The sequence below is a fragment of the Urocampus carinirostris genome, chromosome 16 (assembly GCF_059441175.1).
Source record: "Urocampus carinirostris isolate Australia breed hairy pipefish chromosome 16, RoL_Ucar_1.0, whole genome shotgun sequence".
Lineage (NCBI taxonomy): Eukaryota > Metazoa > Chordata > Actinopteri > Syngnathiformes > Syngnathidae > Urocampus > Urocampus carinirostris.
In genome coordinates, this window is record NC_142364.1 from 14888236 (window position 1) to 14949183 (window position 60948).

Consider the following 60948-nt stretch of genomic DNA (forward strand, 5'->3'; position numbering starts at 1 on the left):
GCGTCTTTCATCCCAAAACTGAGGAAGAAAAATTATCTGGATTTAGTGATCTGGAGTTGAAAAAACTCTCACTAAATTATCAGTTTATCTAAATAATTACTTGAGTAAAAGTAAGTGCATGCTGTGTAAATCATCCACGAAGGAAAAAAAACTAGTCAAAGAGAAGCCCGACCGGCCCGACTTAATGATTGACATTTTAAGCCCGGATTTCGGGCCGGGCCCAAGATCTTACCTCTACCTAAAACCAATGAGAGCCAATTGCAGATAATAGTACTGATTAATACAACGAATAACAGCAAAATCTACTGATATACCACAAAGAAATAGTAGGTAGGTTGAGTGAGTTGGAGACAAAAACGACAATTTTGACCTTTCTTTTTTTTAAATCAGACTAAAATATAATGGATGTCTGTCATGTACTAATATCGCTTATCTTTGCTCAGGTAATTCATCCAACATCTCTTCTTTTCAACCAATCAGAATGCGAGGCAGATGACAGCATGTGGCTCCCGATTTAGGTCGGCCATCTTTGTATCACAAACAATGCACATGTCATCCACACGCTTTTAAAGTATTTTGTATCGGGAAGGTTCGACGATGTATCCGGGGAACGATTGGTAGGGATGAGGTTCATCTCTTGTTCTCAGCCAAAAATTGATTTGGAGAAATGTTTGAGATGGATAAAGGCATGCAGGCGCCCTCACGATCAACTCATCGTGCAAAGGATTGATGGGAACCGGAACAAAGTTGTTCTACCGTAAGTGTTTTTTTTTTACGCTGCTGTCGGGTCGGTTAGTTGTCAATGAGAGAATATGGTATCATCATTGGTATCATCTTTGGTGTGCCGCCAACCTCTTTGGAATCGGGCAGAGTTTGGCCTTAAAATGTCAATCATTAAGACGGACCGGTCGGGCTCTCTCACCATTTTTTTCCCTCCCCTTCGTGGAGGATCTGCACAGCATGCACTTACTGTTACTCGAGTAATTATTTAGATAAAGAACCTGATTCGGAATGCAATATTTGTGTATTATATGTTGTTGCAACATCTTTTGCAGCCTGGTCATCCTGGAAGGGGGACTACCTCAAGTGCGGTCCCTTCTCAAGGTTTCTTCCTTGTTAAGTCATGTTTGTTTGTATAGCCCTTAATCACAAGGAGTCTCAAAGGGCTGCACAGACCACAGATTATTGCAAACTACGGACTATTATTACACTATTCCCTGATCTAAAACTTACATCAGGGCAAGGAAAAACCCAGAAACCTCAACATAAGAAAAATGAAGAAACCTTGAGAAGGGACTGCACATGAGGTAATCCCCTTTCCAGGATGACCTGTGCTCTAATTTTGATTTCCAGTGTCTATTCATTAGAAAACATGAAGAGTATGTCCTGTCCATGTCTCCCTTTGCCTTTTTTGGCCCGGCTGCCAGTGCTTTTGTGGGTCCACAGCGTTATGCTGACATGATAGCTTTTAAAGAAACTTGAAGTTGGAAAATATTTGCATATACAAAAGGTAGGTTCGTTAAGCTGCTTTACATATGTGGACAATTCAGACTGAAATGTCGACGCACAGGCGGAAACAAGCAAAAAAGGGGGCGGCGACTGTTCTACCAATCAGAATGCAGAACACAATGCATGATGAAAATGTGCGATTAGTAAAATGCACTCCGACATGGGATTACTTTATTGTTGTAGGCCTGAGTGATAAAACGATAATTATCGTGATATATTTTTGACACTATAAATGAAAACGTTTGATAAAAGGCGATCAATTAAATGTTGAGGTTTTTGAGTTTTTTCTTGCCCTCATGTAGGTTTTAGATCAGAGGATGATGTAATAATAGTTTGTGGTTTGTAAAAATCTGTGGTCTGTGCAGCCCTTTGAAACTCCTCGTGATTAAGGACGTCACAAATAAACATGACTTGATTTGACTCAACATACAACTCTTTTTAAAGTAATGGAAATAGAAACTTTCCATGGTAGGTACTTTTACTATAGAGCAGGGGTCAGGAACCTTTTTGACCCAAAGAGCCATAAAAGCAAAAAATGTTTTAAAAAGAAAATGAGAGAGCCACATCATATACTGTATTTTCAGACAAAATTGAAAAAACTGCCAAACACGCTCTCTAGACAAAAGCTAATTCTTCAGCACATTTCATTTCACTGTGTGTCATTTGATGATTTAATCAAATGTATGAAATGATAATAATGCCAAATCCTGTGTCCCAAATCAATGTAAATATGCCATTTACAATTGGTCTTCCACCTTATGTTAAGAGTGTTGAGGCCATTTTTTTCCATGAAATTTGTCCTTAATAACGGTTTCAAAACAATGTGCATGCAAAGTTCTTTTGTAAAAATGTCACAAATGACTGCAAACGATAAGCATATCGTCATATTCACTTTCGGTGTTGACTGCACTGAGCGAGAGAGAGAGAAGGAAGTGCCTTGCGCTGTGTGCAGGGATCCGCCCACCCGTACTGCTCACCCAATCAAAGTCGTTTGCCAGCGTTTTTATTTATCAGTTTAAAGTCAAGTCAAGTCATTTTTATTTGTATAGCCCTTAATCATAAAGAGTCTCAAAGGGCTGCACAGGTTATTACACAGACTATTTTTCAGACTATTATTACATCATCCCTTGATCTGGAACCAACATGAGGGCAAGGAAAAACTCAAAAAACCTCAACATGAGGAAAATGAAGAAACTGAGACAGTATAGGACGAATTTTAGGAATGTTGCGAAAATGGGAGAAAGCGATTCTAGTAATTTTCTTCACGCGTGTTTGAAAGGACAGATCGGGGTCAAATAGGACACCGAAATTTTAAATGACTCACTCTGGGTGATCTTACATTTGTCATTGTTCACAGCGGTTTTAGAGAATAAGTCACGGGACTTAGATGGACCAATAACTAACATTTCGGTCTTTTCCGAATTAAGACGCAAGAAATTGAGTGACATCCACTCTTTTATCTCAATGAGGCAGGCTTCCAAATTTCCACAGTTTAGTGTGGCAGATTCCTCCAACGGAAGATATAGTTGAGTGTCATCTGCGTAGCAGTGGAAACTGATATTATACTTGCCAATAATATCACCTAATGGAAGCATGTAAATGCTGAAAAGAAGGGGGCCAAGCACTGAACCCTGCGGAACACCACAGGTAACACTAAAGGGCTCAGATGTCATTTCACCATATCTAACACAGTGCGTCCTATCTGAGAGGTAGGATCTGAACCATAATAGGACGTTTCCTGAGAGACCAATCCATTTTTCCAACCGTTCTAGTAAGATATTATGGTCCTCTGTGTCAAAAGCAGCACTAAGGTCCAGCAGCAGCAAAAGTGATGAAGCGCCAGAGTCCATTGCCAGTAGGAGATCATTGGTTACCTTATTAATCAGAGCTGTCTCCGTAGAGTGGTTAGCCCTGAATCCTGATTGCATTGATTCAAAAAGATTGTGAACTTCTGCATTAAGTTGCTTCGGCTTTATATGGACCAAAATCGGGATGAAATCACTTGACTTTGGAACGCCACAGAGAGATGTGCAATAGTTACATTTTGTTTCGGACCCACATGTACTCATGAAAAGAGCCATATATGGCTCCCGAGCCATAGGTTCCCTACTCCTGCTATAGAGTATCTCAGTTACTGACTCTGTTGCTTTTTGGAAGAAGAAGTCGAGTAACTATAACTCATTCCTTTTTTTGAGCAACGTGTCCAACACAGTTGATCACCATTTCTATGATGTCTTTCCACTTTTGGCCACCAGAGAACGCCACAACCGCCCTAATCACCATCCATGTTCTGACCGTGTCTCCACGTAATCACAGCCAAAGCCAACAGCAGTATATTGTTCTGTGGCTGGCGGGGACATTTGCCCCCACAGACCAAAAGTTTCCAAATAAAACTGACGATTGGCAATGACCCACGTTTCATTTCAAAGGTAGTGAATCCTGCAGGATTGGGTGGAGGAGGGAATTAAATGGCATCGTCGTGCCAGAGCCTCCCCTTATATTTTATAGGAGTCTATCCGCTTTAGAAGGTTCGAGATGATGCAAGTCGGAAAGTGAGATTTCCTGGCGATTTCGTCATGCAATGGAAGTGTAGATGACTTCCTGCATTTGCAAATTTGCACACCAAAGGAGGATCAAAGTTACGCCTCCAGCTTGAAAGAGATCTTACATTTCTGGTTCAAAAGCTGGAAAAAAGGTAACGATGTAAGCGATTTTCTCCCCCTCGTTCATCACTTGGGGTTGAAAGGAAGCCGTGACGGGCAAAAATCTGTGAAGCAGGAACAATTATTATACAACGAAACCAAATAATGAATATTTTACAGGCTCAGCATTTGTTTAACATGTGGGTGTCAAACATACTGATTCAAACCCTTGGCGGGTGTGATCCAGCCCGCGGGCAACACTGAGAGAAGCACAAGAGGAAAAAAAGAGCCGATAAGAGCTACAGGCCTCGGGAGCAGGACTACTAGCTGTGGTTGACGGAAAAATGAATTCTGGTGATATCAGAAGATCCTGAGGGAGACCGCCGGGTCATTAGCTTGTGCTCTCCAACTCAAGCGCTCTTGGATCGCTCTTGGACGTTGCTATCGATTTTTTTGTCTGTGGCGGAACAAGACTCTGTGGCGCTCCGTTTATCTGAGCGCTGGGACGAAAGTCCACGTGTTCAGGTCCTAGGTGTTATCGGCCTTGCTTTAGTCTTGTGAAGCCTGGACGCTCACCAGGGGCCTGAGGCGTAAACCGGACAAGGTCCCTTCGGCGAATCTACAGGTACCGATGGAATGACTATGTGTCAAACCAACAGGCGCTAAACAGGGCGCAGATGGGACGTGTTACACGCCAGATTCGGGAGCACCAGCTGCGTTTCTATGGACATTTGCCCTGATTCCTGCCAGAGAAACCAGCTCATCGAATCCTTTCGGGATCCTAGAGGCTGGACCATCCGAGTGGGTCACCCGTGTGTTTCGTGGCTCTCGCAGCAGGGAGGATACAATGAGGGCTGGGGCATGGGCCGGAGAAGACCGGCGGGTTGGAGTGGTAGGGTGAGCGCGCGCTCCCATACCTGACCTGACCTGACCTGACCTTGGATCATGCAGCTAAACAACACTCTGAAATACACCAGCCAGTCTACCTCTGAATGGCTCCAAAAAAAATAAAGATGAAGGTTTTGCAATGGCCAAGTCAAAGTCCGGATTTAAATACAATTGAGATTCTGTGGTGTGAACTTAAACCGGCAGTTGATGCTAGAAAACCCTCCAATATGGCAGATTTGAAACACTTTTGCAAAGAAGAGTGGGCCAAAATTCCTCCACAGCATTGTGAAAGACTCATTACCTATTATTGTAAAGGTATGATTTCTGTTATCGCAGACAAAAGTGGCCCAACTTGCTGTTATGTTCATGTTAATTACTTTTTAACATAGTGTTGGGAATTAATTATCAAAAAGTACCGTTTACCAAATTGTTCGAATTACCGGTAGTTATCTGACTCCATTAACCAAACAAAAACCTACACCCAACAATTTATGCGCGCTCGTTTCTTGAGAGAAAAATGATCAGGAAAGCTGACATTTTTACACGGGGGGCGGATTCATTCACAAATTCAGAACTAAGTGTAAAACAGGAGACAGCTGAAGAAGTAGTGACGTTGGCGTCTGAGGGAAGCCTTCTTCTGAAGTCGTTTAGCTTTTTTCCTATTGACCCACGTCTTCCCGCAAGATGGCGTGCCGGCTCCTCCCATGGGCGTGCCAAGGAAGCCCAACGTGGGGCTTCACAATCTCATACACGAGCGCCTTGATTTCTGACTTCCCAAAACAACGTCGCCTCCACGAGTCCTGTTATCAAAATTCCCTAGACAAAATATTATGCATTTTCAATATCCTGCCCTGACCTTGTACATTGAACTAAAGCCCAAACTCTTCATTGCATTATGAGTCAATCGTATAAAATCCTTTATAGTCAAATGTATAAAATCCCTTTAATAGGGACAGATAGGTTTGGAATTATTTTGTGCCTTAATAAATGGAATCAACAATATACTGGACTTTCTCAGAAAATTAGAATATTGTGATAAAGTTCTTTATTTTCTGTAATGCAATTAAAAAAACAAAAATGTCATACATTCTGGATTCATTACACATCAACTGAACTATTTCAAGCCTTTTATTATTTGAATATTGCTGATTTTGGCTTACAGCTTAAGAAAACTCAAAAATCCTATCTCAAAATATTAGAATATCATGAAAAAGTATACAAGTAGGCTATTCAACTAATCACCTGAATCATCTAATTAACTCGAAACACCTTGCGAGGGTTTCCTGAGCCTTAAAAACACTCAGCTTGGTTCAGTAAACTAAATCACTGCTGATCTGACTGCTGTCCAGAGGACCATCATTGATACCCTCCCTCAGGAGGGTAAGACACAAAAAGAAATTTCTCAAAGAGCAGGCTGTTCACAGAGTGCAGTTTCAAAGCATATCCACAAAAAGTCTGTTGGAAGGGAAAAATGTGGCCGGAAACGCTGCACAACCAAGAGAGATGACCGCAGCCTTAACAAAATTGTGAAGAAGAGCCGCTTCCAGAATTTAAGGGAGCTTCAAAGACAGTGGGCTGAAGCTGGAGCCCAGGTATCAAAAGCCACAGTTCACAGACGTGTCCAGGAAATGGGCTACAATAGCCGTATTCCCATGGTCAAGCCACTTCTGAACTCAAGACAACGGAAGAAGCGTCTGACTTGGGCTATGGAGAAGAAGCACTGGACAGTTGCAGAGTGGTCCAAAGTCCTCTTTTCAGACGAAAGCAAGTTTTGCATTTCATTTGGAAGTCAAGGCGCCAGAGTCTGGAGAAAGGCTGGAGAAGAGCAAAATCCAAGTTGCTTGAAATCCAGTGTGAAGTTCCCACAGTCAGCAATGGTTTGGGGAGCCATGTCAGCTGCTGGTGTTGGTCCACTGTGTTTCATCAAGTCCAGAGTAAATGCAACTGTGTACCAAGAGATTTTAGAGCACTACATGCTTCCATCTGCTGAAAAGCTCTATGGAGATGAGGATTTCATTTTCCAGCATGATCTGGCACCTGCCCACAGTGCCAAAACCACCAGTAACTGGTGCACTGACCATGGCATCACTGTCCTTGATTGGCCTGCTAATTCCCCTGACCTGAACCCCATCGAGAATTTGTGGGGTATAGTTAAGAAGAAGATGAAAGACACCAGACCTACAAATGCAAATGAGCTGAAGGCCGCTATCTAAGCATCCTGGGCATCAATAACACCTCAGCAATGCCACAGGCTGATTGCCTCCATGCCACGCCGGATTGATGCAGTAATCCGTGCAAAAGGATTCCCAACCAAGTACTGAGTGCATCAATGGACATTTTCAAATGTTTAATTTAGTTTTGCTGTTATAAAATTCTTTTTTTTACTTGGTCTGAGGAAGTATTCTAATATTTTGAGATAGGATTTTTGAGTTTTTTTCAGCTGTAAGCCAAAATCAGCAATATTCAAATAATAAAAGGCTTGAAATAGTTCAGTTGATGTGTAATGAATCCAGAATGTATGACATTTTTGTTTTTTTAATTGCATTACAGAAAATAAAGAACTTTATCACAATATTCTAATTTTCTGAGACAGTCCAGTATATTATATAATATAAACTAATATTATATTAAAGGGCAGCACGGCGGCGCGATGGTTAGCGCGTGTGCGGCACAGTTCTGAGGTCATGGGTTCAAATCCAGCTACCCACTTTCCTGTATGGAGTTTGCATGTTCTCCCCGTGCTTGCGTGGGTTTCTTCCGGGCACTCCGGTTTCCTCCCACATTCCAAAAACTTGCATGTCAGGTTGATTGGCCGGTCCAAATTGTCCATAGGTGTGAATGAGCAAGCGAGTTGTCTGTCCCTGTGTGCCCTGCGACTGGCTGGCAACCAGTTCAGGGTGTCCCCTGCCCACTGCTCGAAGATGGCTGGGATGGGCTCCAGCACCCCCGCGACTCTACTGAGGGTAAGCGGTACGGATAATGGATGGATGGATGGATATTATATTAAAATTGGTTTAATGATCTGAACCCTTTGTGAGTGATAAATATGCAAAAAAAAAACAAAAAAATTCACGCCACTGAACAAAATTATTATTCCAGGCAAATAATTAGCAGATCTTATATCCGTCAAACCTTTTAGTTATCGTGCGAGTCTCCCTTAGCAAGTTTAACGTCGTCTCGTTCTGACCCCTTTGCAATAAAAGCAGGTCAGTCCCCGAGGTGGTGTCGATACATAATTAAAAACAGGATACGGGCGCCCTCCGCACGCCGTGCTCCACATAACATATGCCCGAACCATTAAGTGGGACTTTTTCCTCCAAAGCTAGCTAGCGTTAGCGTGCATTCGAACGGCAATCCCTCATTCCGTTTGAAGCCTCTAGGCGAAATAGCGCTGCTTCTGATTGTGTGTCACAAAACCGTCTGATGTCAGCGGTTCAGATGGATTTAGCGTGACCGGCCTGTCAATTCAACCGATTCCTCTCCCACCTGGACTGGGAGTTTTAACGCAAGCTAGGGCAACCTAGCGGCTAAGGCCTCTGTGGATTTGAAAGGATGTAGGGAAAACCATGTTTTATGTGTTAAATAGGGCTTTGTGCACTCGTTTTGATGGGGTCAACGCACCCAAAGCAATGCTGATTCTAGAAGCTAGCATGTTTTTGTGACGGGAATCAGACAGTTGTTTTCTATGCAGAAAACATGGACAGCCCCCAGAGAAACCCTGAATTACCCGCGGACTGGTTCTGATAATAGTGATTGGTCATTACAATTTTCTCGGAAATTTGATTCCAAACTGTAATACGAAATCGACATGATCAGTGTCTTTAAATACCGTAAAATACGGACTATAGAGCGCACCTGATTATAAGCCGCACACACCACATTTTGCGGAAATTATTGGGTTTGTCCTTACACAAGCCGCACCTGTATATAAGCCACATGCGTCAACATTTAAACATGTAACACAGTTACAAGTTTATCCCAAACCTGACTTTAGGTGCAGCGATTGTAACTGCGAATATAGTACACAATCCATCCACCACAATCGGCAACATGAACTGAAAATGATACCGGTGGTTAGAATTTAAGGCAAACCTTTAAAGTCCAGGTCCCGTTGAAAGTAATCCAACGAAAAAAATGTATATTTCCAAAGTTAAAGGTGGGAAAAATATATATCCACTATTGTCCGCTGCAACAACAAAGAGATTTAACTCAGCTTTACCCCACTTCCCGTCAGCCCGCGTTTGCTCCGCCCCTTCTTTTTGATTCGCTTGTAGAAAACATATCACAATAAGTCTCTAAAATAAATATATTACAAAAATATACAGTTGCAAATACATATTATACATGATTACACATATTTACAAAGAAAGACGGTACACCGAGAGCGTTTTCAAAGTTTTAAAAATAATAATATAACTTTCATCCCAAACCGTGCCTGTGAAAGGTACCACCACGCTACTCCTAACACGCTCGCAACGCGCAAAGCGTAGCTGTTAAAAAAAGCCGTACCGCAATTGTGAAATTCACGGTAAACCGTCCTCGTCTTTCTCCTCATAACTGTCGCCATCAAGGGCGTCTTCCTCATAATCGGAACGAACCTCTGTCCTCTGTCATACGGACAATTCGAACATAAACTAAGAGGATGCAGTCTACCTCGGCGCACAATTCCACCGGTCTAAATTTTACCTTTTGTACCCAAGTGCCGCCGGTGGCCGTTAGAAAAATTACATAAATTGGCCGCTTCACTGAATAAGCCGCAGGGCTGAACATTTGGGGAAAAAGTAGTGGCTTATAGTCCGGAATTTACGGTACTCACGAGATACATTAGAAAAAGGAAGGTCACAACATAACACAATGGGTTTTGTTGGGACCTTTTAATGAAAAAAGATAAAATTGTTGCCTGGTAGGTTACGTTGTTTGTATAAAGATATAAACCTATGGTTCTCAACCGGTATGATTTCAGGACCCATCCTAATGGCAACCTGCGACCAAAATCAAGAACAAAATTCCACTTCTCCAATTTATCGACTGAAAACATTGAGTACCGTACCTTTTAGTTTTCAAAAAACTACAAAAATGACCAGCAAAACCAAAACAACATCACGTACATGTATGTAAGCAGACATCCCACATAAGCAACTCCCAAAACTGCCTTAAAACAGCCACATACTGAATTTTTTTTTCAAATATTAAGAAAACGTGTACCCAAACGACACTAATTATTAAATTATGTAGACGATCAAGATATGTTGGCCTGGAGAGGGATGGGCGCCACCAGGCTGTAATTGCCCAAGACACACCACAGGAAGTGGTGCCTCTACGACCCTAGTGGTTAAGGGATCCAACCAACCAAGCATACTGGTAAAAGGCTAAAAATACAAAATTTTAAACCATTCACCATAGCTTCCAGCAACACTCAATGGCACTAGTACACCATTTTTGTATTTTGCAATAATTTCCTTCTTTGACTCAATCGTTGTGTGGCACAGCAGCGTGGTTAGCGTGTCCGCAGCACAGTTCTGAGGTCATAGATATAGATCCAGCAACCAGCCTTTCGGTGTGGAGTTTGCATGTTCTCCCCGTGCCTGCGTGAGTTTCCTCCGGGCACTCGGGTTTCATCCCACATTCCAAAAACATGCATGTCAGGTTCATTGGCCGGTCCAAATTGTCCCTAGGTGTGAACGAGCAAGTGATTGGTCCCTGTGTGCCCTGTGACTGGCTTGCAACCAGTTTGGGGAGTCCCCTGCGCGCTGCCTGAAGATAGCTGGGATGGGCTCCAGCACCCCCACAAACCTAGAGAGGATAATTGGTGAATATAAAGGATGGATGGATTGTGTCAACTTTATTCTACTTTTCCTTTCACTAACTTTCTTGGGACCCATCATAAGAGCAGAAAAGGTAAATAAAACCAACAAAATCACAATAAAACGAGATGTGCTCCCTCTCTAACACTACCAAGATGGTGCCGATTTAACAGGAAGAAAATATTGAGATTATCGCCATGAGGAGTGTAAATAACCCTCTGTTTTGTCTTGTCTTAGCAATATCTTGCCAAGGCAAAGGCCTGCGATCCACTGAAAATAGTTCGGCAACCCTCTTTTGGATTCCAACCCAGGGGTTGAGAAACACTGATATAAACAGGGTACATCATTTTAGTGAGTATATATATTTTCTCTTTGGCCAGACAGGAAACACAGCACAGATCTGCTACACTGATCGTATGACAACCAATATAAATGTCATGATTACTGATGCGGGGCACCTGAGTCTGCTCCGTTGGCGCCAAGAGCCGCAGACCCTGATTGGCTGTTGTACTCTTTTTAAACCCCCGGCTTCCCATCAACATTTGTCAGATCATCTGCAAACCTTAGCTACACGCAAGGCAAGCTCTTTTGACTCCTGACTCTATCCTGCCCTGTTTTCCGTCTGATTCCCATTGCCGACCTCTTTTCTGAACCTGTTTACGTTTTTGCTCCACCGTCGCGGCCATCGACCTGTACTTTCTCGCTCTCGACATTGCCTTCGATTGACACGGAAGTGCCACTTCCACGTTCCCTAGCGATCAGCTACCCGTGACCAACGATCACCGGATCGTGGGTGCAAGCCCTTTCCTCCTTCTAAATAAAGCTGAGTAAAACGAGCGCAATTGGGTCCCGCCTCCGTTCCTGGTCCGTGACAATAAAAAATGTAAATTTACAACTCTCGCGTTCAAGAGCCCAACTATCAGCAGGGATAAACTCCGCTACCGTTCCGACGTCATCCAGCATGTTTGCAATCCGTCCTATTACTGTTATTGTTTCTCGGGATGTAGAGCCGAGCGGCGATGTCAGAAAAGGACATTTCCAAACGTAAATCACGGGTTTCCTCAGTAACAAAACATTTAAAGCGACAGCGAGTCTTTTCCCGGTGACTCAGGCCATTGACGCCTGACTGGAAGTGGTTTTTGTTGTTTGTTTTAAAGCAGTAATGACCGGTGCGGTATTTTACAACGGACGTTAATAATCTGGGAACATAGCATTGGGAGATTTGGAATGCCCTTAAATGTCGAGTATAGTTTTTTTTAAAGCACAAGGGGTAAATGTGTGTTTGAAGCCACGTTTATTAACTAAACCTGCATTAGTAATACATATTTGACTGCATAGACACAGCCTAGAGGCCCCAGTGTAAACATCCATCCATTCATCCATTTTCTGCACCGCTTATCCTCAGTAGGGTTGCGGGGGTGCCGGAGCCCATCCCAGCTATCTTCGGACAGTGGGCAGGGGACACCCTGAACTGGATGCCAGCAAGTCGTAGGGCACACGGGGACAGACAATTTGCTCTCTCATTCACACCTAGGGACAATTTAGACCAGGGGTGTCAAACTCATTTTAACTCGGGGGCCACACGATAGAACAAACATTCTGTTGGGGGCCAGACTAGGAGATTAAAGAGAAAGAAAAAGAGATCAATAAAAAAGAAAGAGGGAGGGAAAAGGAGAGCGGGCGGGACAAAGAAAGAAAAAGAGAGAGGGAGAGAGCGTGAGAAACAAAAGATAAAAAGTCGTGAGAGAGGGGGAAAAGAAAGGGAGAGGAGGAAAGAAAACCAAAGAGAAATAGAAAGACAGAAGGAGAGAAAAGAGAAGAGAAAGCACGAAGCGTATGAAGAGAGAAAGAGAAAAGAGAGAAAAGGAAAAAAGGAAGTTAGAGCAAAAGAGGTTAAAAGACACAGAGAGAGAAAGAGACAAAGAGCAACAAAGGAAGAGAAAAAGAGAGACACAGAGAGTGAAAGAGACGGAGACAGAGTGGGAGAAAAGGGGTGGAAAAGAAAGAGAGAGAAAGAGAGAAAAAATACAAGTACAGTGTCTTTGTGAGAGGCACCTGGCTTTGGCAACATCAAGTTGACATATTTCAACCTGCAGCTTGTTTTTCTCTTGCGCTTCTCTGAGTGTTGTCTCGCGGGCCGGATTCAATCCCTTAGCGGGCCTGATCTGGCCCGCGGGCCGCCTGTTTGACACCTGTGATTTAGACCGTCCAATCAACCTGACATGCTTGTTTTTGGAATGTGGGAGGAAACCGGAGTGCCCGGAGGAAACCCACGCAAGCACGTGGAGAACATGCAAACTCCACACAGAAGGTTCGATCTCATGATCTCAGAACTGTGCCGCACACGCACTGTCCACTGCGCCGCCGTGCTGCCCTGTGTAAATATCTATCAGGTTCAAATAAATTATACTCATCCGTCTTATATCTATTGTAAAAGTGGCATACACAGGATTCATACACCATATTCATGAACTCAAGTCAAGTCACATTAATTGTGACGCCCTTCATCACAAAATGTCTCAAAGGACTGCACAGGTTACAATGACACCATCCCCTGATCTTTAACCAACATGTCGGCAAGGAAAAAGTCATGAAGGATGATCAGGGTGCAATAGATTTAGCATTGGATAACAATTCACAAAACATAGTGAACATCAATAAGAATAAAACCAAACATGGGTAATATATTGAAATTTGTCCAAAAAGTCCATGACAGTAACGACGAGGCCTCCCATCTTTGCAGACTGGTTGATGCAAGCGTTGACATGCTTCAGGTCTAGACACTGGTCTGCTGACTCATTTTAGGCGCCACCCGTAGGGGGGCGATGGCGCCTTATGAGACATACAAACTAATCCCAGTTATTGTTAATCCCAAGAGGAGAAAAAAGGCAATGGAAAAGCCAGAGAAAGATGTCGGTGTCATTTCCAAGCAGACTTCTTAAGAAACATGGCAACAATTGTAAGCATTTACAAGCAATTCAAGCACTTATGCTTAAGTTGAGATGATCTTGCTCAGCTTCTTGGTTTCAATTGATATGGAATGAGGCTAAAAATATCGAGATATTTCAAGCATTGCAGGTTTAACTAGAGTACAGACGCTCCCCTACTTACGACCATTCGACTTACGCAAAACGGTAGTTACGAAAAAAAGATTCCGGATGTCGAAAAATATCCGGACATTGCTGTAAGTTAGATTTTGTATTGTGTGCACCCTTTTCCGAGTACAGGACATTAGTGTAGTGCTTCTTTCCGCCACTACCGGCCTGAGGCGCTTTGAGAGGTCACCCTGCATCCACCCCAAAGAAGAAATCCGCTTCCTCTTCCTAGTTCGTGTGCAAACATTCTATACTGTATCTCCAGCGCACTGAACTTTGACATTTTTCTTGTTTAAAATCTCTTGCGTCCATTCATTATGGTTGGTATAAAGTGTAAAGGAGAGGCGAGCTGTTTCTTTTGAAATGAAAGTGGAATAAGAAAGCTTGATGCGGTTGAGAAAATGTTTGGCTCGCTTTTTCCGGACACTTTCTACAGCGGAAGAGGAAGCCGCCTAACTCTTGAAGCTCATCTTCCAAAAGTAAGTGAAACTTAACTTTATTTATCTTTATAGAGCAAGTTATTTTATGAAATGTTTATTTTTTTAGTACAAAAAAATACAGGTTACCTATACAAGCCTTAAACATACTTATATAAACCTTAAAAATACAACATGCAGCACTGCAGCAGCTTACGAACACATTCAACTAACGAACGATCGCCAGTTTGTAAGTAGTGCAGCGTCTGTAAATGTCACGGTTGCCATGGCGCCCAATTGGCCCCCGTCGTGTGGCGCCAGCTTCTCTCACGGTTGCCATGGCGCCCAATTAGCCCCGCCCGTGGGCGCCAGCTGAAGCTTGTTGACAGATTGGCTCCCTGTCAGTATTTAAACGCTGTCCTGACAGTCCCCTTTTGTCGGTCCGTCTGCGAATCTCTGTTTGTACGCAGCAAGCCCTTTTTTTCGCCTGCCTTGTGTTTTTGATTTTGTTTTTCTCCCGATCTGTTTGATCTCGCCCACAGTTACTCTCCTCTTCTGGTTTTTTACTTTTTTCCGTTCCCGACACCCCGTGCGCTCCTTTCCCTTCTCCCCAATAAAACTGTGAGTAACGCTACGCAGTGGGTCCTGTTTCTTGTTCTGGTCCTGACAGTATATGAAATGATGGCATGTTTAAAAACTGAACAAAGGAACTATTAGCATTAGAAACTTATTGTTAAAAATGGATAGAACTTACAATAATATCCAATGAAACTAACTAGTACCTGGCATCCACATCATCGATACAGCGCTAGGTTTTAGTCGGTATCCAACGCAAGCTCTTGTTAAAAATCGACATTGAAAACCAAGCTAATAAAAAGACGATTTAGCAGGCGTTGCTCAAGTTGAGATAATCTCGCTGAAAGCGCTAAAAACGATAAACAAACATAAACGGTTGTCGTAAAACGAAACTTTAATGAAATTGTTACGAATAAAGGCTTGAGGGAGTATAGCTTGTAAAAGTCTCCGTATCATCCTGCTTTATAAACATGTAGCTCGTCATGATGGCCGGGCTAATAAAACGTAATTTGTCTGGAAGTCCTGACCTCATTTGTCACTTTATTAGCAGAATTGATTTTTAGAGCCCGCACCCCCGCCCCGGTTTAGTTCAACTTTCTGCTGGAGGCGTAGAATGCTCACATATCAGCTTTGTCGGAACGCCAACTGACATCAGCCTATATCCTCTGTCGACGGATTAGCACTTGTATCTTCTCATTTGGACCTTTTAGCGGTTTAACTCTGATCTCCGAGGATTAAAATTGACCTCATAGCCGGATTTCACCCGCTGTAAGTATGAATTAGAATCATAATATGATCATCAAAATATGAACCCTAATGAAGGTTTTTTTTCCGTGCTATAAATCGCGTTTTTTTTCCATAGTTTGGGTGCGACTTATACTCCAGTGCTACTTATGTGTAAAATGAATAATTAGTAATTTTAAGACTTAACCTTATGTGTGAAATTGTTAACTCATTGTTACGGTATATCATTTTACATGTTATTTTAACACTCGACCACAAGAGGGCGCTCTAGGCCTGTGTTGATCATTTCAACTTTACTGGTAATTTATAAAAACAAAAATGGCACTGAAAAAAAATATATATTCTTCAGATTACAAGCTGCAAATAGTGAAATATGCAGACGATTACGATAATCTGTATTACTTATGATTATAGTATTTCTGTAGTATAACTGTAGTATTATTATTTTTAGTATGTATGTACCATCTCTGTTGTATTTTCTAGTATTTCCATATAATAATGTCTGTTGTATATCTGTAGTATTTTTGTACTGCAGTGTTACTATCGTTTTATTTTTGTAGTATTTTTGTGACACTTCCATAGAAGAATTTTTGTAGTATCGCTTTAGGCGTAATTTGCAGTATTTCCGTTGTAAACCTCTTGTAGATGTATTTGTGTAGTAATATTTCTCTAGTAGTTTTATATATTATAGTACTATGTGTTGTTATTTTTTAGTATTTCAGTAGAAGTATAATGGATGTATTTCCAAAGCAGTATTTTGGTAGTATTTTTTGTCATATTTCTTTAGTATTTTTGTAATTGTCTTTTTGTAGTATTTTTGGAGCAGTAGTAGTATTTTGTAAGATGGCATTACTCTAGTAGTATTTGTGTAGTTATTCTATACGTTTTTTTTATTTTCAGAATGAAAGCGAAATAATATATGAGGGGTCCGTGTTTTTAAGCAATATATTTGATGTTTAGTTTTGCAGCTATTGTGTAGTAGTTTTGTTGTATTTCTGTTGAAGTATTTTTGAGTAGACACACAAATTGACAATGGGGACCCTTCTCAAGATTTCTTCAGGTCTTTGAGTTTTTCTTTACCTTCATGTAGGTTTTAGATCAGGGGATTGTGTAATATTAGCCTGTAACCTGTGCAGCCCTTTGAGACTTCTTGAGATTAAGGGTGTCAAAAATAAACATGACTTGACTTGACTTAATCGAGCAGCAGAAAGAAAGTTTGGAGTTAGCGAGAAGCAGAGGTGACGACGAGTCTGACGTGAGCAACGTGGAAGAAGGAAGCCCTCATAGTCCAAACCCCAGAATTGGGGAACTTGTTTTAAAAGTTACACAGACGATGAAGATTTCATTGGATTTAGGTATTTGAAGTCAAACGGATAGTTGGGTAAGCATCTGAGTTATCTGAATAACTATTAATAGGTTACGTCAAAACTCACGTCTTGCGGGTGCAGAGGTTCGTTGACAGACTGACAAAGAGAGATTGAGCGCACTGAGCTTAAATAGGAGGGAAGCCAAACGCGTGGGGCCAATAGGGGGCAATGGGCAACCGTGACAGCTACCCGTCAATGCCGAGGTCAGGCTCATCTCTGAAGATTGGGATGAAGCTATACACCGAACAACAACAGCAACCAGATGATGAAGGTGCTGTATCTGAGTCAGATCAGGAGGTTTCTCCATCTGCTGGTAACCACGGAAACTAGTATTATCTGTTTCATGTGGGGGAGAAAACTCCTACCCAAAAACAGCTTGGAGAGGGATGGGTGTCGAGTCTATAAAGATATAAACCCATGGCTGACCAAAGAATTCAGGCAGAGGCAGGAATTGAAGTTTAAAAAGACTACTGCAGTAGGAGATCGATTCGCCAGCCGGAGCAACGTGGCCCGTTCGGCTAACCGGATCTTTCTAACCACTTCCGGTTTCAGTAGAATAGAATAGAATAGCATAGAATAGAATAGTAGCTGCATTTATTGAAGTCACGCATGCGCAGTACATACAATGGAGTCATGCATGCGCATAACATTCAGGGTTGGGTAGGGTTACTTTAACTGGATTACTTTCAATTACTTTTGGATTACTCCAATACCAAATATGTCACGGGACGCGGTGGGGTCGAAGGGGTGATCGGACCAGAACGGAGGCAGGAGGCAGGAAGGGAGAACTCAATTGCGTTGACGATCCATAGGTTTTATTTAACAAAATAAAAGTTGTCCATAACTCTGGGACATGACAAAACAAACAAGTTTCTTCCAACTCAACTAAACAAGACAAGGCATAACAGACGGAAAATGTTTAAACCTAAAGCAGGACAAGGCATAACAGACCTGGGATTGGGTAGGTATGTAATGAGCCCGCACCCGCAAAGCCCAAAATCCAGCCTTAAATAGCAGACACTCGATTAGTTGAACTGCTTCAGCTGGGTCCAGGGGGCGGGGCAGACCGGTCGCCAAGGCGACCATGACACAAATATGCTAATAAAAGACAAAAGAAACTAAATATGAATACAATTATGACTCACAACACGTGGTAAGCTTTCTCTCCTGGCTTTGATCTCTTTAATCTCCGGCAAAACTAACATCAAGTCATTTCAAGTCATTTTTATTTGTATAGCCCTAAATCACGAAGAGTCTCAAAGGGCTTCACAGATTGTTACACTATATTACACAAACTATTTTCAACCGACAAGAGGAGTAAGTTATTCGTATGCAATGGAGTAGAAGTGAGTTTTAAGTTTAGATTTAAACATTTCCACTGAGGTTGCAGATCGAATCTCAGGGGGAAGAGCATTCATTATAACCCCAGCTGACAAATCTCTCACCATGAATAGTAATGTGATTGATATTGTCAAGCTGTTTTGATTTATTTTCGTTTTGTTTCTGTTTTACTAAATATTAATTCCCCTTGTAGAGATCAAAGAGATCAAACCCAGCAGAAAAAGCTAATGTTGTGACTCATCCATTTGCAGAAACTGTAATAATAAAAACCTCATCATCCAGTCCAGCGTGAATGTGGATCTTTGGTGGGACACGTACACCGCGGTTACATCAAATGCGACAGAAACAAAATGAAAAGAAATCCAAACGGCTTGCCAACATCATTTTTGCCGTTCCATGTATTCCAAGCCTGCACAAAATGTAGTAATTGTATTCATATTAAGTTTATTTTGTCTTTTATTAGCATATTTGGTATTGGAGTAATACAAAAGTAATTCAAAGTAATCCAGTTAAAGTAACCCTACCCAACCCTGATTACATTACACACAATGGAAAAAGACTGAAAAACGTGGATCTTTGAATGTGACTATGTGTGTGTGTGTGTGAATGATTACTTGTGTATTAAAACATAGAAAAACAGGTTCAAAAAGTTAATTTCATAGCAAGTTAATTTGTAACATAGGAGTCTGAGAAATACACAATAACTAAAAGTAGCTTACTTTACAATGGGCACCGCCAGTCCGTACTTACCCAAGACATACCATAGGAAGTGGCACCCTCATGACCAATGTTCCCTGTAATTTTCCTTACGGGTCTGAGCGTTCACACAAAGTCGGTGAGCAACGCTTGAAACAACAGTGAGCAACCATAATACCAAGTGTGGCAAGATAAATAATGATCAAACATGTCCAAAACTTGACATCAAGTTACATATTGCTGAGTTTCCGGCAATGCAAAATTATTTTTCTCTTTTGAATGAATTGCAAAGGTTGTACAGCCTACAAACGTCGTTTGTTCTTACAATTCTTTCACAAGATATCCATTTCTTTTTCTTTACTGATATATTTTGTCGTATAATATTAACATTTTTGGGGGCTTATTTAGTCGGTTGTAAGATACAGAACTGTACTTAATCACATTTTTAGTGGAAGTACAATGTTGGCAACAAGATTCACTTGATATAATTGGAAATTATTTGAATGCAACACAAACCTTTTCTTCTTTTTTCCGTGTTTTTTTTCTACTTTTTTTTTAAATTCCTTTAAAAAAAATCTCATTGTGTTTATTTTTTCCGCGATGTTACTTTTTTCTTTTTGTTCTCTATTTACTTTTTTCCTACATTTCTTTCTTTTCTTTTTTTCTGGCTTTTTTCTAAATTTTTCCTTCTCTTTTTCTGTTCCTTTTGTTTCTTTTTTTCTCAGCTTTTCACTATTTTTTCATTTTGGTATTTTTTTCTTTTTTGTTCTATTCCCCCTTCCTTTAAGTCATTTTGTGCATAATTTTACATAATATTTGGTCATGTTGGGATTAAAGAAGCAAAAACAACCTGAAGAGCCGTTTAGGACCCGAAAGAGCCAGTTCCTTTTAGTGAGCCGAGCCGAAGAAGCTGGTTCTCTACTAACTTTACTCAACTTCGTTCTACTTCGACTCGACTTCAAAATACCGCATTTAGGACACAATTCAGGGAAACTCGTGTATTTCTACCTACATGCACTGTAACTTTGACTTAAGTCGCTTCTTAATTAGTAATTTTGAGCCCTCATTTTTGTGCGCTGGCTAGATTTTCTTGTGCGCTGAGAATGTGCGAGCAGTGCGCAATTGCACACGCGCGCAGCTTAGAGGGAACACTGCTCATGACCCAGGTGGTTAAGGGATCCGTGAACTTAAATTAAAAACAGTTTCTTATATACACATTGATTTTGCCCAGACTGACATTTCATATAACGTGACCTTCCTTAAGTGTCTTGTTATTGTTGGCTAGGAAAGTAACAAGTACAAAGTAGAGGCTTCATTGGAAGCGCGCTGCAAGCGATTTATTTATCGCGATGGCCGAACATCTGATTACATTCAGCACGAGTCCCGCCAATAATTTTTCCTGATGGATAGCCGTTGTTTAAGCTAACACAGACTTGTTTACGCGGCGAGTCCGCCGGTAGCCCGGCGAGAGTGACATCACCTGAAATCCCCCCAGCTGCTTGGCAGAAGGAACCAGTCCACACAGCTGTTAACCTAATATTTCCCTTTTTTGTCGGCGGGACTCTTCTGGTGGAACACCCCCGCCCTGAAAAACCACAGGGTCTTTCTGTATGTCAGCTAAATCCATTTGACGCCGTTAAGTTAGATCCCATTCTTTTCTCGGTTCTCTTTTTTCTTTAGAATAGAATATACCTTTATTGCCATTGTTACAAAATGGGTTAACATATTGTGACAACGAAATTGGGCATGACACTCCAGTTTCACACATTCACAGTGAGGTAAAAAACCCAAGAAGATAAAGGAACAGAGAAGATAAGGTTATAAAACAAGGAGGATAAGGTTATAATTTACACAAAATTTACCCAAGAAATGTCGGCATATAAGATGTTACATACAGTTTGGTATCGTAAGGGTTTGTGCAATATGCATTTGGTGCAAAAATAGTCATCATAGTGCAAGAAATAGTCAATATATGCATTTAGTGCAACAATAGTCATCATAGTGCAAAAAAAGGTAGTCAACAATGTGCAAGGTGAGCAGTAAACATAGTGCAGTCAACATTGTGCAAGAAACTTAGACATGAGGACCATTTACGTTCGTATGAGGTAGTGTTTTTGCAAGTTACCTCTCAGTTAGGTCTCAAAAGTTGCATGCAGTAAAGGTTTCACGTATTTAGTCGTGTATAACGCGCTCAAAGTTTGGGTATGCATTATAAACGGGGTCTTACGGTAGAGATTCTTCGGTTTTTGCGGTTCACGGGGACCAGAACCACCCGCGAAAAGCGAGAATCTGTGCCACATTTCATTAGAGCAGACTTGCCGACTGAGATAGAGAGAGAGAGGGAAAGAACAAATAGAAATGACTTTTAAAGGTATACAGTATTTGAAAATAGTCAAGTTTTTTGGGGGGGCGTACTTCATTAAAGGATTTGCTGACTTACCAAGAGAGTAGAAATAGAAAACATTGATTTTAAAGGTACAGTATACAGGATTTTAATTAGTCAATGTTTTTTTTTTGCTTCATTAAAGCCACTTGCCGACTTCTAACAGAGAGAGAGAGAGAGAGAGAGAGATAGGAAAAGTTGAACCCCAGTATTTATTCTAAATTAGTCGATGTTTTTGTTTTTTGGCGCACCTTGATCAAAGCCCCGATGACTGAATTTGAAAACAATTTGTTCTTAAAGGTCTACAGTATTCTAAATTAGTCAAAGATTTTTGGGTCGCGTCTTTATTAAAGGGACTTGCCGACAGAGACAGAGAGACAGAGACAGAGAGAGAACAAATAGAAAACAATTCGTGTCAGAACCCGAACAGACGGTTCTCACACAAGCTTTATTTTATGGGAATGGGGCAGTCATGCGCGTGAACACAAACGCCAGTGATTCGGCAATCGCTGGGCGGAAGAAGTCAGACAGAGAAGTCAGGCGCGGGAAAACAGGAAGCCAGGGGCAGATAAGATCCAAACCGGACAGGACAGACGGGATCGATACCGGATACTGGATACACTAGCAGGATACCGGACAGGGCAGGACATACGGGATCGATACCGGATACTGAATACACAAGCAAGATACCGGACAGGACAGGATAGACAGGATCGATACCGGATACTGGAGAAAGATACCGGACAGGACGGGACAGATGGGGTCAATACCTGATACTGGATACACGAGCAAGATACCGGACAGGCCAGGACAGACGGGGTCAATACCTGATACTGGATATACGAGCAAGATACGGGACAGGACGGGACAGACAGGATCGATACCGGATACTGGAGACACAAGCAGTATACCGGACAGACTCAAAATACACGTCTTGCAAGTGCAGAGGTTTGTTGACATGTGAAATGAAATGATCTGCATTTCTATAGCGCTTTTCAAGTCAATGACTTCCCAAAGCGCTTTACAGTGTGCTTCACATTTCCCAATAGCAGCCTTGTATTGCAGCCATGTAAGACGCTAACCTGCTTATTGGGGGTATTAGGTGTTCAGTGTCTTACCCAAGGACACTTCGACATGTGACACGGACAAGCCAGGATTCGAACTGAGATCCCTTGATCCCAAGACGAGCGCTCTGCCTCCTGAGCTACAATGAATGTGAATGAGAGCACTGAGTTTAAATAGGAGGGGAACCAATCAGGCAACGAGCCGCAGCTGGCACCAAACGAGCGGCAATTGTGACAATTTGATTCTAAAGATATATAGTATTTTAAATTAGTCAGTATTTTTTGGGGGGCGCGTGCTTCATTAAAAGGACTTGCCGACTTACCGACAGAGAGAGAGAGAGAGAGATGCATCATTTAAGCAGTCTGATGAAAGGAGCAGGACATAAACTCTTCTCAGCGAGATTGAGAAGAACGCAGAGCAGGTGTACGGTCACAGTATAGTATGAAAGAAGCTATTATATGAATTGGCCAGTTGGCATCTCAAGTCACGGGGTGCTGGCCATTCGGCGTCAAGTCACATTTGTTTGTGACGCCCTTAATCACAAAATTTCTCAAAGGACTGCAAATCAAAATTACACCATCCCCTGATCTGAAACCAACAAGGCGTGAATCTTGGCTGTCTGTAATGTTCTTGTAATGTGGGAAGCATTCCCTGTATTGTTTTTTATTCGATCTTAAAACGTTTTTTTTCCTGTGAAGGAGCAAACCCGCGATAACTGGAGCGCAAAGTAGCGTGGTGTCTCTGTATATTACTATAATATTATTATAGTATATTACCATATTTGTGCCATGATTGGTCAAAAATAGTGCAGACCACAATCGCAAAACAGTAAGTGCCTCATCTCTCGACCCGCAAGACACCTACAGTCTATTTTTAGTAACAATATCCAAATCAATTATGTTGACGTTTTATAATGAATGCGGTTATTCCCAATGCACAGAGACGAGGTGCCTCTTCATTTTTTTTCCCATCGCCTTGTGCACAATAAAACCGGAGTTAAGCATTGCTTTTTGGACAAGTACCAATATCTAGAGTAGTGGTCTCTATCCATTTTCAAGCTAAGAGCAAATTTTTGTGTCTAATTAGAGCAAAGTGCTACCAGTTTTACATGCATTTCTAAAATAAGAAACAATCATGTTATAACTATGTTATTATCAGGGTAATTTTTGGAAGTAGGGTTAAAAGACTCAGTCAACCACTAAAAAAAGACTAATTTTACTAGAAAATCACAATGATCTAGCACTTGGGAGCTACTTTCGGAACAGGTCTCCGGGCACCTCAGCTGTCCTCAGAAGGCACCCCGTTGGAGACCCCTGGTCTAGTGTTATAAAGTTTCAATGTAGTCTTCTTCATATTTCCAATAATGTATTGGTACCCGTTAGATGGCAACCTGGGCTGTGAAGTGGAAACTTTCTGCATATGCTGTCACTCTTAAGTTCGAAATTGCCGATTGAGCTGAAATTGACGGAAATCAAGCAGCTAGCGAAAATTCACTGTTCCAGAAAGCAATGTGAGAGATGGATAAAACAGAAGGACGTCCTAAAATATATAAATCAAAACTAAGAAAAACACACCAGCTCTGGTGTATCTGGTCATAAATCAGACTTTATAGAACTTTAAAAAGAATGTTGTGAATTGTATTTTGGTATCGTGTTCATTGTTTACCTGATGTTTGTCACTTACAATGCTTAGTTTGAGACAAGAAATAAGAGGAACAAAATATGATGCCGATTTTTAATTAAAGAACAAATAGGGAGGCGCGATACACACGCATCATACACGCATAAATAGTGTCAATATCACATGTCGAGTGAATTTATATTGGCATTGTTAGAAACGAGCACAGAATTGAGTTGAAGTTTTGCCCAGTGGCAAGATCTAGTATGCCATATTCCTCAGAGGGCGCCAAATGGGGGAAGTGGTGAAACTGCGCACACCTGTGTCAGATCCCCACACACCTGACCTCAGCACCCCTAACTGACTGCTCCAACAGAATAGGTTTTTTGTCATTGCCATTGTTATGATTATTTCTTGTCGGACAGTTTGGTGATTTGTTACTTTATAAGGGGATTGTTATTAAACAGCTTTTTAGCAACCTTTTTTGGGGGGGGTTTCCCAGTATAAGGGTCCATGATAAGATGATAACACCCAGTATGAGTGCAAACTTGACAAGGATCAGTTCTGTTTATTTTTTTAAATTCTTGTAACGCGTTTGATGCATTCTTAGTCCAAACGCCCCACTTAGCAACAAACAAATAATTGTATTCGCTTCTCAAAAGCTGGCTTATTATTTTAAGCGAGAAACAAGAAATATTTTCCATGTTACGCCCCGCTCCCGTGTATCCGGTATCAATCCCGCCTGTTCCATCCTGTCCGGTATCTTGCTCGCGTATCCTGCATCTGGTATTAATCCCGTCTGTCCCGTCCTGTCCAGTATCCTGCTCCTGTATCTGGTATCGATCCTGTCTGTCCCGTCCTATCCGGTATCCTGTAGCCGGTATCGATCCCGCCTGTCCGGTATTCTGTATCGATCCTGTCCTGTCTGGTATCCTGCTCGTCTGCCCCTGGCTTCTTGTTTTCCGCGCCTGACTTCTCTGCCCCGCTTCTTCTGCCCAGTGATCGCCGAATCGCTGGCATTTGTGTTCCCACGCATGACTGCCCCGCTCCCGTAAATAAATCTTGGTTTGAAAACGCGTTTGAGTCTACCGTCTGTTCGGGTTCTGACAGCTTTATTGTCAAAAATATGCTGCTTAAGTAGAGACGTAGGTAAGGATACATATTGCGGTACTAGATATTATTTTGCGGGATGAAAATATTTAAAATTTTAGAAATTTCCATCACAGTTATACATGTACATCAAAGCTTAAAGCGCAACCACGCGTTCCCTAATCTGCTAAAAACAGAAAATGGATTTCATTGGCGACTTGTGAATTCTCCTGTTTGCTCTGCAACCCCGGCGGATTGAGTTTGACTGAGAAAACATTAGGCTGCCATATTTCTTCAGTCACCCTGTTAGCATTAGCGTTCGCCCTCACTCATCCTTGGGATTCTTTTACCCCCACAAGTATTTTGATTTGACAAAAAGTGGACCTCACGCAACAATCTCTTGCTTGCTTTTTCCCCAACCGCGTCCAATTCGGAACGCGGGCTTTTGCAGCTGTGCGGAGGGAAAAAAGTGCTGAGTCGCAGCTAGCTGGAATGGCCTCCGTGCAGTTAGCACAGCCGGACCTCTCCCACGAAGACTGTTATATTTCATCCATGACACTTGTCGAATGGATGTTATTACTTTGAAAGGAAACAGTACGCTACGTGGACATCAAAGGTGCACACACCCCTGTTCAAAAGGAAAGTTTTCGTGAATTAAAGGAAATAAATGGGAAAAAGTAAAACAAATATTCTAGTAGACAAGATTCTCCTTATTTTCACAAAAACATATAAAAGAAGGTCTTTGACAGGTTTCGAGGCTTTTACAAACCTCTTGTACTATCGAGTCATCTTTGGTTCACCTTCGGCATATGTGTTTAACAATCTATGGTTGGAAAATCCTTGTCACTGTGATCAACTAGATGTTTTCCGTCAGTCCTAGCACCAACAAATGTCAACAATAGATCTCAAAGAGCACTGGTAGCTTTGCCAAACTTTAATACAAATACAGAACATCGTGTAACCATTATTCATGTGCCCCTTACAGATAATTCCAACGACCTGTAAACACATTTGCCATCCATATTAGTTCATGTTTGTGGCTCCGTTTCTGCTTAGCGTTTGCTGCCATTTTTTTGACCAGCATGCAGAAAAATACAGAATGCTATGTGGGCTAGACTGCATTGAAGGTAGAGTCAGCACTGGGAGACTTAACGTCACGAACCTCCGATTTGATATTCCCAGGCTGGCAGGAGAAGAACAGTAACTCAGAAATCTGTCCAATCGCCACAACAAAGAATCAACCCAGTATGGGATGGAAATCAGCACAGAAAAAAACAAAAGAAATGATCAACAACCCCCAAGGTATCACGACAAACGTCACCATTCATCACCGAGAAGAAATATCTTGAAGCCGTCATATTAGAAGAGGCGTTACAACCAGAAATCATGGCGAGGATAGCTCAAACCACAGCTGCCCTTGACAGAATCAATCCCATCTGAAGGGATAAGAACATAGCAGTGAAATCAAAGATCAGACTCATGCAAACGCTGGTGACTTCCATCTTTCTCTACGCTTGCGAGACTTGGACTCTAACAGCAAAGCCGGAAAGGAAAATCCAGGCCATGGGAATGCGATGCTTTAGGAAACTTCTGGGCGACAGCTACATTGCCCATCAGACAAACGAAATAATGTGCAACAACATCAGGGGATATGTTGGACCCTATGAAGAACAGATGTCAACTGTGCGCAGACAAAAACTGCAGTGGTAAGGTCATGTCACAGGATTATCAGAACTGGCCAAGATCATTCTCCAGGGCACAGTCCAAGGGGGCAGGAGGAGGGACTGACGGAAAAAGAACTGGGCCGACAACTTCAAGCAATGGATTGGCCTAACTTTGGTACGATCCAAACGCAGGAGAGGAACAGTCAGCAGAAGTGTTCCCTCTAAGAAATGTCAGTCTGGGCAAAATCAATGTGTATATAAGAAACTGTTTTTAATTTAAGTTCACGGATCCCTTAACCACCTGGGTCATGAGCAGTGTTCCCTCTAAGCTGCGCGTGTGCGCAATTGCGCACTGCTCGCACATTCTCAGCGCACAAGAAAATCTAGCCAGCGCACAAAAATGAGGGCTCAAAATTACTAATAAAGAAGCGACTTAAGTCAAAGTTACAGTGTATGAAGGTAAAAATACACGGGTTCCCCTGACGTTGTGTCCTAAATGCGGTATTTTGAAGTCGAGTCAAAGTAGAACGAAGTTGAGTAAAGTTTGCAGCGTTTGTCGAGAACCGGCTTCTTCGGCTCGGCTCACTAAAAGGAACCGGCTCTTTCGGGTCCTAAACGGCTCTTCAGGTTGTTTTTGCTTCTTTAATCCCAACATGACCAAATATTATGTAAAATTATGCACAAAATGACTTAAAGGAAGGGGGGAATAGAACAAAAAAGAAAAAAATACCAAAATGAAAAAGTAGTGAAAAGCTGAGAAAAAAAGAAACAAAAGGAAGAGAAAAAAAGAAGGAAAAAAGCCAGAAAAAAAAAAAAAAAAGAAATGTAGGAAAAAAAAAAAATACAGAACAAAAAGAAAAAAGTAACAGGTCGGAAAAAATAAACACAATAAGATTTTTTTTAAGGGAATTTAAAAAAAAGTAGAAAAAAACACGGAAAAAAGAAGAAAAAGTTTGTGTTGCATTCAAATAATTTCCAATGATATCAAGTGAATCTTGTTGCCAACATTGTACTTCCACTAAAAATGTGATTAAGTACAGTTTTGTATCTTACAACCGACTAAATAAGCCCCCAAAAATCTTAATGTCAAGTTTTGGACATGTTTGATAATTAATTAACTTGCCACACTTGGGATTATGGTTGCTCACTGTTGTTTCAAGCGTTGCTCACCGACTTTGTGTGAACGCTCAGAACTGGGAAAATTAGAGGGAACATTGGTCAACCGTGGAGAAAGCTGTCCAGAGTTGCATCCTCAGTGGTTCCCCGACAACCCAGGCGGTTAAGGGATCCGTGAATTGGGAACTGGATTCCATCACAGTATTGTGGTGATACTATTGTCCGTTTAGATCAGAGGTGGACTACCCGGTCCCCAATGGCTGAATGTCCTGCATGGTTTTGAAAGTTTCTTTTCTTCAAATCAGGTGATTCCAACCACCAGGATTGGTAACAATCTCAGTTGAAAAATCTCGAGTTGAAAAAGAGTAACCTCTAAAAACATGCGGGACTCAAGAACTGGTTTGCCCATATCTGTTTTACAGTGTTTACTTAGAAAATATCATGGACAGCGCAACTTCTGGAACATGATACCAATGATATACCTATGGGATCATGATACTGCCTGGACAAGGAAGAGTTTACATCAAAAGTATCAAACATTTTGTAGTTCTTTTGGTATTGGACTTGATTCTCTTCTAATTTTCAGATTATTGCATTGTCTCTGTATTAGATTCCATGTAAAAACAGTGATATTTTTCCCTAATTACTCAATCAACTGATTCAAGTATACATGACATAAGTAGGTTGTATAATGATACAATGAGATGTGATATTTCTATTGTTTGAAACTTTTTGGGGGGTGGGCTTCGGCTCTCATTGGGTCTCATCTGGCCCTCGTGGCTCGCTTGTTCGGTTGCGATACATCCAATCCCATTTCATAAATTTACATGTGAAAACGCGTTGTCGTTCCAGGTTTTATGGACTGAATTGTTGCTAGAGAGTAACTAGGAGTAGGATGAGTTGGATGATTGCTCTGTGACCTTTATTATATCGGGTGTGTTTTTCAACTGCTCCTCTCCAAGAATCTGACCCTTTTTGTAGAAGCTGCATAGTTAAAGAGAATTTGGGTAAATATTTCATTAAAGTCCAGATGGAAAAGAGAATGACTGAATGAGCTGTCTATGGGTGCAAATCTTTCCAATACAATGCTCGGCCAAGCGAGTTGAAGTGCTTGCTCAATTGTTTTACTTCAAGTAAAAATGTGCAGATTTTAAAATATACTTAAATGTAGTTTACTGCAAAGTACGCAGTGCATGATGGAGTTTTTTGGTTGAAAGTCTTTCAGAAATATGTATTTAAACATAACGCAAGTAGACAGATGGCATGATAATACTCATACACATTTTATTTATCTTTTATGGAAAAAATATTGAGACAATTAGTGTTCAGACTCGACTTTGTGTATTAGCCTTCCCACTAGTGGGGAATAAACATTTTTGCATCTGCCTATACGAGTCTTTATCCAATACCTTGGCAATGCATGAGGAAAAAAGGATATCCTGTTTCACCAATACTGTATGTGTTTATATGGATACAAATATATCTATCTACTATCTACCCTCGTGATATCCCTCAAGAGGGGTGACCAACAGCAAGACAAAAACATACAAAAACAAAGAAAATAAAAAAGGGAAAAAGTAGCAGAAAACACACAAACACATTTTTGGAGGGACCATGGCCAACCCTAATGCCCAAACACCCAAACAAGTTAAGCACCTCTGCACCTAAGTTGGTCATGCCTTTGTCCCTCCAGATGAAACGGGACACAAGAAAGCGGCCATGTCACTCGGGTCAGTGTGACACAACACACTCTTCTGTTCAACAGCAGGGCCCGACAGTTTTCACCGGTTTACCCCTACCGCATCATATTGGTGCCCAGCCTATCCCGTAGAACGCGTCCAAAGAACCCACTATCCTTTCACAACACCTCTCCACTCATTCCTATCACCAACAAGAGCTCTAGCTTCCACTATATTTAGACCTCTTTCATGCAGCGCACTCATAACACCATCTATCCATGTCCATCGCGGCCTTCCTCTTGGTCTCTTTCCATTTACTTCTGCTCTGTAGATCCTCTTCAACATTCGCTCCTCATCCATCCTCTCCATGTGTCCAAACCAACCGAGTACCCTCTTCAAAATAAATGCTAACATTTATATGTACTTGTTATTTGATTTTAAATGAATTAATTATTTTTTCTTAATGTAAAATGTATTAATAAATCATTATTTAAAATTGGCTCTGAAACACTGAGAATTATAGCAGAGTAATATATTTTCTCCAGTTTTTAACACAAAAAAAACACAAAATACCAAAGTGTTTTTTTAAGTGATAATTACTAAAAAATATGCTCAAAAATTGTGAATACATAAAATTCACAACTAAGGTACACTAGGGACAAAGGTGGCAAAAAACACAATAAATGTCAAAATTGTGTTCGGTGGACCAGATTTAAAAGCCCGATGCGCCTTGTGTGGCCTGCGGCCTGTAGTTTGCCAACCCGTGCACAAAAATGAAGACCATCTCGATAGGCACTGAAGATTTAAATATTGTAATTACCGCATTTGTTTGTGTATAACGTCCTTTTTTTCCTAAAAAAGTACACAAAGTTTGGGTGTGCTTTATACACAAGGTTTTACGGTATTATAGTACTATATTTGTGCGAAAATTAATCCGTCGAATAATATCGCAGACCGCATTGGCAAAACATTGAATGCAACCCGGTTCACAACAGTGAGAGCATTGAGTCTTAAACACTGGACCAGCTACTTGACCCGTTTTTGCCCATCGACCAGGCTCCAATGGCCCATCCCAGCAACTCCACTCGTTTCCGCATTCCGACCACGCTCCTCCTGCCCAACGAGCACCGGATCGCTGTTGTTTGTTTCCCCGCACCTGACTTCCTCGATTCTCCAATAAAGCTTTGTGTGAAACGTTACGCGTTTGGGTATACCCTCTGTTCTGGTTCTGACAGGTCAAGCTAGAAAACCCTCTAATATGGCAGAAACAATTTTGCAAAGAAGAGTGGCCCAAAATTCCTCCACATCGTTGTGCAAGACTCCTTACCAATTATCGCAAACATTTGATTTCGGTTATCGCTGCCAAAGGTGGCCCAACTCAGTATTAGGATCAGGAGGCAATTACTTTTTTACATAAGGCCAGAAAGGTTCGGATTTTTTTTCAGCCTTAATAAAAATTCAAAAGTGCATTTTGTATTTCCTTGGGTTATCTCTGCGTGACATTAAAATTGGTTTTGATGATGTGAGTGATCTCATCTCTCATCTCATCTCATTTGCTCCACCGCTTATCCTCAGTAGGGTCGCGGGGGTGCTGGAACCCATCCCAGCAATCATTGGGCAGTGGGCAGGGGACACCCTGAACTGGTTGCCAGCCAATCGCAGGGCACACAGGGACAGACAACTCGCTCGCTCATCCACACCTAGGGACAATTTGGACCCGCCAATCCACCTGAAATGCATGTCTTTGGAATGTGGGAGGAAGAAAACGGAGAAAACCCACGCAAGCACGGGGAGAAACTTACAAACTCCGCACAGGAAGTCCGGTAGATGGATTTGAACCCACACAGGAGGTTCCCAAGACCTTAGAACTGTGCCGTACACGCGCTAACCACTGCGCCGCCGTGCTGCCCTGATGTGAGTGATAAATATGCAAAAAAATACAGAAATCAGTAAGGGGGCAATTACTTTTTCATGGCACTGTACTCAATAGAGAAAATGTTTAACAAATCGCCCTACCTTTAAGTGACAATTACTAAAAAACATCCTTAAAAGAATTGTGAATACCAGTACATAAAATACTCAACGAAGGTACACTTGGGACAAAAGTGATAACAAAACTTGGTACCGTATATAAAAACAGTGTGACAATGAGATCAAATGGAATTCGTTATACACGAATAAATACTCAAGTACAGCGACCGTATAAAAAGCACTTGTCCATTGTTTTTTTCCACTCCACAACTATTTATGTAGTGGTCCAGTGGTTTTGGATCCCAACACTGACTCGCTGGCTGAGGGGCAGGGCGCTGCTAAGGCATGAGCTCATCTCTTGTCACCACCCGAGGGTTGCTCAGCGCCCGGGGACGTTTTATTGGTTACACATGACAGCCCGGGCCTAACCTACGACCTGTCAGGGAGTCTGTTGGCTTTTGAACCGCGGGGGTCCTCAGGGTTCATGGCCTTGTTTTACGACCGAAAGAGGGCTCACAACAAAACCCCCCTCGGTTTTAGTGTTGTATCTGCTTCTTATTTGAGACGGTTCGGTTACTGCCGCTTGAAATCACTTGTTTGTACTGTAAAAAGTAGTAAAAATGGTGGGAAAAAATAAGAAATGTTATGATCAATTTGAATATTTTTGCGTTCTGTTAACAGGAAAATGTTCCTTTTCAGTATTCATCTAATTTCACTACAGGCAAAATGACCCGGTGGTGCCGGGCTGATAGAAGGTTGGATTAGGCTGCTTGGAAACAGTGGTTGGTGGTTGGGAGCTGCAGTACCCAATTTGGCCGCCAGAGGGCATTAGAGATCCCACAAATCAGACTTACAAAAGCAGATGTGTATCTTTTTTTTTTTTTTTTTACTATTCATTAGGGGCGCCTTGACACAATACCTAAAGACACTCGCACTGGCCCGAAGTACCTCTGTGTAAATTTTCACGAAAATGGGTTCAGCTTTTTCGGAGCCTATAAAGCACATACACACACGCACTCACGCACACAAAATTAGGATTTATAAAGTGATTAGATGAGATTAGATTAGATTGAAAAACGGATTAGATTAGATAGATAGATTAGATCATCTTAAAATCTGACAAAATAATACTCAAAAATTTGAGAAAAATTAAAATTTATTGCACAAAGAATGAGTAAACATATTTGCCAACGGTACATGAAAACAAATTTGGCAGGGTGGTGCAAAGTTTTTTGATGTGTTGTTAAAATGTTTTTGTATTGTTTTATTAATTTCAACAATATAAACGGATGTTTACTGTAATTTTATTTATTTTCCAGTTTGGTGTTTTTTTTAATTGAATTTTCTCTTTTTATTAGCATTTTGTATTTGGATTTTTATACTTGATATTCATTATGCTTTTTTGATTGTCATAAATCTCCTTTATGTTTATGTTGTGAGTTATTTTACTGTTACTATGTTATATAATAGTATTCCTATCATTAAGTGTTGATCTATTATTTGAACTGTTTTATTTTATTCAATTTAAATGTGGGTTGCGTCGTTTGAGGTGTCTTCAAAAAAGGAGACTTTTTTCCCAATTAATTATGTGTTAACAATGCTCAATTGAGTTCAAAGAGTCCTTATAAATAAATTCTACTGCTCTTTTCTGCTTTTATTGTACTTTTTGCAAAACAGTCCAGGCTGGAGAACACATAGGTAGAAGGAAAGGGAGAAACGTGAGTGAGTTTTTTTTATTAGTGTAGTATGAAAATGGCAAAAAGAAGCAAAGGCCTGTCTCAAGTACAGTACAGATGCCAACCCAAACCTAAGAAAGAGAAAAAAATATATAGAGTTTATTCAAGGGCATCTAATAAATGCACCTACTTGCACACACAACATAAGGAGCTTGACACAGGCTGCAATAATGACACAAGCCATACATTCCATACATCTACCCAAAGTATATTAATGGCTATTATTTGATCTTTCACTTGCGTTTTTTATTTTTGGGGCTTGTGTTGGTTTTCCGACATGTTTGAAACTTTAAAGTGGGGTGTGTAATTTGAAGTGTCCTTAAAATGTTAAAAATAAAATGTTTTCTCGATTAAGTAAGCATTAAAAATGCCCAAATGAGTTCAAAGAGCCTTTAAGATTTTTTTTCCACTGTGCTTGTATGCTTTCATCTTATTTTTCTCATCGGTGTTCCAGCCATGGAGCGCATTAGGCTGGGGGAGAGGAGGCAGGGGGTAGGAGAGAGATTTCATATGCATGCTCGCGGTTTTCCTTTTTTCAAAATGAAAATGGTAAAAGTAAAGAAAATACTGTTTCCAAATGCCAACTAGAACCCCAAAAATTGTTAAAAATGAACAGTTTATTCGAGTGCGTCTAAGAGTGAAACATTCCTGCAAACGGCATACAAGCAGCTTGACAGAGGCCACAATGATGATTTCAACCAGAGGATGGCGTCAGCAAGTAGAATATTTTCAAGTTAAAGACACCACCTTTAAGCAATAAGCAAATGCTAGCATGAAAATACTGAACAGAAAATTATTCATTTTGCAACCGTTTCCCGTTTAGCGCTTTTTGAAAACATAGCATCTTAGCATTGGACTAGTAGCTAGTGTCGTTACTTTTTTGCTCCGGGCTATGTTCTGCTTTTAAAGCGTGTGACCCGTTTCCCTGCTTCGACTGGCGTCACCGAAGCCCGCGGAGAGCGTTTGACTTGATGAAGGGTGACACGGCGACTGCAAATTCAGATTGCCCCGGCTCGTTTTTCAAACGCATAGCGCGTTTTACTGCATAAAGCTAATAAAATCCAGACATGTTGTTTGCCTTGCATTCGCTGGCCCTCACACAATGAAAAGTGACAAATCCACTTAATCTACTTTTTTATGGCCGATTTAAGAGTCTGATGATCAAATGAGGATTTACTTAGCGGGGTGTCTTCTGCGCTAACACAAAGCAGACATGGTAGAAACTAAAGCTAATTGTTGCCCCTAATCATATTAAGATGAACAACGCAGTGGCATCTGGTGGTCTGGAGTTGCGACTGGCTAAATCGCACGGTCCTTTATTGACCCTCTCTCGTTCATTTCTGAGTTCTTGTCCAAAGCCCGGACTCAGCAAAATATCATAACATTCCAAATGGATGAGGCTATTAAAGATGCTAAAAGCTAAAGACGCATTATTGGAGGAATTGAGGAAAATGTTAAACAACAAGGAATCATTTTAAAAAGCTGAAAATTAAAGATGTTAAATTGTTTACAATATAACAACTAGTAAGATCTTAATTGAAGACGATAAATTGCCAGTGATGTGATTTGAATATGATAAAAGGTGTTTACAAAAAACTATATCAGGTAATTCAAGTATGCTTATTTTTCTTTGGTGATGACAAAACAACTGTGAAAATCCTTGAACTCATTCAATCACAGACATTTCTCTCAAATGGGCCAGCCAATTTTTGCTATTTGACTCTTTCTGGAAGGCCTAAAGAAAATTTAATTCTGTAGTTATACAGGCAAAGAACATTAAAAAGAAAGCATGATATCGTCTTTCATTAGAAAAAAAGTTTATTTCTAGCTTATACAATTTTGTAGTCAAAAACAGTTAAAAATGCCAAGTTACTTGTTTACATGAAAACATCTGAGAAAAAAAGCTCTTTGTTAGAGGATGGCAATTCATTTTCACTTCGGTGCTTTTTTGCATATGTGATACCTCCAATATCTAAACAATCCTTTCTATAAACACAAGAGCATTTTATTGAAAGAACACTGATCTTTTGTATGAACGATGCATGAACTTTGCATGAACTTCTTAAACGTGTGACATGGTCAAACATTTTTTTGGTGATTGCGATCCTGCGGACGTGCACTAAACGTCATCCCTCTCTGACCAGACTGTCACCTTTTTTAGAAATGGTAAATGGTCTGCATTTATATTGCACTTTTCAAGTCAACAAAGACCTCCCTAAGCGCTTTACAATGTGCTTCACACTTACCCATTCACACTCACACACCAATAGGGAGTCAGTCATGCAAGGCGCCTACCAGCTTATTGGGGGCATTAGGGATTCAGTGCCTTGCCCAAGGACACTTCAACATACAACACGGAGGAGCGGGGTATCGAACCTGCGACCTCTTGATCCCAAGACAAGCGCTCTACCTCATAAGCTAATGCCGCCCTAGAAAGAAAAAAGCTCTGCTCAAGTGTTAAGTACCTGTACTCATCCATAGCTTCGCCACTCCCACCACACTGCTTTACTACACCATCTCGAACACTGAATACAGGAAGCAACACTTGGAACTCGGGCCTCCTCGATATGTGGAAGATCTGATCAAAGCCACTCCTGCCATCTAACAGTAATTTATCATACTGAAATTAGCACGTCAGCCCCATGGTACAGAGGTCCAGGGTTCAATTTAAGTTTCTGGTCTACCCGGTGTGGAGTTTGTATGTTCTCTCCATACCTGCGTGGGTTTGCTCCGGGCACTCCGGTTTTGTCCCACATTCCAAAAACATGCATGTCAGGTGGCGACTTTTACACTCGTTCTTTCTGGATTCATCAAAGACATTAACTTATCTTTGACATCAACAAAAAAGTTATCACAAGGAACGAGAATTTTTCTGTTCACAAAACACTAATTATCGAGTGTGTTAAGTTGGATTTGTTGCCTTTGAGGATTGAAGAAATAAAATTGTCTATGCAATTGTCTATGCTTGAATTAAAAAAATTAAAATAATAGTTAAATGGTTAGTGCATCAGCCCCAGGGTGCAGAGGTCCAGAGTTCAATTCCAGATACCAGTCTTGCCTTGCGGAGTTTGAATATTCTCCCTTTGACTGCATGGGTTTCCCCCAGGCACTTTTACATTTAATTTTAGCACTAATGTTAGGAACAAGGCAAAATTGATTGGCGTGTCCAAATTGTCCCTTGGTATGATTGAGCGGGTGAATTGTTTGGGTCTGTGCGCTCAGCGACTGGCAGACAACCAGTTCAGGTGTCTCCTGCCCACTTCCCAAAGAAGACTGGAATGGGCACACCAGCGACCCTTGTGATGAATAACAGTGCAGAAAATGGATAAATGGATGTACATCACAGGACTTTTGGGAATGTAAACATTCTTTAAACAGGTTTAAACCTGGATTTAAACCAAGCGGGCCTTCCGTATGCCAGTGATCACATTACATGCATGTTTATTTTCGCCAAAAGTATTCAGACGTGTCGTTAACAAACACTTTACTCAACTCCCTTTTCATCCATGATAGACTTTCCCATGAATAGGAAGGAAACGAAGGCCTCCTCCGCTTTGACTCGGAGTTAATGTGGGCAGATGCGGAACAAGCGAAATATGACATCACTTTCCTACTTTTTTTGCGCTCTCTCTCCCAGTCGACCGCAAGCGCTGCTCGCTCACTCTGGCTGCGGCTGCTCATGGAGCGGGCGGACGAGGGAGTAACGCTATTAACAGTCGGGAGTGTGGAGGCAGCGATGATATATGTACCAGAGTCTGCAACAACACAAATGAGAAAAGCATCGGGGCTGTGCATCTAACATGTTCTCAATCATGTTACATTCTGCAGATAACTGTGGTTAATTGTTGAATTCCTACAAACAAAGAAGTTGCAACGGGCTATACCGTATTTTCCGTACTATATGGTGCACCAAAAAAAAACTAATTCCCTAGAAATGTGAAAGTACACCTTATAGTGCGGATAAAATTGGGAAAACGTAACCATATTTGTGCAATTATTGATCAATCTATAAATGTTATCGCTGACCACAATTGCATAACAATGGCGTCCACAGGAATCGAACCGAATTGAATAGTAAGGGCACCAAATCCTATTCACCAGGCGGATCGGGACATGGATAGTTCTTCACAATTGCGAAACATTGAATGAAAATAGCAACGGGAATCGAACCTGAATCACGGCAGGGAGCGTGCCAGTTCCAATATACTAGACCACTTGGGATTCAGACAACACAATAAAAGGTATTAGTGCTCATCTTGTCATCACACTATTTTTAGTCAAAGTTTCAGATATAGTAGATAATTCTGTTCACTTTTTCAGCTGAAACTAAGCATTGTAAGTGAAAAAACATTTAAAATATGTGCAGTCATGCGTTTATTCATATATTTCATCACAGCTGAATTACTTCTCACAATGCCTTCTTCTTCATTCTGTTCAGAATGAGCAAATTACACCCCACAATGCACTCAACTTCATTCAGTTCAGAATCTTATGAGCTTCGTAAAGACTATGTCGACGATACAATACTGTATTTCAGTGGTACCACAGACTCCTTTAATGCCTGGCAAAATTCTCGCAGCTCAGCAATTTGGTGCCTTGACTAAAAATAGTGTGAAGCTGAGATGAAACCTAATGCCAAGTGGATAGAATCTGGCACACTCCATGCCAAGGTCTAGGTTTGATACCTGTTGCATCCTATTTTATGCAAATGTATGCAGTTGTGATCAGTGATATTTTCAAACTGATCATTTAATGCGTAAATACAGCACTTTTTAACTTTTTGTGCAACCCTAGCCCTTCACTGTTCACTGATCCCTTAACCGCCAGGGCCATTGGGACACCACTTCTCATAGTGTGTCTTGGGAAAGTTCTCCAAGTTTCTTTGGTTATGGGTTTGCTCTCCCATATGAAACAGATAATACCGGTTAATAGTAGAAGGAGAGGCCTTCTGATCTGAAACAGAAACAGCAATTTCATTATTTGATCTCTGTTGTTTTTCGGTTTGTCTTCAGATAATAAGCTGGACCCCAGCATTTACTGTAGCGTTAATTCAGTGCGCCTTATATTCCAGTGCGCCTTATATATGAAAACATTTTTTTTTTAAGTGTTTTTTGGGGGTGCCCCATAACGTGCGGAAAATACGGTAGTCAGTTATTAGGGAGCAGACAATGAGAGAAGGCAGCTAGGGAGGGGTGACGCTTGGAGTGTGGAGGCAGCGGCTCTCTGACCTCACTTTCAAAAAGACATTCACTCCCTCTCTCCACCTCAATTTCTGCAGTTGGCTCTCAGCGGCGAAGCAGCCGAGCGGCCGATCGACACCTTGCCGAAAGGCATCATGCTGTTGTTGTCGGCATCTCCCGTGCGTATGTGAGGGACTCTCAGCGGCTGAACGGTAAGACGGCGATTATTTCCTTGCAAATAAATAAATAAGGATCAGTACAACAATCCGTTCAACATGTTTTTATGCTACAGTAAAACAAATTGAACAGAAGGTATACAACTCTGGAAGGTGGTTCTCAATGTACTGGGTCCGGTCTACCAGGGGTCTAACAATTAGAACTTTCTTCACGTAACATTATTGCAAGTTTATCCATAGGCAAAAAATGTTGTTTTTTAGAAATCAAATGGAAAAGTGAACAGTTTGAAAAACACGAGGTTTTACGGTAGTATATTACCCTACTTGTGCAAAGATTGAGCAGTCGAAGAATATCGCTGACCCCATTCGCAAATCATTTGATACAATGGGAATAGAACCCAGGTCGTGGCAGTGAGAGAGTCAAATAGACTACTAGACCAACAGTGATCTAGATAAAATACGAACAGGCATGATATTTTATCAGACTTTGAAGGACATTAAATAAATACATTATACATTTTAAGTTGGTATTGTATTGTTAGTTTAACGCTGTTAATAATGGCCTCACGTATTCAATAATGTTTGTCACTTACAATGCTTAGTTTGAGCTGAGAAAAAGTGAAACAATTTTATACATATTTTCAATCAAATATTAGGGGTATGTAATATACACGAGTGCGCATTATACATTGTTTATGACATTGTATATACTTATTATAATTATGATTTTTATATTTATATTATTTTATTTTATTATTTATGATTTTGAAGTTATATATTTTTCATTGAGTGTATCTTAAATTTAGATATTAAAGTACAGTGTTCCTCAAGGTACATGGAATAATTCCCAAATATCTTAAATTTCTTAAAATAATGCTAAAACATTTTTATTTTTTTTATTTTTTTGCTAACTTTTCATACTGAGTGCATGTTGAGTTTTCTACAAGAAAACTTTTTAAAGATATAGTTAGTATTCAAATGTTGTGTTTTACAATAAATAAATATGCTTCTTGTTTTCATTTTTGCCTTTCATTTTCAATCAAAATCAGATTCAGGAATTAAGACGATCTGGAAATCATTGGATCCTAAGATCCCAAGAAGACACAATTAATTTTTCAGTGTCTAATGTTTTTGAGTCACTGCTAAATGTTGACTGTGGCACACACAGATGAGATGGTAAAGTGAAGACATAATGAGCTTCTGAGTCCATTAGCACAGCTTAAGTGGAACTACAATCTGGTTTATTGTGGTTTGGAAGTTAGCTCTCAACTCCATTGCGCTTATAAAATGGGGTATGTTGCGACCGCAGTTTATTTTTTTGTGCCTTTATAGTTTGTTGAACGTATTATGGTTTTACTTTTCTTTTTTTGGTCACAAACGTTATGTAAAAAGTGGGGAAATGGACAAACACTGTTCTACATGTGACAAGCATTTGACATTTTCTTCATGAAAATTCAAGACTTTATTTAAAAAGTCATAAATCTAAGCCAAATTCAGGCAAAATAAACAGACTAGGTTTTCTAAAAGCATTTTCTTTAAGGATTTACAATGAGCAATCTTGGATTTTCTGGAAATGGCCTGTTTCCTATGGGTGACAACAATCTCTCAAATGTATTCTTCAAAAAGGATTGAAATTTTGAAATGAAAATTTAAATTCTGAATTTTTTTGCACACACAATGCGACTAAATAATTTTAAGACAACTGTATACCAGGTAAGTTCTTGCAATTCATCAATTTCTGGTAAATGTCACAAAGTATGGTCCTGGATGGATTCCCTCCAAATAACCTCTATTTAAAAAGCCGCTTTTTGCTTTACAACTTTAGAGAAGCATCCCATCATTAAGGCATGACCCACCGCTGTTACTACTGTAACCAGTCACAGTGGAAGCCCTTAGAACGGTGTCCTTTGGAATTTGTTTAACTTCTGAATAGAGAAAACTGCCTATTCCATATCCATCATAAATCTGAATAATCACCAAATAGTACGGTAGTACTGACACATCCATGTTTTTGTTTGTTTCAGAATAAAATGTTTGGCCGGGTGTGCTTTCAGTCATTTAAACGGCATTGTTCAAGTCCAGAACCTGCGTACCAACAGTATCCATTAAAGTTTGACGGCACTTGGACGGAAATGTAAAAATCTGTTAATAAGGTGTTACTTTGCCTCCCTAAATGGTATCCAGATGACTTGGAGATCCGACTCCGTGGATTGTAAATCAAGATGCCTGATCAGGCTTTTCTCACAGAAAAAATACACTGCTCAAGTCCAGTTATAGTAGGTCCGACATTCTCGACTTCCCGTTTCCAGGCTGGAAAGTTCTCGACTGCCTGCCAGAGTGTGGGAAGCGACAGCAATCTCTGGATTCTAGCTTACTGACGTTGAACCGCTCTATGTCTGCTTTTTATGCATTGTTAGCCTTATAAACTTGTAATTTTAGCCAATACCAGTCTTGTACATGCTTTTCATCTTAAATGATGCAGAGTATTCACCAGGAGAGGAAAACATGTAGATTTAAAACAGTATTGCAGTAATCTTTTTTTTTTGACCAATCATGTCTCACGCACATGTGTCACCCACTTAATTTAAACTTCACATTGCACTCAACCAGATATGCAGATTGCGGACCTTGTTCAAGCCAAGCCAACCTTGCTTTTAGAGACAGAGGTCCAGGAAACAATAAGGTGAAAAAAGCCAAGGCAATAAATTCCAGACAGACCGAAAGAGAGGCTCCAGCTGCATACCTGCATTCAAAGCATCGACTGTTTCTAGAAAAATACCAGTAGTGTTTAGCGAGGCAACATGGGGAGAATAGTCAGATATTCCGTCAATCAGTGTGACAGATTTACCATGGTGGCACATATGGGTTCATCAGATGGTTCACATTTTCATGACAATGGTTTCCAAGACGCCTGAAAATGGTTTGAATTATTTTCAAGAGCATAGTCCTTCTACAAATGTTTTTTGTCTTTCTGTTGTAGAACCATCTACTTCGCCCAGTCTCAAGGCAACTCATCATGGCCTCTAAAGCTCTCATAATCTTCTTCCTCGCAAGTTCCCTGCTCAGTTTTTCAGCGGCCGGGCTGGTGAAAAAAATGGTCCGGCATCGCCGGCAGATGCTTCTGGAGCCCAACGTGACGTCAGCGGGCACAAACCAGCCTGTGGTTTTTAACCACGTCTACAACATCAACATCCCTGCCGGGCACTTGTGCTCCGTCGACCTGGATACCGCAGAAACCACAGCCGCGACCGAAACATCTGTTATCCCTGGGCAACACCTTTCCACAGACGGTGAGAGCCAGATCATCTTCACCCACCGAATCAACATTCCTCGCGGGGCGTGTGGCTGCGCCGCTGACCTGCCGCGAATCAGGGACCTGATGAGCCGCATTGAGATGCTGGAGGGCGAAGTGTTGGCATTGAGGAACCGGTGCGGGGGTAGGAAAGGCATCTGTTGCATTGCACATGCGGAAGGTAACATGATAACAGAACCTCCATGCGGCGGACACGGAAATTATAGCTTGGAAACATGCGAATGCTTGTGTGAAACTGGCTGGAAAGGAAACAACTGCACTGAGCCAGAGTGTCCTGAGGGTTTCTTCGGAGATGACTGCTCTCGCAGCATCTGCTCGGAAAACTGCAAAAGTCACGGGAAATGCGAGGAGGGCAAGTGTGTCTGCAAAGAACCCTGGACCGGTTCAGACTGCTCTGAAATGGTCTGCCCAAAGGATTGCTTTCTTCGCGGGCTTTGCGTAAATGGAACCTGCCACTGTGAGCCGGGATTTTCCGGGGAGGACTGCGGAAAGATCACTTGTCCTGCCGACTGCCACGGTAATGGCATCTGCGTTGACGGCCGCTGTGAATGTGCAGCAGGTTACAGTGGAGACGACTGCTCTCACCTAACCTGCCTAAACGACTGCAACGCCAGAGGCACCTGCTTCAACGGAATGTGCATCTGTGATGACGGGTATCAAGGCGACGACTGCAGCCAGCTGGCATGTCCCAACAATTGCAACAATCGAGGCCAGTGCATCAACGGGCGGTGTGCGTGCGATGTCGGCTTCCAAGGAGACGACTGTGGCCAGATTTCATGTCCGAATGATTGCCTCCTGAGGGGGCGCTGCGTAAATGGGCAATGTGTGTGCCAGGAAGGTTTTGCCGCCGAAGACTGTAGCATCAGGACATGCCCGTCCAACTGCTATGGTCGTGGGGACTGCATTGAAGGCCGTTGCAAGTGTCACGCTGGTTACACCGGGGATGACTGTGCCCTGCTAAGCTGCCCCAATAACTGTCGAGATCGCGGGCGATGCCTCGACGGACAGTGTGTGTGTGATGAAGGCTTTACAGGGGAAGACTGTGGTCAGAAGGCCTGCCCTAATGACTGCCTTGGCCGAGGCCGCTGCGAAGACGGCATGTGCATTTGTCAGGAGGGGTACACTGGGCATGACTGCTCTCGGCTCACCTGTCCAGAGAAGTGCAACAACAGGGGGCGCTGCGTAAAGGAAAGATGCGAGTGCGAGAGCGGCTACCAAGGGGAGAGCTGCGCTGAGCGCAGCTGCCTCAATGGGTGTAACGACAGAGGACTCTGTGTTGAGGGTCGTTGCGTCTGCGATGAGGGGTACATCAATGTTGACTGCTCCGAGGGTAAGCTAAGTTTTCTCTTAAAGAAGACTCTAAGGCAGCTCTAAGGTTTCCCCTGACACCGAATCATAATCTTGCTACCCAATTTAATCCCATACATATTGAAATTCAGTCGCTTCCCACACTCAAAATATAAAAAAAGATTGAATATACAGACACTTTTTTGGAAAAAAAAAAAAGCCACTCAAAAACAAAAATATATGCTAAAGGGGATAATTTGCTTAGCATGTGACTTTGTTGGCACCTATTCTTAGTAATGCACATTTTGAAATGAACCCAATTATTGCAAATAATCTTGCTGACCCACAAGTTTTACAGTTTGAGTCTACCGTTCTCAATCGTTTTTCCTAATATATGGTTCCTTTTAAAAGTCACTCCCCACTGATCGCCCCAAAATGTATTCATGCACATAGTTTTTTTCTATCTTTGGCATTTCTTTCACTACTTCCAGATGTTTCTCTGGAGCTCCCATTAACTTGAAACTTTTTGTTTTTTTTCCAGTTTCTCCTCCAAGGAATCTCACCGTAGGTGAGGTCACCACAGAGACGGTGGACTTATCTTGGATCAACGATATGCTGGTGACCGAATACCTCATCACATATGTGCCAAGCCATCCAGGCTGGCCCCTTTTGAATTTTACTGTGACGGGAGATAAAACTACTGCCACAGTCAAGAAGCTAGAGGCTGGTTTAGAGTACCACATCAATGTATACGCTGTTCTAAGCAACAAGAAGAGTGTGCCAGTCAGCGCCAGGGTGGCCACAGGTAACAGTATGCACAAACAGATGTGCATTTCAAACTCCTTCTTTTAAACATTCAAATAAATGCTAAGGGAAAAAAATATTTTGGTTTGAATCCCTGCAGCTCTCCCACAGCCAGAAGGTCTGAAATTCACAGACGTAAGGGAGACCTCTATTGAGGTTGTTTGGGAGCAACTGAGTATTCCCTTTGATGGCTGGGAGATCTACTTCCGTAATATGGTGGGTCCCGTTTGAGAGTCTTAACATGATTTTACGAGCGTGAAGTGCTAGACCTGGCGTATTTTTCCGGGAAAGCTTTGCTCAGCAAAACATGGATTCATATTAGTCCCCAGCGTTTGATTTTGACATATGGAAAAGTATGGAAGACAGTTTTGATGTTGGGGTTGGTCCGCGGAAGGTTTGAATTTGAATCATGAATTACTGCAATGTGATTGGGGTATGTGGCCCTGTCTTCAAGACCAAGGTGGGACCAAGATTTAAACCGATTGTAATGAATCGAGACAATTTTAAAACTTCATGTTAAGATTTTGAAAAGCCAACAACAATTTGGGATAAAAACGAATAGGGTTAGAGATGGAGAGAAGACAAATGTTCTGAGGTTTTGAGACCAACTCAAAACTACATGTAGAAAAGTCTAAAATGGGTTAAGATGGAAGAAAAAGAAAAGTATTCTGAAGACATAAAACCAAGTCAAGATCAAAATGCTAAGGTTTGAGACAAAGTCAACACCAAAAGTTTTAACTGGAAATGTAAGAGGTTAAAATGCCTGCTGTGCAAATCGCCTTTACCTCCTGTGACTCGTTTTTGTGTATGTTTGTGTTTTTATTTAATATGAAGAAAGAAGAAAACGGAAAGGTGGTGAGCACAGTACCCTCGTCTCAAAATCGCTTCCTCCAGTCAGGCCTGGGGCCGGGTCAGGAGTATGAGGTGTCTATCAGTGTTTTAAAGAACAACACCAGGGGACCGCCAGTGATTCAACGAGTTACAACCAGTGAGTTTGGACAAAACTTGCTACTATATATAGCACTTTTTAGGTCACTGAAGGCTTCACAAAGAGCTTTTACAATGTGCTTCACACACACACTACACAATGATAGCGGCATCAGCCAAAAATGCAGACCACTTACCATTTACTCTCTCAAAAATAAAAAAAGGAAAAAAGTTGCGTGAATTCACTCAATTAGACGTGCGTATATTTGGGTAACTCAATTTACAGTAAATATATGTTGAGTCCTTTAAATAAACTACAGACTGTGAAGTTATTTTTTAACCCATTAAGTATGCAATCCCTGTTTTGTTAACTCTAAAGCAAAATTGTTTGCCCTTCATTGACCTTATTAATATTCAAAAAGCGAAGAACAAGGGCTTGGTTTTGGACATATTGCTTGCCAGAAATGGCTAATTTTTTCTGTTGGCGTCAATGATACTCTCTGGTTTATGATCCCATTGTTTCTGCCGTCTCTATTGTTCAAATGAATCAAAAATTCAAACATGGTCAACTTTGCCTATTTTTTACATTGTCACACCATTTCTAGGTGTTAAAAGATGTTATCAAGTCTATTTTAAAAAAGTAAAGTGCAAAAGCACAGATAGGTGTAAAATAACTGAAACAAATTTTCCCCATCAAGTACAGTATTTCCCACCATTACTTTAACCAAAGCAAAACAAATGAGATCTGCAAGGCCCTCATAATGTTTCCAGAGTAGCCTGTTGGCTTTCCTGTTCCACCATACATACATTAATATTTTTTCGCCTTCCATGCTTCACTATGCTTGAAATATATGCAAATGTCATGCCGCATGACGGAGTGTTTCGCTGGCGGCTTTCATTGATGTAGCACAGCATAAAGACATAGATCTTGGAATTAGCTTATTGGTTCAATGACGTTTTGTCCTACCTGAGCACTCCGTAGAGAATTTTGAAATTACTTAAGGTGATGCTAGAGTCTATAATCAGAACTTTGTCATTACTGGAAGTATTAACTGGGTCATTTCAATCAATGATTCTGTGTGTTTTTAAAAGTGCTCAATACATAAATCTTTAAGTCAAGTGGTAACCTTGACTCTTTAAAGTCTTGGTCTTGACTTAGTCTCACCCCATCAAAGTCACTGTCATTACTCCTTTAGTCTTGGCTTTCGTCTTCAAATTCTGTAGTCTGATTTTGACTTTTGAAAATCTCCCAAATTTACTTTTCCTAACGAAATAAATTCACATTTTTACTCCTTTATGTCTTGATTTTGTTCTCTACATTTCTAAAATATTTGGTTTTGAATTGTTACAATGAAAGGGTTGATCTTGGTCTCTGAAGTTTCTTTTTATTTAGTCAAAGAAGATATATAAAATTAAAAGGCAAACAAAACTGCAGGGTTAGCGTTTATCGTAACACAAGGTTTTTGTCTCAATGACTGAGTGGCCCTTCTGCAGATATCGACGCCCCACAGCAGATTCAAGTCCTGGACGTGACCGAATCCTCGGCACTGATCAGCTGGTCAGAACCAGTAGCGGAGATGGACAAGGTGACCCTGTTTTGCAAGCCCAGCCAAACATCCTCTGAAGGTACCAAAGTGGAGATCCTTCCTCCGGACAGACAGCACAGTCTGGAAGGCCTAAAGCCTGACACGGAGTACACAGTATCACTTGTGGCTCACAGCAAAGATTTTAGCAGCGAGCCAACTGTCAGCACCTTTACCACGGGTGAGTTCAATACAAATTGAAAAGAAGGGGTTGGTCTGTGTCGAACAGGTCTAGAATAAGTGCTTGTATTATGTGAAGCATTGGACGCCCCAAGGGAGCTCCTAGCAGTGCTGCAGACCGACGACAGCATCACCCTGATGTGGCGCAACAGCCTGGCCAATGTTGACAACTACCGTGTTAAATACAGCCCATTATCAGGAGCCGTTCACGGTGAGGAGGTGTTCCCACGAGGACCAGGACAGAGTACCACAGCCAAAATCACAGGTAGATATCCCCTTTGTAATTAAAATTAAGGAAGGCTGTGCAATCATAGTTGTGGCTACTTTTAAAGGCTTGGGTAATACAAGGCATCATTTGGGCTCTAGTTTCTTAAATTTGACACCTCTGGACTTGACAATGTGGTTGTTATCCAGGGCTGAAGCCAGGGACCGAGTATGGGATTGGGGTTACCAGTGTAAAGAATGAGCGGGAAAGCCTCCCAATTACAATAAACACAGCAACAGGTGAGTAAAACCCTCATATTTCCAAAGAACAAAATAAGATTCACGATTGATGATGTTATGTCAGCTCTGGACCCTCCCCGAGATCTGGAGCAGACTGAGTCCAATGGGACTTCTATCAAAATTCAATGGGAGAAGCCAAACGCTAAGGTTTCGCAATACCGGATGGTGTATGTCTCCAGAGATGGACAAGTTGAGGAGGCAGAGATCCCAGCCTCTGAGACTACATTTGTCTTAGCTGACCTGACTCCGGCAACAAGTTACACTATCACCTTGACAGCAGAACGAGGCCACAAAATGAGTGAACCAGTCACTCTAACTGGATCCACAGGTGCGTAGAGCTACAGATGTGAGGTGCAGCGCCCATTGATTACCCTTCAGGTACTTTAGCAGTTGTTGGAACTGACCAAAAAACATTTATATTTTTCTCCATCATAATAACCAAAAACATCGAATTAAGGTAACCAGATTCTTCTTTGAAAGTATAGCGGTTGTGGGAGTGGGACTGGGCAAAATTATGTATAGGTATGGGACTGGAAAAGGACCTAATTTTTCTGTATAATTGGTATAGAGCTTTAAGAGAAATCCACCACGTTGTCATGTTCTCACCAGCAGGAAGGTGAAAGACAACCTTTATGTTATCACCAACTGGGGGGATACATCCACCAAATAAAAAAAAACACAGGACTTTGAACCACTGCTCTACCAAGTCATTCAACTCCTGGTGAATCACCCTAAAGCTATCAAGTCTATGGTGCCAATAAGTTCGTTAATTGCAACATGAGTGAAGGTTCACGTGCACAAGAACTGCCATTTCTTTGTACACGCTACTTACCGGATAACAAAACCAAAAATCTAGTCAAACGTTGAATTGCCGGTCTGAGCCACCTTGAGCACTGATGTATCTGACCCGACAGAAGCAGCTGGGCCTTTTGTGGGCAACCTCACATTCTCTGACGTAACATGGGATGGCTTCATGGTGTCCTGGAGCCCCTTGAGTGGTGCCTTTGACAGCTTTGTAGTGGAGGTAACAAACTTGGACAATTTGGCACAGAGCCAGAATCTAAGTGTGTCGGGCGGCGCACATAGCTTGGGTCTGTGGGGCCTGAATGCAAACACCAGCTACATGGTGGGGTTGTACCCCCTCTACCAGGGCACCTTCCTGGAGCCCCTATACGACGAAGCAATCACAGGTATCATCCATCCAGCTACTGTTTTTTTCACCAACTTTTGTTCCGTAACCAATGGGCAATTAAGTTCTAAGCATTCAGATTACTTGGGATCAATGCATGGCTGCTATTCTCAGCATGTTTCCTTACTGACTTGTAAGAGGTTGACTTTGACCATGGTTTAGGAGTGGGTTTGGGGGCTAATATTCCTTTTATTTCTTGTCAATCATTTGTGCAGGGGGTAAACGTTCACAGGCTGTGCATGCCTTCCAAAAATGTACTGGGGAAACAGCCTTTTTGAGATTTACCCTTAAAGCTGATATGCTTAACGTTTTGGGAAGTTAAAATGATTGCTGGGCCATGTAAACAACGCTAACTCTTTGTCACCCTGTTTTCTCGTTTTTTTAATGTTTTGCACAATCTTCCTCCAACATTTACTGCATGCACCACATCCATCAAAATAACCTGGTCGGATCAGACTTTTCCATGACTACCACTGCTGAGAGAGAGAAGCCCGTCAAATACCTCCCTCCCTTCAATCAAAGTGCATGAATCTCAATCCTGCCCCTGCACAGATATGCTGCAGATAGCAAAAGCAAATTGGTCATGATACCAACCACCGCGTTTTGGTATTTTTTTTCCATGACCATTTGAACAAATTGAGAGCATGTTAGATTTGTTTGACTTTTGCTAAGACGTACACACCAGAAACATGGAGGACCAAAGCGGCACAATAACTAGACAAACAATTAACCAATGTGAACAAAAGTCCAAAAAGTCTAACAGTGATTTCTCCCTTCAGCACGTCAGCCAACACTAGGCCAAATTTCTGTGTCTAACGTGACATTCGAGAGCTTCTTATTGGTCTGGAATCACACCGAGGGCCAATTGGACGGTTTTGTCCTGGAGATCATTGATTCCGATATGTTGATGGATCCAAGGGAGTATAACATATCCAGCCTTATGACCGCACAGCAAGTGTCGGGGCTGCAGCCTGACACAGACTATGTAGCCTACCTCTATGGGACGTACAGGGGAGCACGAACAAACGCTGTCAGTGTTGTCGCGACTACAGGTATTTTAAGTGTAATTTACTTTTGAAAAATGTTTTAGGGAGATATTAGAAAAAAAGTTGTTGCTGTCGTCCCTGCGAAGGGTTGTATAAGCTTTAAGTATTCTCAACCTTGGCAGCCATCAGAATACTATTTTGTGCTACCAATGGCATTCTCATTGCATTCTGACTTCACCATAATAGTTTTCCTGTACTCTAATTTATGTCACTATATCAGATCATTTCCCAGAATAAACTCACAGTTATGTATGTCAACTAATTAGGCACAGCTCAGGACATATTGTCGACATCTCTGTTAAGACATAGGTAATTCATATAGACTTGGTTGTTTAATTTCCGTTAGCATGTTTGTTGAATGGTTGCCAAATCTGCCCTTGGGTTCTTTGGACAGTAGATTGTCCCATGTGGTGTATCTGAGTAGTAGTTTTTTTAATGTACCCTGCACTTGGCTGGCAAAAATGTCCGCCGTTTCCTAACCTAGATCTGTAGGGAGAGACCCTATTCACACATGATCCACTAGAGAATGGATGGATTTTGAACACAGAAGGGGTAGGAAGGCCCTCCAGAGAAGTAGCTACTCCATACCATGACAATCAACTTAAGCAGTGAGAAGTGAGAAAATATTTGTATCACTGCAGTTATTTGATGTCTTTGCAGGGATGACATTTGTTCATCTAGTTTTTACTTCCAAGATTATTTGCACGTTGTTTTAGTTTCACAAACATACTGTATATCTCTTTCTCCCCACTTGTAGCGGAAGAGCCAGATTTGTCCCAGTTAGTTGTTGCTAACGTTACTTCAGACAGAATGTCTCTGACGTGGCGGGCAGGTGCCAAGGCGTTTGATAACTTTGTAGTAGAAGTCAGGGAGTCTGCTTTGCCCTCGCAGGCGATGGGTCAAGTCCTGCCAGGTCACGTACGCTCCACAGTCATGGTTGGCCTTAAAGCTCATACACGCTATAACATAAAGTTGTATGCAAGCTCAGGCGGCCGCAACACACAGCCAATTTTTGCTGTCGTCACAACAGGTAGGCTTATCCAAGTCACTCCCCCCAACAACTTCTGACCAGAGCCTACTCAACCAGCATGCTCTTCTTTGTGTTTAGAGGATGCCCCAATGTTGGGGCCCGTGACCGCTCAATCTACCGGTCCACATAATCTGAGTGTAAGTTGGAGCATCGCGTCAGGCCACTTTGATGGCTTTGTAGTCAGAGTCAGTGACAGCGAGCAACTGTTTGAGCCGCAAGAGTTCAGTCTTCCCGGCGATGCCACAAACATTACTGTCTCCAACCTGATGGATGCCACAAACTATAACGTTGAAGTTTACGGCTTGTCTCACGGCCGCCGCACTCCCTCAATGCTAGTCCATGCTGTCACAGGTACTCACCAGCTACACCAACACTTTGCTCAATGCATGAAAATAACCCAACAAAAAATACCTTCGAGCAGAGATGGGCAACCCTTGTCAAGCATGTTTTTGGAGGTTTCTCTTCTTAAACACAGGTGATTCCAATCACCAGGATCATAAGCACGCTTTAGTTTGCTAACAAGATGATAATTTGTAACACCTCAGTTAAAGAAGAGTTACCTCCAAATACACGAAGGACATGCTGCCCTCGAGGCCTGGGTTGCCCACCTCTGCCTGAGAGGTTTCAGTTTTTGGGTAACTGCAGCTAGCGTATTGTCAAAAAAATGTCGGGGGATGACTGTATATATTACTTTGAGATAATAATCTCTCTTAAGGGAAGCATAGTAGACACTGCATTTTCCACCATTGCATCCATAAAAACACAAATTCCCCCTACCTCCTCCTCTAGCACCTTTGCCCAAAGTGGAAAACCTGACCATTTCCAACGTCACTCCCTTTGGCTTCCGTGTGTCGTGGGGAGTAAAACAGCGGCAACCGCGGGAAGAATCAGCGTCCTCCGGTGGGGCTTTTAGTCACTTTAACGTAGCGGTGACTGACTCAGGATGGCTTCTGGAGCCTCAAGAGTTCAAGGTACCGGGAAATCAGAGCCACCTGGATGTCAGGGGGCTCATCACCGGAATAGGCTATGAGGTCAGGCTAACGGGCGTGTCTAAGGCGGGGCTCCTCTCTCGGTCCCTCACCGCAGTGGCCGTTACAGGTACTAACCACAGGGACCCAGCACCCTGGGTTGGGACCTCTTCTCAATCTGCAACTAATAGAAATACAGTGGTACCTTGACTTACAGTACAAACAGAACACCCAGAAAACCTTTTTCTTTTCTGGGTACAAGTCAATGCTTGATCGTTTTTTTTTTCCATTTTTAATCAAAGTTTGTGTTAAAATTAAAGTACACTACTTCTGTTGAGGTGTACCTTAATCTGAATCAGGTTCTTTAATTGACGGGTTTTTTTTGATAAGGTAACATCTAATTTTGTAAAATAAATTACATTAGTAAATCCATGTACCACTGCATTGTGCACTTTATCGATCAACTTTCGAAAGCAACTGAATTTTCAACGTCAAAACACTGCAGTCTATTTTAGTTTATATTTTTTTTTTTGTCAAAGAAGATAGAGATTACTCAGTTCTGCCATTTTTCGCTTCTGATGCTTCAGTGCAGTATTGCTGCCTGATCTGATTTACGACAATAAATGGTTTCCAGAATCCTCTCCCTCTCCGTATTTCCTTTTAAGTGTTTATGACGCAGGCTTGACGTGCATCTGAGGGAGCAGGGACTGTGGTGCTCCCGGCTCTTTTTTTCCTACCTCCACAAATAAAATGTGAGCCAGCTTGTTGGTTTGCGTTTGTATTTGTCAGCGTGTTTTCCTTTTGATGGTTTGAAAGGGACACTTATTATTGGTGTCTACATATGATGGCTGAAATTACAAAACTCACACAAAAATCTTTATGCTTTCGATCAATGGTTGATCACCAACCAACGTTTTGAGGGTGTGGCCCATTTCTGCATGCCATCTCCTCGCTCTGCCCCACTTCCTGTCAAGCTCAAACTGTCTTATGTCCAATGCCCAGCCTCATTTTATTTACTTAGAGAAGAAAATAGTAAAGTGAGGAGGACAGAAATAGCCATCTTCAAACCCAGAAGGTTAAAATGAGCCGAACTATCAAATAAAGGAAAACACTCAGCATGATGCGTCGGATGATCTAACATTTTATCTGTTATGTTATTTTTCAATTCACTGGATGTGTTGCTGGTGGGAGGACGCATGGCATGTAACGCAGTTCCTTCCTGCAACCAGACTCAATTTTAAAGACAAACTCTGTGTCTCTTTTTGCTCTGCTGCATTCTCGTTCCCTTGCATCCTGATCGAAGCGCTCCTATGTAATATGGAAGGAACCCTCTTGTCACTCTCTGAAAATCTTGATAGAAAGTGGTTGGATGAAAAAAAAACGATTTTCCTCTTTGGTTTAGAGGCAGAACCCGAGGTAGAGCACCTCTTTGTCTCAGACATCACAGCTGACAGTTTCCGCGTGTCATGGACAGCGGACGAAGAACTCTTCGACAGATTTGTGATCAAACTACGGGACAGCAAAAGATTATACCGTCCCCAGGAACACGTTGCTCATGGTGATGAGCGAACCAGACTGATTAGCGGACTCATGGCGGGCACAGAGTATGAAATTGAACTTTATGGCCTTTCGTTGGACCATCGCTCCCAACCAATCATTGGGGTTGCTCAGACAGGTACTCCAAATACACAAGCTAACTTTTTGACCTCTCAAAACCGGAACCTATCCTTTAAACTAACTCCTTGAACCGTTCGGAAATGAATCCACTGGTTCTACTTTAACCTCTAAAATACCTCAGAACTCTTGAACTGACCTTTGGAATTCCACTTAAGTGGATCCAGTTGTTCTTTACTAAACACTGGGACCTGATATAACTCCATCAAATGGTTGAACAATATCTTAGGGAGTGTTTCTTATGAGTAAACACTAATGATTAATTCCAAAGGCCTTGTACTTCTGGAACCTCTCAAGAAGGGATAGACTGGATCTTTACTCTTGGGCATTCCAAAGTAAGATCCATTGCTCGTGAACTAACATTTGGGAAGCCGAACTGGAACATCTGGGTCTACACTAACATCTCAGAACTGGATCCACTGTTTCTGTACTGATGTCTAGGACTCCTATGAACTGAACTCCCTGGTTCTACCTTGCATTCCCAGGACTCACTCCAGGGTATTCACTGCTTCTATACTAATCTTTTTGACCCTTCGGAACTGGTTTTGTACTAACTCATATCTTACTTTACCAGGAACCTTTCAAACCAAACCACCTTGGTCCTTTCCTCTGACATTTTGTCATACAATTTAAAACTCTTATCTATTCCCAACAGGTTTGACAAAACCAAAGGGTCTTCGTTTCTCGGACGTGACCGAGTCATCTGCCGTGGTCCACTGGTCCACTCCTCAGTCGACAGTAGACAACTATCACATCACCTATGTGCCTTTTGAGGGAGGTAAGTAAGCCTTATAAGAGATTTTTGTGACCTGAGGTATCGTCCTTATTCCTTTACATCAGACATGAAGACATAGAACAAGAGTGGGCAAACTATGGCCTGCAGGCCCCATGCGGCCCGTCTGGCTTTTTAATCTGGCCCACCAAACCAAAGCGGTCAAAATATAAAGACAATATACTGTATATAATAGTAAATAAAGTAAAAACATGTTTTTGGGCACCAACTTTGTCCCCATTGTCCATTTATATGTCTACAATAAAAATACCGTCACAGAAATACAACAAAATTACCACAAGACTAAATAAAAAATTTAGTGCTCAAAAAAGGGACCTAATACATTATTTTTCTTTCATTCTGAAAAGAAAAAATACAACAAAAATACAATACAAAACAAATGTGATATATCTCTAGGACCGGCAACTTGACCACCTTTTTTAACCAAATGCGGCCCACAACTCAAAACAGTTGCCCACTCCTGACATAGAACATATTACTTCAGAGAAATGCAATCTTTAAGAGTATTTTTATGTTCACAGGAAGTCAGATGAGCGTAACTGTGGATGGCGGCGTGCTACAAGCTACGTTGCCCAACATGAGCCCCGGCAGAATGTATCAGGTGACAGTCAGTGCAGTGAAGGGTCTGGAGGAGAGTGACCCAAGCGGAGATGTTGTTACAACTGGTTAGTCCTTCGACCATTAGATCCATCTCAGTCCTAAGTCACTTCATATGAGTTTTCGATGCGACTCACCATGGCTACTCCCCCCACAGCTCTGGACCGACCTCAGGCACTGACCACAGTCAACATCACTGACAGCTCTGCTCGGTTGCAGTGGAAACCATCCGTAGCCAGGGTGGACGGATATGTCATAACATACAATTCCGAGTCAGGTTTGTCTGTTCGGGTACTTGGAATTGTCTCAAAGTAGTTTTGCGGTGATGGGACTGCCTGATGTGTATCACAGCGTCCCGGATCGTGGAGCGTGTTTCCGGAACAGAGTTGGAGATAGCGTCATTGCTCCCCGGAACGCTTTACTCCGTTGAACTCTTTGCCACCAGAGAGGAGCAGATGAGTGCCTCTGTCCTCACTGAATTTACCACTAGTAGGTCTGAGTATTAATAACCATGTTTGACTAGTGCTACTTTTCACATAAACTTCAATTGACCTATGGCTAAGCCCCGCTCCCTTTACTCACTCGGACATTCAACATTCTGTTAAGAGCACAATGGCAAGTGTCAGAGTAGGAGACATTTGGCAGGAGACAATTAATGATTTTTGGGCCCAGAAAGATTACATTTCATCTTAAAGTCACCAATAGTTCTTTCACTAGGCATTGGAGGGTTATATTAATTATTTCGTTGTTGATTAGGTCAACGAAAATCTTCAGCTTCAGGAAAAAATATACAGATCACAATGTAAACATGATAAACTGTGTCTCGTTGTCATCACTATCTTAAACAACAACATAGAGGATCATCTTCGCAGGGTAAGAAGTGCGATTTTCCTTCGACTAATTAACCTAATTTGATGTGACTTGCAAGACCTGGCGTTAGCTAACGTTAGCCTAAAGTTGGAGAAGTTAACGTAATAAATAAAATCCCATTTCTCTCCAGCAAAGTGACAAAATGTTGCCTCAAATATTCAGTTAATTTACCTTAGAGCAAATGTAGATATCCTTGTTAAGTATTCCACAATGAGTTGGTGCTGTGGATGACCACATCAATTTATCCAAAGCAGACACTTGTCTCAATTTAAATGTGGCTTTGAAAAGGGTAAAAAATACACACCATTGCCCAGCTTCTCAGGATATCCCGTGTCAGATTTGCATGTACCCCATGCATTTGATCATTCTTGGGTTTTGAATGTAAAAAAAAGGGGGGGGATGACAAACTGCAATTGCATTTCTATAGACGAGGAAACTCAGAATGTCCGACTGTATTTGGTTTGCTACACGCACTGTGATTGGCTTATTGCATTTGGGGGCGGGTCTTAGCCAATAGTCAATTGAAACCGTGTTCCCAGAGGTGGACCCCCCTCGAGATCTGGTGGCTCTCAACATTCAAACGGATAGCGCTACTTTGACATGGAAACCACCGCAGGCCGCCATTAGCGGTTACTCTATGACTTTCTCTACGCCAGATGGTTCAACTCGGGTATGATACATCTGCAGTTCACACGTTTTAAAGATCCAAGGACTCTTTATAGTATGTTTTCACAGGAAACTCATTCTTGACCCTTGGGAATTACCAATTGTAGTAACATTTTTACTGTCGACATTTACAACCTTGTAGATTATGATCATCTATGCTTGTTTATAATTGATGTGAAAACATAATTTGATTGAAATTATTTTTGGAGGAGGTCATGCTGAGTCCTACCGCCTCCTCATACAACATGGCCCAGCTATCCAGGTCCACGGAGTACACGGTCCAACTAGAAGCCATCGGCAGATCCGACAGAAGTCAACCTGCAACCACCATCTTCAGTACAGGCAAGGACCAGGTCTTTGCCCTCATGGGCACAAGTCCTAGGCACAAAAACTTCCAGCGTGTTTTCTAGCTAGGTCCTTTTCAAATCCTTGATTGTTTTTGGGTTTGCTTGTTTACAGTGGGTCAGATGCACAAGTACCCCAGAGACTGCGCTGAGATTTATGTAAATGGTGAGACCACCTCTGGCGTGTACACCATTTACATGGCGGGTGTTACCAGCCAAGTCATCCAGGTCTACTGTGACATGGAGACAGAAGGCGGAGGATGGATGGTGAGCACGTGCTTGACGGCAAACTTAACAAATTGTATTTGTCTAATTAAGTATTTTTTCAGATTGTACTTAGTTTTAGTTTTCTACAAGTATTGGTACTTTTTCTTCTCTAAGTAGTGTTGCTCATTAAAAGTCTGTCCTCAGGTCTTCTTGAGACGGCAAAATGGAAAGCTCGAGTTTTTCAGGAACTGGAAGAACTACACTGCTGGTTTCGGTAACCTAAACGACGAGTTCTGGCTTGGTACGTTTCTCCGACTTCTGGCGAATAGAGTACTTTGTGCCTTCCCACACCGATCCTCTTTCGGATTGACTGTTGCAGGTCTCAGCAACCTTCACAAGATAACGACTGCCGGCCAGTACGTGCTGCGTGTGGACCTGAGAGATGATGGAAAGTCGGCCTACGCTCAATACGACAAGTTCTCCATTGCGGAGCCCAGAACGCGCTTTAAGCTTCACATCGGAACCTACAGTGGGACAGCGGGTAGGCTTTATTCATCCGTGTTACATGTCGAAGTGTCCTTGGGTAAGACACTGAACCCCTAATGCCCCCAATAAGCAGGTTAGCGCCTTACGGCTGCACGGCCGCTATTGGGAAATGTACAATGTAAAACGCTTTGGGAAGTCTTCATTGACTTGAAAAGCGCTATATAAATGCAGATCATTTCATTTTAGCGGCGGCAGTAGCTCAGGAGGTAGAGCTCTCGTCTTGGGATCAAGAGATCTCAGTTCGAATCCCAGCTCCTCCGTGTTACATGTCGAAGTGTCCTTGTATAAGACACTGAACCCCTAATGCCCCCAATAAGCAGGTTTGCGCCTTACATGGCTACACGGCCGCTATTGGGAAATGTGAAGCACATTGTAAAGCGCTTTGGGAAGTCATTGACTTGAAAAGCGCTATATGAATGCAGATCATTTCATTTCATTTCATTTCATTTGAGGGATAAAAAAGGTTCACATTTAGAAGAAAAGCAATCCATCTGCTGCTTTTTAGAAAGCAAAATCAAGTGACTTAAACAGACTGAATTAACTTGAACAAGCTACAAAATGGAAGCAAGCTAACAAAAGCAAACTGTAGACACTATTGACATTTATTCAAGAAAATTAAGAAGAAAAATGAAAAATCTCACCTGTGCAGGCGACTCTATGATATACCACCAGGGCCGTCCCTTCTCAACCTTTGACAACGACAACGACATTGCCGTCACAAACTGCGCTTTGTCCTACAAAGGAGCCTTCTGGTACAAAAACTGCCATCGGGTCAACCTGATGGGAAAATACGGAGACAAGAGTCACAGTAAGGTACGTCAAACACTCACCATTATTGACCCCTTTTCATTTTGAAGGCATTAAATGCCACAAGATGCTGCAAAAACCTGTCTACTAAGCAGTAGTAGTAGTAATGATTTGGTATCATGTGGTATTTTGATGACCATAAAAGAGTTTACTGTATTGGATTTTTAGTTTGTGACTGTGCTGAGTCTCTATTCTTGTTTTCCTTTAGTTTTTAATTCGTACATTTTCTTGAGTAAAATAGTTGATAGATATTTACTGCATTCAAAATAGAATAGTCTTTATTGCATTGATATAAACCGTGGTGAAAAGTTGTAGGCAAAGAGATTAGACATTGCATTTCAAAAATTTCCTGCATGGAATTTTAAATTGAAATAGCAAAGGACTGCCGCCATCTTGCGGTAGCCTATGTTTATTCATGTTTTAGTCCGTCTTTTTCTGTGTATTTTGGTCTCTACATTCAAACATGCCTTTGACAACTCGATGTAATTATTAATGTAATAGTCAAGTTAAAAGATAAACTTATAAAAATAGATTGAGAAGACTGAAGACCTAACCTATAGAATAAATTGGAATAAATAGAATGCCTTTATTGTCGTTACACAACGTGTCAATGAAATTCTGAGCTGCTACATATAGATTTTAAAGTAGTGCAATTACCTATCATAGGATCATATATATATTATATAAAATGACACAAGACAGACGGAATACAATATAAAAACTCAGTAGGCAGCAACTAAGATAGCATCGATCAACGATAAATATTGGTTATTTAAAGATAATTGGTTATTTACAGTGTAAATACAGATTGTAGTTTAGTTCAGTGCAAATTTGAATTTAATATTGTGACAGCTTTGGGGAATAAACTGTTTCCAAGCGGTGTCTATATGATTATATATTCAAATAGAAACAAAAAAGACAAAAGGACACTATAATGGTCTAGCCAGAATTTGAACTTCTAAAGTTATACGTAGAAAGGATGCTAGCTTGATGCTAATCGATAAAGCTACCGGAAATTGGGATTGATTTTTACGTCATTATAAACCTTAACAAATAAAAAATAACACAAAGTAATGAGCAACACATATGTTAGCGAAAACGCAATCTACTAGAGTGAAGTAATAAATGAATGATATATATTTAAAAAAACATTATTACGATATTTAATTACCCCCTCCCGTTTCCACAGGGCGTCAACTGGTTCCACTGGAAGGGTCACGAAACCTCCATCGAATTTGCTGAAATGAAACTCCGACCGAGTGATTTTGGGATTCCCGAGAGCAGGAAGAAAAGATCGTAGAGAAGAAAAAATAAAATAAAAGAAAAAATTAAAAAAAAAAAAAAAAAGAAAATACGAAAACAACAAGAGTAGACTCCACACCTGTGCCCAATTCTTTAAAGGCAGACGTTACTAGTGGGCAAAATCACCTATTTTTGGGCACATCATCCACAAAAACAACATACGTTATATCGGGAATACGATCTCATAACAACACATTAAATTAAGGGTTATTTCTATGTAGTAGAAGTTGTAAAAATTATGTGCAAATAAAAGACTTGGTTTGGGAAAAAGGCGTCCATGTTATTTCAATCTGTTGCCAGCAGGTGTCAGTGTTCACCACTTTAGAATTAGAATATTGATTTCAAGCCAAGAGCTACTTTTTTGTTACTTGTTAGCGCAAAAGGCACTTAGTTTGATAGGCATTTCTAAAATAACCACTTATTTTGTACTACTTACTACCATGTTATAACCAGCTAAATATTGGAAAGAAAGAAAGATACAAAGAAAGTGAGAAACGAAGAAATAATATAGAAAGAAACAGGGAAATAAGATAGAAAGAAAGAGAGAGAAAAAAGAGAGAAAGGAGTGAAGAAACGGAGAAAAAAAGTTTAAGACGAAGAGAGGAGACCGATAGAAGATAAATAAAAATAGAGAAAAATAAGAGAAAAGGTAGAGTGAGAGAGAGAGACAAAAAAAGGAGAAATAGAGAGGGAGAAAGAGAGCGGAGGACAGAGAATAGAGACAGAGGGAGAGAAAAAAGAGACAAAGGAAGAGAGAAAAAGACAAAGAGGAAAAAAAGAAATGGAGAGAGATAAGGATAGATAAAAAGAGGAAGAGAAACAAAGAGAGTGACAAAGACAGAAAGAAGGAAAGAGAAAGAAAATGAGAAACAGAAAAATAGAAAGAAAGGGGGAGTGAGAAGGAGAAAGAGAGAAGATAAACAAAAATAGAGAAAAATGACCAAATGTAGAGTGAGAGAGATAAAAATAGATATAAAGAGGAAGAGAAAGAAAGAGCACTCTCTTGACAAAGACAAAAAGAGGAAGAAAGAAAGACAGAAAGAGGAAGAAAAAAAGGAAGAAAGAAAGAAAGACAGAAAGAGAAAGACAGTCAGACAAACAGACAGACAGACAGACAGAAAGACAAAAAGACAGAAAGAAAGAAAACAGGAGAGAAAGACAGTGAGAAAGAAATAGAAAAAGATAGAGAAGTAGGAAGTAGGTTTTAATAGACTCAGTCCACCACAGAGCCGGTGGAATAAAAAAAGCTTGATGTGGTTGAGAAAATGGTCGGAACCCTTTTTTTCAGCCACTTTTTACCACGGAGGAGGAGGTCGCCTTACTCTTTAAGCTTATCTTCAAAAAGTAAGTTAAACTTCACTTTATTTATCTTTATAGAGCATATTATTTTATCAAATGCTTATTTCTTAGTACAAAACAATGCAGGTTACTTATACAAGCCTTAAACATACTTATATAAACCTTAAACATACAAAATATGGCACTGAAGCAACTCACGAACAAATTCAGCTTACGAACAATCGACCTGAACCTATTCCGTTCGTAAGTAGGGCAGCG

The 60948-nt window shown here is 41.3% G+C and overlaps 1 protein-coding gene across 1 annotated transcript; it reads left to right on the forward strand.

Moving 5' to 3' along the window:
* Nucleotides 1–15575: 15575 nt before the first annotated feature.
* On the forward strand, nucleotides 15576–59655 carry LOC148350368 (tenascin-like). The gene is given in 28 exon segments (XM_088355984.1): nucleotides 15576–15698; nucleotides 38677–38790; nucleotides 41735–43397; nucleotides 43896–44159; nucleotides 44259–44374; nucleotides 44993–45146; nucleotides 46580–46849; nucleotides 46928–47113; nucleotides 47263–47352; nucleotides 47417–47680; nucleotides 48267–48562; nucleotides 48997–49070; nucleotides 49319–49593; nucleotides 50345–50617; nucleotides 50696–50968; nucleotides 51407–51715; nucleotides 52988–53260; nucleotides 53915–54037; nucleotides 54574–54717; nucleotides 54807–54926; nucleotides 55001–55138; nucleotides 56059–56189; nucleotides 56395–56527; nucleotides 56645–56796; nucleotides 56941–57037; nucleotides 57116–57277; nucleotides 57932–58095; nucleotides 59279–59655. Coding segments are annotated over 26 exon segments (6219 nt in total). The 5' UTR covers nucleotides 15576–15698; nucleotides 38677–38790; nucleotides 41735–41770; the 3' UTR covers nucleotides 59390–59655.
* Nucleotides 59656–60948: the final 1293 nt, after the last annotated feature.